The sequence below is a fragment of the Anas acuta genome, chromosome 2 (genome assembly GCF_963932015.1).
Source record: "Anas acuta chromosome 2, bAnaAcu1.1, whole genome shotgun sequence".
In the NCBI taxonomy this organism is placed as follows: Eukaryota; Metazoa; Chordata; class Aves; order Anseriformes; family Anatidae; genus Anas; species Anas acuta.
In genome coordinates, this window is record NC_088980.1 from 2576288 (window position 1) to 2648376 (window position 72089).

The 72089-nt window shown below is 38.5% G+C and overlaps 1 long non-coding RNA gene across 1 annotated transcript; it reads right to left on the bottom strand.

Moving 5' to 3' along the window:
• Window positions 1-32305: 32305 nt before the first annotated feature.
• On the bottom strand, window positions 32306-52673 carry LOC137852012 (uncharacterized). The gene is made up of 6 exons (XR_011093620.1): window positions 52512-52673; window positions 46914-47057; window positions 45287-45328; window positions 44176-44246; window positions 41648-41793; window positions 32306-32651 (listed from the first exon to the last, which is right to left on the bottom strand). It is a non-coding gene; the product is annotated as an uncharacterized lncRNA (long non-coding RNA).
• Window positions 52674-72089: the final 19416 nt, after the last annotated feature.

Here is a 72089-nt window from a genome sequence, read left to right on the forward strand (position 1 = left end):
TTCTGGTATCCTCTCACAGTCTTGTTTGTCTGCTTGTTTGCATGGTTTTGTCCATTGACACTTCCTTGTATAGGCCAAAGTTGTAGTTGTGTTAGTGTAGTTCTTGGCTGAATTAAGACTCAAGAAGGTAAACCTCCATCCAAATTTCTGGGAACGTTTTCTTTTTCTTTTCACAAGTCATGACAAGTTTCTTCTACTGGCCTTCTGAGGTAATGGGTTGTAAGCAAGCTCCCAGTGGTAATGTAGTAGAGAAGCAATGCAGGGAAGACAGTGAAATGCTCTGTGATGGTGGTCTGCGTTTTCTGTTTTACTGATCTCTAAGGCTTTCATGTGGAGTTAACCTCCCACATCCTTTACTAAACTTAAGCCTCCTTTTGAGATGTTTGATTTAAATTTGTTAGTTAACAATTCCAGATGATAACACGCTACAGATTTGCAATCCACAGGTTAAAAATCCTAGCACTGGAAAGATTAAAACATCCTTCCTGAGTTTGGTCCAAAGCTTTCTGACTTCAGTCAATAGAGTCACTGACTCAGTGGGGGCTTTGAATCAGACCTTGAAAGGTCTGTAGCTTTTTACCAACTGTAGCTTTTTACCGTCCTCCATGTCCCAGGTCTCCCTCCTCTCTCTTGTGTTTGTTGTTCCTTCTCTCCACCCCAGCAGATGTTTTCCAGGCAACAGAGCAGGATCTTGCTTCACTTGGAGCCAGAGCCAAGCTCTGATGGTCTTGCTCTGATTAATACCACTGGGAGTGGCACCTCTGAACAATCAGAAGCAGTGAGCAGGGGAAGTGCCCTTCCTGCCCCTGTGCTCACTTCTCACTACATTACCAAAAGCCATAAATAACAAGACAGAAAATTATGCTCAGACTAACTACGAAGGCAGGAAGGGAGAAAGGACATTTCAGTTTCATACACATTGGCTTCCAGACTATCTTGATGAATCTTCATGGGAATAAAATTTAGGACGCACATTTTTTCTGTCTGAGCTCTTAAGGGTGGGCATCTCCTCTGGGTTCCCCATTGCTCACTCTGTCTGGTTACTAATATCCTGATCAGAGCCTGTTTCTCAGTGATGTCTTTCTTTCAGCTACTAATGTGCTGATTCTGGGTGGGATCTCTTTTCTGATATGAAAGATCTAGGCTCCAGCAGAGCAAGGCCTCCTCTGTGTCATTTGGGACCATTAAATATTCTGTAAAAGAACAATAATGTATACTCCAATAGAAGCACATGTCTTTATTACTGAAGCTATTTCAATATGTTTCATCAAGATTTTTTTTGCTCCCGGCCAATGTTTCTTGCAAGGACAAAGCATTTTTTTGTGTCTTAAAATGCATATATATATATTTAATTTCATTTTTAATAAAATATGGTTCTTCTATTCTTCTATATTTTAGCTTTATAACTTCATTTTTTATTTTCTTATTTGCTTTTTTTTTTTTTTTTTTTCTCTCAGACAAACAGCAAGTAGTTTACTAATTGCCGTTTCTTTAGGTGGCAACTTGAAACACAATCATAAATTAAATGCAAAATAAAAAGCTGACATTTAAAAATGGTGCTTTATTTCTTAAAATATGCATTTTTTTTTCCTCTCAAAAGGCTAGAATTTGCTTCACATTTTTTTGTGTGTGTTACAGTGAAAAACCTTATTGTATTTGATCTAGGGTGGTGGATTTATTCCTTCAGCATCACTGCTACAAACTTATTTTCCTTTAGCTGAAGTTAGAGAGCCCACATATTACCTCAGACTAGAAAAGTGATAAATGCAATCTGCTCTCCTTATCTCCATTTATCTTCCATCTAGAGACTTGGACAGCTATCGCTTTCCAGTAGCCCAGCAGAATAAACCCTCATAACAACAGAGCAGTCTTAAAGACAGCCCCACTCTCACCTCGTTCAAGTCACACCAAGAGCAGTGTGAAGTCAAGATCACAGGTCTGCTAAATATATACTGTTGGCTGGAAAGCACAAGCAAAAAAAATGCTTTTATAGCCAAGAGTACAAAGCAAAGCAGTTGGTTGGTACATGGGTATGTGGGACCCTGTGGTCTAAAGGACCAAGCACACAGTACTGCTGAGCCAGAATCACAGAATCATAGAAACATTCAGGTAGGAAAAGACCTCTAAAACCATCTAGTCCAACATGAAGGAGACGAGATTTGAATATTTCAGGTTAATGGTGATGTGACGGAGGATCAGCAGTGCTGTTCTGGCATTTCTTCCTCTCTATATCACCAGGAACAGGGAGGCAGCAATCATCCTGGTCCAAAACCCCAACAGTTTAGCTTCCATACATCCCTCAAGTCAGTGTCAGGAGTCTCTAGATTTAATGAGATGAGATGTGCCCCAAACCTATTTTCATCAACTTCATCATGTGTAATCCTAGTGAGGTTTTTTGTTTGGTTTGGTTGCTTTTTGGTTTTCTTTGTTTGTTTTGGTAATTGTTTTACTCTTTTATTTTTCTAAAGAAAGTTTCTTTTATCCTTCAGTTTTATGGAGAGGTGAAGTTGAATATCCATGATGTACAAAAAGGCATTCTGCATCACACTGGTATGATGCATTATAGGGCTTAAACTCATTGTCAGGATTACATTTCATAACCAATTCCAGTTTATAGTTTAGGAAAGGTATAAACTAAAATATGTTTCCTAAACTGAAACAGGAATTTAAATTCTATGGTAACAAACTTCATTTTTTAATCTTAAAAAAGAATCTCAAAATTTGTCTTAAAAAAAAAAAAAAAAAAAAAAAAGCTTATGTCAATATCTGAAAGAGCTTTGGGATTTCATTTCAATAAACTCAAAAAACTTTGATAAATATTTTTATTGTTTATCAGATAAAAATCTTATTTGACTAAAGGGGATTTTTTGTTGTTGTGTCTTTCTTTTCTTTTCTTTTCTTTTCTTTTCTTTTCTTTTCTTTTCTTTTCTTTTCTTTTCTTTTCTTTTCTTTTCTTAATTTCTTTTCTTTTCTTTTCTTTTTAATTTCTTTTAATTTCCCTTTTCAAAAGAGAGAAATTTAATCACTTTGATATGTTTCCCCCCCAAAAAAAATCGTACAGCAGCATTTTTCAACTTTATTTTAAAATATTACAATGAGTGCAGTTGCAGTCCTTGATATGTACGTCACTACCATTTCTCCTTAATGCTACATCTAAAATAATGATCAGGTATGATCAAGAGTATGGTTTGGGAAAAGCTATACAGGTTTAAAATGGCATCACTAGAGATTTGCTAGACCTTGATTTACAGTTTGAAAAAGAACTCTTTAATGTCTAAAATAAAAACGATCTTCTTTCTTTCTACGTGCTTTACATATGATCTTTACTTTCTATGTGCTTGATACTTGCTTGTCCTCTCCTCCTGTAAATTAGTTTTAAATAAAATAGAGAACTTTTTTTTTAAATAAAATAAAGAACTGTGAAAATCAGTATTTTGGTTCAGTGGTTTATTTTCTTGGTTTTTGAAACTGAACAAAAAAAAAAAAAAAAAAAAAGGACGCTGTTTTCTTTAATTTCTTCCCTCTTCTGTCCTCAGAAGGTTAAAAGATAAATAGACAGATATATAGATGGATAAAAACTACAAAACTTGATAGGAAAACAACTTTTTTCTTATTGTTCAAAAGCCGAGACAATTTAAACATAATTTTCCATTAAATCGAATGCTTTATTTGGGTGAAACTTCCATCAGAAAGTACTCCAGCAGGGCAGAATGAAGAAGTCTCAACCACCTTCTCTTAAGTGCGTGAAGATCTCTATGTAATTTCTCTGGGCTTTAGATCAAACCCCAGAGACTTCATCCAAAGCCTATTGGAATGGGTAGAAAGAATCCTATTGACTTTGATGGGCACTGGATCACATCTTATATGAATGACTGAAAAACTCTTCCAGATGAGAATTTCATCTCAGCACAGCCTAAGTATTCAAACTGGGAAAACTATGTTTGCTGGAACATTGCTTTAGGGAAATCAAATAAGAAAAGAAATTACGAAGCTTCAATCAAAATTAAAATCACCCTTTAGAAAACAAAAAAATAGACCTTACCATCTGTGACTCTCTCATTTTACACAATATTTTTATTAAAAGCAGCCGGTTGCTTCCTCTGCATCTGACTAGTTTAAGCAAGAAGATGATGTTTATTTAACATTCATAATTTGTTTAGAGCTAGCAAAAGAAATACCTTGTTGTGCATGAGTTATTAGCTCATTGCAGAATTGCTGTGTTTAAATGAGCCTTTGACGTTGATTCATCTAAATATGTGTCTCCTAAATGAGAATCATATGCATGGTGAAACCAGACCTTGGCATTTCATCAGGGCGTGATTTGGGAACACGGGCTTGAAGCTCTCCATATTATTAAAAGACAGAAAAAGCAAAAGAGAGATTTTCAGAGATTTCGTACTATTTTTAAAGAAACTGCTTGGTATTCATACATTAATGACAAAGGAGGATTAACTGATCATTGCATCAATTATTGGTACTGACCGTTTTTAGTCATTTGATTGAAGAATCAGTACAGGAAGCTACCTGCTGATACTGTGCATGAAACATGTAAAAAGAAGTGCATGAATTGGCCAGAGTTGCCTAATATCACTTCTAAATTCTATATAAAAGCAGAACAAATTGGCTTTCCATTGAAACAGCTACAGGCATCAGGCTTCAGCTGTTAGTGAGTTTCCAAAAATTCACAACTTCATACCTGTTTGCTTATACGCTCAGTGAAGGTAACTGACACTTCCATGGCTCATTTCGCTCGGTGGGATTTCAAAAGCATTTTACAGATCCATGAGCCAGGTGCACTGCTGGGCCACATCACCCTTGCATTAATCTGGAAAAGCGAAGCAGCCATATTTCCTGAATAATCAACCACTCCCCCCAGGTGAAGCACTCAGATGGAGTGACTAAAGTTAAAGAGCATGTAGCAAGAAATGTAATCCTTGATACAAATACTTGCAATCAGCAGCTAGATGTGCAGAGCTCTCTAGGGTGGGATAATACTAGTCTAGGTTTCATCTGCTGCCTCTCTCCCTCCTTCATCCGGAGCTTTGCTTATTGCTTTCTCTATCCATTGTGACTTGTGATTAACTTGGATCAGCCCTGAGTTTGTAGGAGGTTCTTTTCTAGACTGGATTCCTGAGAGAAAATGCAATCAATTCTGCTTTCAGTTACACCAGCACAAAATTCAACTATTATGTCAGGAGCACAAGTGGAGTTATATTCAACTTTGCCCTGAATACACAGTGTCATTTGGTGACACAGGGGCCAATTCTTAACTTTATTGCTCCACTTTTCAATGAATATATCTTGAACCAGATGAATTCTTCTCAAATCTTACTTACACCCTTTTAGTTCAGAGTGTTTCCTTGTAATTAGGTTTTTCAACACATGATCAAACTAGTGTCAGTTAAAAACAAACAAGCAAACAAACAAATATTCTATCTCTGACTCCTATGTTGTATATATATATATATATATATATTTCCAAAATACAGTAAAAACATTTTTATCTTTTTTTTTTTTTTTTTTCCCATATTTTGTCTCATTTTTGGAACAAACAGATACTCTGAAATTATACAAGTTCTATGGTTATTGCATACCCCTCTTCACTAGCAAAGAGGTTAAATAGGAAGATCACCATGATGTGATTTTCTGAGTAGGAGCCTCACAATCTTGGTAAATGCTCTCACAATATACTTTTCCAGCAGTTCTGTGCTTTGTGAACTGTCTCCCAGTCTCTCAATGAATTACTTACTTTCATTATTCCTTAACTCAAGACTAAATGAAAAGTCATTGGTTTAATGTTTTTTCCGTGTGCAATAATTGGAAGAAACAACAATCCTCTCCCTGTTCCCCAAATCTCTTTTTCTCTTGAGAATTTAAATCTAAACTTTTCAGGTTGTTGAAACAGTTACTTTAAATTAGTGTCACAACACAGAAAAGCTTGTTTGGCTAAAAGCCTAGACTTTTAAGCTGTTATTCATCTCATCTAACTTTATGTAGTTTTTTTATTGTCATTCAGTCATTGTAAGGTCTCCTGCTGCAAAAGAACATGCGGTATGGGGATCTTTTGTCTGTAGTACATAGATCTTCATAAAACAGGTAACTCAGTCCTACTACCACTAATGGAGAGCCGTACCTGTAATCAGTGACACAGAAACAGGAATCTAATGCTATTTGAAACTCTTTTCATGGCTGAAAACTGAATGATCTTTAGATGCTCTTCCAGAATGGTACAGCTACCTGGCAGGTCCTGTGTCAGCACTGGGAGCAAGTCTTACATACTATAGGGTGTCTCTAATCTTTGTATGGGAGGCTTGGTGGGCCACTCACTAATGCAATGAGTGGGAATTCATCTGACCAGTATAGGTGGTGATCAGAATTGCCCTCTGACATGCATTAGTTTTATTGACCAGCAAAGTGACTTGGTTGACCAGATGTAGATGTCTCATGCTACCTGAGACAGCCACTGGCACCCAGGGTCTCACCCTTGGTCTCTGCTGATGGCAGTGTACATGTGGCCAACTCGCTCACTTGCAGGAACTTTAACCTACTAGGAAGATTATAAACTAGGAAGAATAACATAAACTAGGAAGTTTAATCTACTGTTTTGAATGTGCTGCAGTTCAGCTGTCTGCAATGTATATAGTTACAAAATTCTCTCCCTTTCCAGAAAATCAAGCAGTAAATATACAAACATTGATACAGACCTATCTTACCCAGACAAAATAAACACTCATGTTTCAATCTGAAGGGATTCACTCCTGTAAAATCATGGTAATCTCTCTGGGCTCAAGGGGACTGTTCACAGCGTAAGACATTCCTACGGATCACTAGGAGCATCCATGCATGCTGACACGCTGGGTTTTCAGTCTTCACGATTTGATTGAGGACAACAAAGCCCAGCTCTGTTTTTGTTACTCACCTTTCAAAAGCACCCATGGAAATGTTGCCTGTCATTCCATTAAGGTGAGAATCACCTTGCCTAACTTTTGCCTGTCATTCAATTAAGGTGAGAATCACCTTGCCTAACTTTTGTCACCTAACCACTAGATATCCAGTCTAAACTGAATTCCAGTTTTGTCAAACACATGTACCTCTGAATAGCAACCCCCTTCTCACAAACACTTAAGTAATGAACCATCCCCTGAAGGTGCTTGGGGACTTCCTATTGGAGGCGTTCCACAGCTAAAGTTAGGTGAGAAGTATTTTGCTCACCAATCACTTTGGAAAGCCCCACCCCAAGGTTACTGGATATACATTTACTGGCATCTTGTCTGTTGGCTTCCTATTGAACCCCACCCTTTCAGTTTGGGGATAGCTTCATCCTTCATTAATTTTAAGGAAAGGAAAAGAAAAGTTGCTTCTATTTTTTTTTTTTTTTTTCTGTCACTAATTTTCCTGAATTTTCTCACTCTGTCAACAAAATCTTTGATATAATAAGCAAAGGGCAGGCAGAAATACCAATTTATGGCAGTAGCATACATTTGGCAAATGCCTATTTCCTTGAATGTTTTTGAGAGCTGCATGATTCCTACACTTCTCCAACCTCAATGTACATAACAAATTCCTTTTGTTTGTTTTTTTGTCACTTTCAAGCTGAGAGATGATAACTAACAACAAATGGTGGTTTGTTTTCTGCCATAGTTATATTATTTATGTCCTGCCTGTGTCTGCAACTTTCACCTTCTCCCCTCTTGCTTCAAGAAAGGCCTCTGATGGCCATTAATTTGATGATGTATCTGGAAGAAACTTGCCAGCACTTGTCTCCCAATAGATTGTAATAGACTGGAACGGGCTTGGGTCATTTCCAAATAAATAGGTTTGTGGGTTTTCATAGCCATTCTTATTTCATCAGAAGACCTGCATTTTACATCCATATAAAAACAGATAAAAAAAAAATAGAAGGGAAGAAAAAGCATAGTGAGAATAAACAGTCACCTTTTCACAAACAATACAACTTTCCTAAAGGCTCTAAGGGAATTCAGGAAGGCTTAGGAGAGGACATCTATTTTTGAATTCCCTTAGCTGAGCTTCATGTACTGGCATATGACGTCCCATTGGAACAGATGGGTGCCACTGAAGGCAGATATTGAGAGGGTGCAAAATGGATCTATGGGAAGAAAAAGTGGAACATAGAGAAGCTAAGTGGATAATTAAACACTCAAATGCATGTGAACACCTAAACGTGTCTCTCTTATTTTACACATTGTACATAAACACTTAATTAAAACAGTATCCTGTTACCGGCAGCACCAACTATGGTACATCTCTTCAGTCAATGGTATTATCTAGGCTTGTCTTAAGGGAAAAAAAAAAAAAAAAAAAAAAAAAAAAAAAAAAAGTTGCACCATATGTATGGAATTCAGCTTTTGATTGAAATATATACATATAGTAGCTTCAGGGTATCCCTTCTGGCTCATCTTTCAGTTCAGACTGGCACTGGTCTCCTACAGGTCCAGTTCCCATCTATGAGCCACATAGGAATATTTCAAACCTCCCAGAGTACCTGAGATGTCATTAGAGGTATTTTCAGGTAGAGGACCTCATGTGACATGAGTGACCAAGATCCTGTGATAGACAGTGGTGATCCCATCAAGAGTCCAGAGAGCAATTCATCTGACCACACTTGTGCATCTTCTAAAGAGTGAGCTTAATCTCTCTATAGACTTCATTAACTAGATCTCCATTACTACATTCATGATCATAAGGGGCAGAGATTCTCCTGAAGGTGAATTCATCTTACCTGTCTCTGATGTGTAAGGAATGAATATGTCTTATCGCATATATACTTGCTTCTTTTCACTTCCTATGGAGGATTTTAGACAATGAAGCTAATTGTGGCATGATATGTATTTTTTATCAGATTAATTGCTAATGGTTAAAAAAAATATTACCTTTAAGTCTTTGAAGTCCTCTTTCTAGGCTTAATGACCTCATTATTTGTCATAAAGAGATACATTTCAGACTCTGAATGAGTGTCATTAGAATAATTCCCTATACAATATTCTTTCATGTCCTGTTTTCATGGTCCTCACTGTCATCTGTCAGTTGAGGAGGATACAGGATGCAGTTTACTGGGATGAGGTGTTTATTCTAACTCATTAATTTCCAGTACACCAGTACATAAAAAAAAAAAAAAAAAAAAAAAAAAAAAGGAGAAAGACTTTTAACAGTGCTAGTAAACCATGAAGATCATTTCAGAGTCTATTGTTATAAATGGGAAAATTGTGTATGGGGTTTTCAAAGGAGCATGGTAGAGTTTAGCAGCTGGCTTCAATTGCAGATGACTAGCTCAGAGTGTGGGATTAGTCTCAACTAATTTTCAGTCATGGGAGAGAAATAGGCAGTTCGAGTGGTTACATTTGGAAAGCATTTTAAACCTCACGTTGTACCTTTTCTTTCACTTGGCCTTACTTTAAAGAGCAGTGTTGGTGTGGAGTCCTGGATTCTGATTGAAAGAGCAAACAAATAAACCACTCTCAATAATTCAGTTGCCAGTTTTGCCACATACTTCGTGATCTACCTTGGGAAAGTCTCTTAACTTCTTTGGAAATTATCTCCCTATATGCCCAAAGGGCAGATTATCACCTTGCTTTCAGCTAGGAGCACTGTGTGACAGGGAGGTGAGGCAATAAGAAGAGCCAATACATTCCCTGGTGAGTTAAAGGGCAGTAAAAAGTAAATGGAGTAAAGAAATTGGCCTAGGTTGGTTTAAATAACCCAGTAGACTTCAGGCTCAGAGGGACCATAACTGATGTGCAGAAATACAACCAGATGCAAACACGGAAAACATTAAAAAAAAATAAAATAGTATATGACCCAAGAGAGGGTATTGACATTAAAATAACTACCCGGAGTTTAGATTCAGGAAGAGATTCCACCTGATATCAATGGGAGAAAAACTTTAGGGTATTAAGGCAACACTTAATTGGTTAATGAAGGAGTTAATAATACACCCCCATTTGCAATAGTGTCAAGGCTTCAGGAGGCCTGCAACAGTCTTTTGTTCTTTTAAAAGCTGAAATGCCTCAGGAGCTGTAAAAGAAGTGTTTATACTAAGAAGAAGGAGGAGTGGGTGGAGTTCTTTCTATAGGATATGATTGTGAGTATCATTAACAGCATTTGTCAGTCTGCAGATGGAACATTATCGTTTCATTGCCTAGAGTGAGCATGTGATTGTCTCCAAGTATAAACATGCAAATACATTAAGGGTTTAGAATTTTATCCAGAAGCTATTAGTTCCATAAACTTCAACAGGCTTCAGTTCAGCCACTTCTTCCTCAGTCTTCCCCTTCATGCAGAGCTATACTAGGTAGGAATGGACAGATGTTGATCCTGATGTCTCACCAGCAAGCACAAACTGAAATGCAAGCACCACCTGCCAAGGAAAACAAAACAAAACAAGCAAACAAACAACAACAATAATAATAACAACAAAACTTGTTCAGAAAGGGTTTTATATTCTCAGGAAACACTGGAAACCTGCAAAGATTTGGATACTGTTGGGGGGGGGGGGCACACAACAGAAGAGAATAGCGGCCTCCTGAGTCCCTAAAAACAAAACGAAACAAAACAAAGCATGATGCTTCTAGGGGAATGCTAGTGACATTCACTATGTGTTGCCAAGGGAAGTTTTGCCTCTGCAATCCCTTACATATATGGCAGCTGTGTTTCACCCTTGCTAAGGTGATCTCTGGATGAAAACAGCCAACCTCCAGATGCAACTTTCTCATTACAGGCACCTTTTCCAGACAGAGGTTTTTGTAAAAACTAAAGTAAAACAAATAAAACACACACACAAATAATAGCAATTATAAAAAGAAAAAAAAAAAAAAAGAGAGAGAAAAAAAAAAAAAGAGAGAGAGAGAGAAAAGAAAAAGAAATTAAAAGTAAAATAAAATAAAATAAAATAAAATAAAATAAAATAAAATAAAATAAAATAAAATAAAATAAAATAAAATAAGAAAATAAGAGAAAATAAGAGAAAATAAGAGAAAAGAAAAGAAAAGAAAAGAAAAGAAAAGAAAAGAAAAGAAAAGAAAAGAAAAGGAAAGAAAAGAAAAGAAAGAAGAAAAGAAAAGAAAATGAAAAAAAGAAAAGAGCCCCCAGACAGTCAATGGAAGGAGTTCTGCAGTGGATGTCAGTGATACCAGTCTATCTCCACATTTTACTGGTTACTGTTTGGAAAATTCTTTGCTCTTTCAATGTCCTTCTCATTTACTTAATTTCTCTGTTATTTTCTGGATTTAAGGAAGAGATTCAGCAACAGCAAGTTTTTACACATATCTCTAAACAGAGATTTTTAAGATTTCATCATCTCACAGAATAGGAAAGATTAGTTCCTTCAAATTCATGGTAACTATGCATGGATGTATGCATGTAGTATAGTATTGCTTACAAATAGCAATGTTTAGAATAGTAGAAAGTAAACAGAATAGAGTAGAATAGAATAGAGTAGAATGGAACTGAATGGAACAGAACAGAGCAGAACAGAGCAGAACAGAGCAGAACAGAGCAGAATAGAATAGAATAGAATAGAATAGAATAGAATAGAATAGAATAGAATAGAATAGAATAGAATAGAATAGTTCATTTGTTCTATTCAAATGGAATTTCCTTTATGTAAGCTTGAAAAGAAGAAAAAACTTTTTACTCTGAGAGTTGGGTGCAGGTTGCCCAGAGAGGTTGTTGAGTTTCCATCTGTGGAGATACTCAAAACCCAACTAGACTGTGTTGGGAAACCTGCTCTTGATGACCCTTCTTTGAATAGTGGGGTTGGACTAGACATTCTCCACCAGTCCATGCCAAATCTAACAGCTCTGAGATACTGTGATCCTGTTTAAAAATAAACAAATAAATACATTTCACTACACTGAAATTTTTGCTCTGTCAACAGGTGCAGGAGCAGTGGAAGATGGTAGCAACGTCTGTTTTACAAATCCATGGTGAGTTCTGGGACAATGAGGATTACTAGGCAGCATTTGATAAAAAGCAGTAATTGCAGTCATATTTACTGTTTAGATATGGTCATGGAAGGGCCGGCTTTGATCTGACCTGGATTTAATTGCTGCTATTCATGATTTCCCTTCAAGTTACTGTGGTTTGAAGCAAAGAACAGTTCACATGTTTTAAATGTGATTTTTGCATCTGGATATTTCATAGAGAAATCAATAAGTTTTTTGTTTGTTTGTTTGTTTTAGATAAGCTTTATTTTTAATCATCATACCACTTTTTATGGCAGTATTGCATTATTTTGGATGATCTGTTCTGCACGTGGAGATATAGATTGTTTGCAAGAGTGGTGTGGTATATATACAACTGGGTACAATTTCAAAGCAATGTCTGTTGGATTTCAGCCATCACGTAGCTAAATCCCTTTTGGAAATGTATCCCTTTAAGACTGAAGCCCACCCAAGAAGAATGAGGCTTTGGTGTGGGTCATATAGACCATTGTCACTCAAACGAGAGAAAACTCCATCAAACAAGCAGCAAGAGGGCTCTTCCTACACAAATCAGTTTCGCCTTGTATTAGCATCTGCTCAGAGGGTGAGATGCATGGAGTGGTGGTACTGCTGGTAGAAAGCAGCAGTCAAGGCAGGGTGACAGCAATCTAATTCCCAATAGCACTTTCAGAAACGTTTTGTGCCCTGGCGTGGTAGGTATTGGCGTGTGTACCGGGTCTGGAAGTGCTAGGCACTCTTCCTCAAATGACCTTGGTTCAGTGGATTTTGACTCATCCTTGTCTCTCTGCCAGTTTCCCTGGGATGCTAGAGAGGGGAAGGGGGAGAGGGCTGGGAGCGACCATGTCCTGCTACACATATCTCCTGCTGGTGCCAGGAGCAAAGCCTGATTTCACCTGGACTCAAGGTCTTCCTATAACAGAGGCAGTAATAACAGGGTTGTCATGCAACAGATGGTTAACCTCAAGAACAGGCCGCATGTCCGCATAGAGGCTGAGATATTAAACGGATCGCTCTGCCATGTGCTTCAACCCTCTGTGCGGACACTGCCCTGATGACATTTCTATCTTCTCCCTTGTTCCCTACATCAGCAGGCTGCATTTTATTTTTGTTTGTACCACCAAGGCACTGTGACCTGAGAGAGGTCTGGTAAACACGATGCTTTGGAGCTCCATGGACAAAATCCAGGTTAATCCCCACAGTCCACGTGGGGGAGGACAAGACCGAGAATAGAAACACAGAATAACAAAAGGGCTGGCAGCCGCTGAGAAGCCTTGTTTCTCTTACGGTCTCTGGTCTCAGCCTGCTGTTTGAGGGAGGCTTTTGGCCTCTGGGAAGGGATGTGCTCAGAGTCACCAAGGGCAATGGCATGGATTTTGGCTCTGTGGGAGTGCAAGAGGTGATCCAGCCTGTGCTGTGTGGTTCAGGAGGGGATGGGACGATGTGCTCTGAGGAGCCTGACCATAAGCAGCCCCTGGGCAGAAAGACTCAGTGTAGCCCACTGAAACCATAATAAGGGGCCTGGATTAAAACCACGTTGGGTCCTCCTCCAAGCTGACATCGGCACCCCTGCTGTGCAGCTCTGGCCTGGCTCTCCCTGAACCCAAAAGCCCTTTTGGGGGGGGAATAAAAAAAAAAAAAAAAAAAAGATTATTATTATTATTATTATTATTATTATTATTATTATTATTATTATTATTATTATTATTATTATTATTTTAGATAAGGGAGAATACTTCTATCTATTTCAAGGCTGGAGGCTCCCTTGTAAGAAGAAATAGGAAGACGGATTTCAAGATCTGCTTTAAGATCTGTTATAAGGTTTCACTGTGTTCTTAGGCATTTTCTGAAAGCATGGATCTAAACGCCTACTCTTAAGTGGAGAGTCATTAAAATGGCTTAGAGCTGGTAGGTTTGGTACAAAGGCACAGAAACACAAAGTGCTTTAAAAGTCATCTCACTGTGATCTTCATCCTTAACTGCCCTCACACACACAAATTTTATGGGACTTAAGAATCTGAATATAGCAGAAAATACAGGATGCAGTTAAGAATTTATTAAAAAAAAAAAAAAAAAAAAAAAAAAAAAGCTAACATTTTTCTTGTCCTCAATGACATTTCTTAAAATGCCTCTAAGATATTCAAAGGGTGAAGTGAAGGACATCGTACAAAATACCTGTATTGTATCTCAATATTGGAAAGACTGTTCTTAGAAGCTTATTTCTCCAGAATCAATGCAGTAATCTAAATAAACTTGGTGTTAGCATTGCAAAACAACTCATTAAGCAAGAGCCAAAGGGGAGTCTGTGGACTGTTGCAGGGTTAATACTTGCCTGTTAAGTAGTAACGATTTTTCCCATGGCATGTGCACTACCTTGGGCTGGTGCAACAGGCTCGCACACTTGTTATGACAGATGCTTAGCTAAACAGCCAGTGTTGATAGAAATTACATCACCCTTCCAACCACACCCACCATCGGAGGAACGGAAAGTTAGATAAATCTTGTTGCACACAGCTCCTTAGAAAACAGACCCATCTGCCAGCCCCCTTTCTTGGGGTTTCTGATGCTGTTATCTTGGACGCTCTCTTTCCTGGCTGGATAGGCAGGAAGCGTTTAGTAAGTGGGTAATAATAGTTTCATGTTAATAGGAAATAACAGGCTTGGAAGTGGCCATATGTCTGAGAACTGAAAAGGACCCCACAGCTTTCTGAGCATGTGTGGGAATCCCACAGGCCTTTGAAGCTTGTCCAAAACACACAGCCCATTTAATTCTTATATAATTGCCAGTGTCAATAGTCAGCGGGTATCATTTTGTCATATATTGTTTTAAGCTGGGAGCAATAGTGTTTGACAGAAGAGCACTGTGTTAAGTGGCAGAGAGAGAAGAGGGGGAACAGAGCGTTGCAGTCATCATTGGAGGATACTTTCTTTGTGTGCTGTGGGCCAGAGAAGACAGTAATCTGATAAAGAGGAAGGAGAGAGGGAACAGAAGTCTCATGGGGCAGAGTCAAACAGTAACAAAGCAATCTCTAGGCTTGTTTTGGGTTAGCTGTGCTGCCTGCAGAGCTTATCCATCCTGCTCCCTTGCTGGTGGACCGCCAAGGTGGTGGTGGAGCCAGAGGGGAAGGATGTCTTGGCATGAAGAGGAGACAATGTCTCTTTTTGTATGACTTCTCTTTGCTTCACTGAAAGTCCTGCTGAGTTTCCACAATGGCTAGTTCCAAGCCTGCTATTTCCTATTAGCATGACATTATTACTACCCTTGTACTAGTGCTGGCCAGGGAAGGTCAGTAGGACTCCAAGTAGCCTTAGAGTAAGATTATCAGAAGAGTTATAAAAACAGCAGAGTAGACAATACAGAGGAAAGGGAGTTACATACTGTCCTCTAAGGAGCTAAGCACCTATTCACACACAAAAGTAAATACTTCAGCAATTAACTGTCTTCTAGACCATGGTAAGCATGTGGGGCCCATCATACCTTTCAAAGTGTGGATCTTCCTTTCCTACTCCAAATAGAATAAAGACTGAAGGATTCTTCAAACAAGTGGAAAGCCTATGGGCTTGGATCACTGCTTTTCAGGATGTTTCTTTTACAAACGTCACTGCGGTTGGCAAGATGGTCAGCCTTTCTTACCAGCCACACTGAACATCACAGTTTTCATTTAAAATTTACCTGTTCTGTTCAAGGAGTAGAAATTTCAAGGAGTAGATGCATTTCTGCACCTTCTGTGGAGAAATTATAATACCAATTTTACAGATATGAGTTTTGTGTCACTCCAGGGCGTGGGAAGGAAAAATGCCTTCACAATCACGTTGCCCTGAACACAGTGCTAAGGAAGGTAAGAGTGTAAGGTGTGCAAGGAAGGATGTCATCAGCCTCTCCCTGGCAGCCTTTTTTGCAGCCATCAATCTGTTATAAAGGCACACAATGAATCGAGACCTGCAAATGAGATAAAAAAACACCCCCACTACAAATTTCACATGATCTTGTTGAGAAGAAAGTCATTGAACTAATCGTTGCTGCCAGGACATGGGCTGTCGTACATACATCCCATACTAGAAATGTAAATACCTTGTGGATCATTCCATATGGAAATTTTTGCAGTGAGGGGAATTGAACAAGCTCCAAATGTAGGTGCAATCTGAAATGAGTTTTGTTGAATCAAGCATTTAGGAGTTTAATTCTCCCTGGCTTTAAACCATTTGCGTTCATTTCCCAGCAACTCCCTAAGGGAGCTGGCATACTTAATCCACACTCTGAGTTCTCCATCATTCTTTTAACCACATGATACACAGAACTCTTTATATGTAATCAGTGCAAGTCAGCATATCTGACTCAGAATGCTTATCTGATCATATTTGCAAACTTTTGTTGGGGATTTAAGCCTCGTTTTAACACAGAGGCCATATAAACTGAAGACCTTCAACTGAAATAAAAGATAAGTTCCTAATGGGAATCTCTCAAATTTTTTTGGCAGGTTTGGATATTATTCATCCCAAAGTATTGCTGATGCAATTTTAACTCTGGTTTGGGAGCCATTTTATCTTGGTCAACTGCCATCTTCCAATCAAACTTTCTTGGATATTTCTCAGGTTTCCATTACAGTACACTTCACATCTCTCATGATCTTTATTATCTTGATCTGCAAGGCAAGATAACACTTTAATCATTCTTCAGGAGAACGAAGGCATAGAGAGCTGGTGTGATTTGGCTATGGTGACCCAGAAACACCCATGCAGAGCAAGGTGTTGATCTTGTATCATTGAAGTCCCAGGCTAGCAACCAGATCATTTAACTAATCACAGAACACTTTTCTTTTACATTTATACCCAATGCACAGAAAAGAAACAAGAAAAATCAATTTAGACTTTAGTCTGGGACATTATTATACATGAAAAATCCTAAAAACAATGGTCATCTGATTCCTTAGCATTTGCCTCAAACAAAAACCCTCCTTTTCAGCTGGGAAAAAATCTGCCATCATTTTCATGAGGAACAAAGCTATGAGCTCAGGCCTGGTTCTACATAAAAGGGTAAACACACTGCAGGGAAATCTGGGGGATGGTATTTCTTGCTTGCTTCTCTAAATCCTGAAGCCAAATTGCTAGTTGTGTTGATATTAAAGACATTATGATTAACTGGTACTTTTTCTTTTTTTTTTTTTTTTTTTTTTTTACTAGATCTCTAGAACGATGTGGTTAAATAATTGTTGATATCTTAATAGGTAGCTCCTCCAGACGATATGATTAAATAATTCCTAGTGTCTTTTTTGCTAACTTCTCCAGATTCTGTGGTTAAATATTTGCCAGCATTTTGCTTATTGAATCCGTATTAGTTCTATCAAAGTAATTACGTGTTTCTCCTCCCCCTTGGAAAATGTTATAATATGTCTCCAAAGCGAATCTTGTGGGCCTGATTGTCTCATTAAGTCTGTGAATTTGATGTGTCTTAGTCAAAAGATACACAATGAAGTTACTAAGTAAGTTAAACATGAGCACGGATTTGGCTGCTCTGTGCTGTATTTCTCCTTGCACACTTAACCCCCTACTACATCACATCGCTTGCAATTCATTGATAGTCTGCATCATGCTAGCCATGTTTAGCTCATGGCAAAATTGTACAAATGTTTATGGAACAGTGGATGCCCTGTGAGATCACACCCTGTTTAGTTCAGGAGAGAAGTGTTTGTTTAGATAGCAGCCCTTGTCTACATTCCAAAACTGTACAGTTTATTCCTTTTACTAAAGATTGGTGGAAGCATCTGCAAGGTTTTTCTTGCTTTTTCTGGTACTGAAAAGCCTCATTCTCAGGTAGAGGAACCTCAAATGTAGGAAAACCTCCATGTTTCTTTCTTCTGAGGCATGGACAAACAGATTTCTTAATGAGAAGTTGATGAGCATTTATTATAAAAAAACAAAGCCAGGTTCTATAAATATGTAGACCATATTGTTTAAATATAAGTATGAAAAAGGTAGAATTAAGTATCTCAGATGTCTTTATACATATTTTTTCAGGTATTATTCCTTTATAGAGTTGATTCACACAAGTACTGGAATCAGTGGGAACTAAGGACCCTAATGCCTTTAAATTGTGGATAAAACTACAGTCCTAATAATTTCTTCTACTAAGAGTTTTTCACAGGATCTGGCTTGCCTCTTTTGGAGTTGTCTCTCCTGTCCTGAGCATTGCAATATTCTGGTCTACTGACCAGATGATAACTCTGACAGCTTCCTTGACCTGCAATGTGTGCTGAAGAAAATTCATGAGACCTTTGGTTGTAAGATCCTATGGCAATATGTGACCCTTTCAGGTATATGGTGGAAATCTTCCAAGCAGTTTTTTCTTTGCTTTATAATGTCAGTTTTCCCTGCCTCATTAATTCTCTGTGTTTTTATTTATCTGTTTGTTTTGGCCTAGATATTTTTCCCTCTGGTTCTTGTGTGTGTAATAATGGCTTAGACCTCCACATGACCAAGCCATTATTATATTAATTATTGTCCTTCTGTGTATGGTGACATAGATGTTTTTACAATGGGTCCTTTAATAAAATAAATAAAAAGGTAGTGCTATACAGAATGTCTTTTAGTTTTTCTGTCATGTTAGGTGAATGTATGTTCATATTTTGTGAGGGAAGAGGGAAAAAATATATGTATTGAAAGATCTAATGGCCTAAGAGTCCAAAGGTTATTATTTCAGGTGAAAGGAAGATGGGGCACAGAGGACAAAGAGGGGAGATACTGAAAGACTTAGTAACTTAATAATTATTTTATTATAATTATATAAGTAATTATTATTTTATATAAGCAGTGAAAGTGGCTTTAGCAAGCTTGGATCTCAAAAACTGCATCTGTTGACACTACAGAGATCAAGACCCCTCAAGCAACAGGAAGATTAACCTGAGATTGAAGTCCAAAGGATTGTAGATCAGTTCAGCTGCAGTTCAGCTGTGGACCTAGTACCCTGTACAAGTTATGGCTAATAGACATGAATTTGCTAGGAGTTGACCTTTGCAGCATTTTGATGGAGGAATAAATTATAAGCAGTAGTGATCCTCTTTTAGTATAATTATTATTAGGTTTTATTGTCTAACAAGAAGGATGAAATGTAAATTTTTCTCCAAAGCATGGAAAAGCATAGATCATTTATGAAATTCAAAGCAAAAATGAATTCTGTCTGCAAAAGCCTGAATAAACGTACTTATGTGGAGGACAAGAGATAATCAGAAAAAAGCAAATGAGAAAAGCTCTTCTCCTAAACCAAGAAAAGTCTAATGACTGATATCACCTGTTTTGCATTCAAGTCTCAGGGTAGATTTCTTCTCATTGATGAAGGTACCTTAATTTACTGTCTATATCCATGTATTTATCTGAGAGATTTAGAAGATTCAGGACCTGATTCAGTTGTCTTAACATAGGCATCTAAAGCCATATGAAATTTGAAGGGTGTACAGGGGACCCTTCTATATTATGATGATGTGATTAAGCCATAGCTATAACAACATTAAGTGCTTGTTTTAAGCAGAAATTGATTATTTTAAGCTTAGAAAGGCAACTGGAAGATGTATACTCAAAGGCAGGTTAAAGGGCCCTGTGCGGGCAGTTGAATCATGGTCCTAATGAAAGGAATATCAGGCTCACATTACTTTTCCTAAAGTAGATATCTCCATTAAATTTCCCAAAGATGACCATTGCTTTCATTACCTCTCATAAGAACTTGTGTCCTCTCATGGGACACTTCGTAAGTGTCTGTAATGAGATGTGTCTAAGCCTCTTTTCCATCTCATACTGAAAGAAACTGAGCTCTTCAAATAATAAACAAACAAACAACAAAAACAAACAAACAAACAAACAACAAACCCATGCCTATAAGAACAGAAACTATCTAGCAATTCATATAGCTAAGGGACGAGAAACCAGAGACTTCTGCTGAGTGAGCAGAGTTCAATGCATTATGGAGGACTCTTAGGACCTGATGCACCATGAACAGACAGGGATAAAATATTTGTTGGAACTAAATCATGCCTGACTATGGAAAAGCCTAGCGTAAACAGAGGGTGCAGATTACATTTCCTAAGCTGTATTGAAATCACTGGTCTAAAGTTCCTTCAGAGGTGTCACAGTAACAACTAAACAGGATGTTTAGGCCCTTTGGGACAAAGCAAAATGTGCCGTAAAGGCAGTGATTGCCAGGAATTTCACATGACCATATTACCAGGGAGGGTCCAGGCACATAGCAAATCTCCTAAGTTAATGAACAAGGTCCTCTAAGGAGAATAAATCACCGTTCCTGGTCCTAAAATAAAATTAAATAATGGGAATCACTGTTCAATTCCTTAATTTGACAAAATATAGTCAAGACATTATTGCATTCTGCAGTGAGGGCCTGCCTGAAAGCTCAGAGAAATCACCAGGGATGGATTTTATCTCATCTAAACTCAGGTAGATGATATTTTATCTCAAACTTCTTTAACTGAACAAATTTTTTCAGACTCCTCTTTAGCATTGACAGAAAGAAATTGTTACCTTTAGAAAAAGATTCATTTGATTAGACATAGTTTACAATAGCATTAGCTGCCTCCACAGTCCACCAACTAGACATATATTGTCTATAGAGCAATCTACTTTCAGGAAGAGCAACCTCAGCCCATTTATTACTATTATTGTTACTGTTGCTATTGCTATTTAATTGATTTAACAGCATTGACTGATTTAATACCATTACACCATGTACTGAACTCCAAGTACTGAAAATTCTCGAGGTTACAATATTTAAGTCCTTCAGTGTTGGCAGGAAGGTGAGACACTGACTTCCTTTATCCAGACTGTAGGTTTGGTGTCTAATTTATTTTTTCTGTGCTGATCATTATGTATAACAGGTAATTGTTGTGGTTCCACTCTGTTCTGAGGTGCAACTAACACTTGTAAAATGCTTTAAAATCCCTGAATAGAAGTCAGTATATAAATGAAAACATTTTTGGTATTGTCTTATGTTAATGTGTCTGTAGTTACAAAGAACTCCACATTATAATCTGTTATTCATGCAAGTTGTTCTTATTTATCGGCTCTCCTCTCTGCTTCATTCAGAACACAGTTTTGGGATCAGCCCTCTCTCAGCTGTTTGGTTGGCCAAATAATAACAATAAAAGTTTAACAAAGTGGAAGGTCAATAAGAGAAGGAATATCGTAGCCAAAAATTCAGCCAATGCTTCCAGAAAAGTCCAGGGGGATGGCTGCAGGTTGGTTCGATACCATTGCTTTCCCCTCAACAACTCTGAAGGGAAAAGCAAAGACCTCCAGTCATTGTCCCATCATTCACCTCTGACATATTGTTAACATAGGGACATTGTATTTATTTCTGCATACAAACACTGACTGAGGATCTATACACAGCTAGTCTTATGCACCCAAGAAGAGTTTTGATTTCTCTAACCAGGATTACCAGTGAAAGAAGACTCCTCAGGTAGGGAAGGAAGATGGAAAGCTGCAAACACAAATGCAGATGTAAAGCTTTTCCTTGTGGTCAGACAGAAAATTGCAGTAGAATGTTTTGTTTTGTTTTGTTTTGTTTGTTTGTTTTTAAAGAAAAAGATGCTTTCAGTATTATAGAAAAAAAAAAAAAAAAAAGAAAGATCAAATTGCATGAAATTCTTTATGTATTCATTTTGTTTTGTACAGGGGAATCCATTTGGTTAGCTGTTGATTATGCAACAACGACAGCTTTTCAAAGGACAGGGGTTCCTGTCAGGGCCAACAGATGCCAAAAGGAAAGAGTATTACATGGTTTGAACTCTATTTACTCTTTTTTGGCTGGTTTCTAGCTTTCATGCCCCCTCCCCATATGGTGACCTGTAGGGAGCAGAGACCACATCATTAGTTGTAGGTCCTGGGATGGCTTGGGTTGCTGATGTCCTCCAGCAAACAGCTGTTCAATGGCTTCTCCATTTCAGCCTTGCAATTTTATACCAAAACTAAAAGGCGAACAAGAATGAATTAAACTGCTTTTTTTCAACCAGCCCTCAGGGGCTTGTTCACCGGAGTTCAACTCTCCCTTGAGCAGCTCACTGCAGCTCCAGCGTAAATTCTTCTGATCTTTCAGCTAGACATTTTTTCTTTTCTTTTTTTTTTCTTTTTTTCTTTTTTTTTTTTTTAATGAAAGGTATCATGTTCCAAATTAAACACTTGGAGACTTGCCAGTACTATTACAAGCCTGCCTAAAATATGCTGAGAAAAGGAGACATTTTTTTTAGGTAAAAAAGTCTGGTAAGAGAGTCTTTCCAGAATAGAGAATATATGTGAAACAATTTATGAGAACTCTAAACTATTGAGAAAAATGTTTGAAAGGTTAATTTCCTTCATACAGACCAGGTTAATAATTTGTAGGGAATCAAGGAAGACAGTTCACTAATTCAGCTTCTCCTTATGCATAAATATGTCAGCTAATTTCTTCAGATCGTAGTACAGATACAGTTGAATTCTTTGATTTGATGAAGGTGTGATTTACATGTGTGACACTGATTATTCTGTAGTAACATCAGCATTGCTTGTCAGCACAGTCCTGGTGCAAAGACAGCAATATTAACCTGGAACCTTGGTCCTACAATCCTGCATCTCTATATTCCAACGCCTGTGCTCCTCCAGCACTTTATAGAAGTCATTTGAAGACATGCTGAAGCAAAAAGTTTGGTGTAAGAAAGCTTTGATTTATTTCCTTTCAGAGACAAAGAAAACACATTGTAGGTTGATCTGTTTCTTTGTGGATTTTTTTTTTAATGTTGCTGTTGCTGTTGTTGTTTTTCAATTTGTCAACTGAACTGAACAATTGCCATCCAGATGTTGCAATTTTCCAGTGGGATTTACATTTGTATCTTTCAGATCATTTTGTAAAATTTGGGAAAGGCCTCCAGAACCTCACCACTAACACCAGCCTTCAATCACTCCCAACTCACGCTCAAGCACTCCAGGTTTAATATATTGCACTGGGAATTTGTTCACCTCCAACATATGTAGGTAAATGTTTCAGTTCCCTCTGCCTCCTCCCTCTGGCTGAAGGAGAAAAAACTTCATTCATATCCTTGCCAAAACGGGTGTTGGTGGTTTCTTCTGTCCTGAAGGTCATCAGGAGGGAACAGCCAATTGTTTCATAAGGTTTCATAAGGTTTCATCTCAGAAACTACTTCTGGCTGGCAAACAGCATGCTTCTGGCCTCTGTTGAGCCAGGTGAGGATGCGATTCCAGTGAGGGTATTTGGTGTTTGTTACTGGAATGCTGTATAGGTCACAAAAAAACTACTCAAATTTAAAGGTCAGATACCTGCAGGTACACACATGTACACAAGCACATGTACATTCACAAAACTGGATCAGTCCTTGGTCTCTATCAGGCAATCAAATGCTTCAGCTCAGTGTGCTTTACAATCCATTTCCATCAGCAGTAATCTTGGTTGGACTGCAGTTTCAAAGTCTGCTATTCTGTTTGAATTGTGGCTTTCAATCTAGGTACTTGCTTGGGGGATAAAAAATAAAAATATTAAAATTATTTTTTACATTTAAAAATGTACAAAAATATTTTGTGTATTATTACCATGATTATTATTATCATAATAATCATTGTCATTATTAATAATATTAATATTATTGTTGTTGCTGCTGCTGTTATTGTTGTTAAATTTCTTAATTTATTTATTTTGTGGGAATTCCTCTTCTGTATATGTTTGCATCAGATATGGATGTGTGCCCATACCTGCATTTCCTCATCTGTAGAAAGAAAAGAAAACAAATGAAAACATAAAGGAAAGGGAAGGGAAAGGGGAAGGGGAAGGGAAAGGGAAAGGGGAAGGGGAAGGGAAAGGGAAAGGGAAAGGGAAAGGGAAAGGGAAAGGGAAAGGGAAAGGGAAAGGGAAAGGGAAAGGGAAAGGGAAGGGGAAAGGGAAAGGGAAAGGGAAAGGGAAAGGGAAAAGGAAAGGGAAAGGGATTTCAAAAAAGTTAATTTTCATTTTGCATTTATTTTAAAAATTGATTTTGAACTCTCATTAAAAGTTGAGGTAAAATCACACTCAGTAGAGAGGTGCTGATTTGAAGACAAACATGAGGTTCATTGGAATTTAACATTTTTTTCATATAAATTTTGGAAACACCAAATACGGTGTCACATGACACAAAATGCAAATCTTATATTCTAAATACAAATGTTAATAGGAATTCTCCAGCAGTTTTTTAAGTGTGGGATATCTTCAAATCTGTGTGAACTCCACAATTAGATTTAGAATTAAATTTAGATAATTGTTCCAGCTGTACTGTGTTGGTCTGCTAATTCCCGAAGATGACATTTGTGAAAACATAATGCTTTAAGAGACATTTATCTTCATGTGCAACCTTTTGTATGGGAATTACAAAGTGTGTTGTGTCTGTGTTGATGTAGCCTGGATCTGGTGCAATTAAATCTCTTGGTCCACCCAAATGACGTTCCCTGACCTGCATCATGGGATGGAGATGAAGAACAGGACCAGGAGGGTCAAGAGAAAGTGTCTGCATCCACCCAAGCCCTGAAAGAATTACAGACAGGTTGTTGTCTGCTTTGAACCACAAACTGTTCAAATATAAGCAATGGGATGATGGTTCAGGGATCTGCTACCACTACAGACGCTCAAGTGGAAGTTTTGCCTGTTTGTTAGTTTTGTTTCACTTTTATTGCATAGTAAAGTGTGTGTACATTTGTAGGACTAAACTCCTGAACTCTGAAATGGTTTATGGCTGAAGCCCCTGGGGTCCTCCCATCACAATTACATTTGTGCAATTTTGCCAGAGCACGTATGTTTTTCTTTCTAAGTTTAGATTTGCAGAGAGCCTGCTTTATAGACATGTGGAAAAAAAAATAATAGAAAAAACAAGGACATCACGAGCTCAGTGTATGTTAACATAACATCCATAGGGCTGAAGAGAGGTCGGGAGCCCATTGTGTTAGACACAGCACAAATATTCAGTAAGAAACAGCTTTAAACTTTAAGTACCAGAGAAGACACAGGGGACAGAGTCACTGCAAATGGTCCAACCCCAGGAAAAGTTACAGCCAAAGCTTACATCTTCTGAGACAGCAAAGTCACATATCCAGCAGACATAAAGTTGTAGGAAAGCAGCTTTCCTTACTTCCACTGCTCAGAAAACCATCCTGGATTGTATTAAATTATGTATATATATTTTTTTTTTTTTATTTTTTTTAAATACTGGAAATGCCATCAGGAGAAAGCATTTTATATTTCAAGAAATGGAAATTTGTCAGTTAGGAGGAAACCTGGCACAGGACATCTGTATCTTTCAAAACTCTGTGAATTGAAAAGAACCATACAATATGTTTCAGTGTCCTAGAATATGTTTTTATTATTATTAATAAAACAAATTAGAATGGTAAAATGCCAAAATGCTCTAGCTTTCAGCACCTGCTTTGCCTTCTCTTAAATTGTCTGAGATTGAATTTTAAGATGGGAGGACACACAGACACAATATATCCACAGAAACTTTGCTCACTTGAGAAATCAGAATAAAAATTTGCCATGTAAAAACGATGAATCATTCGAATCATTCTGAATTAAACAAAACCTATATATATATATTTACTTTCTGAGTCATCAAGGTAACTAATAAATCCTAAATAATAATAATAATAATTATAATTTAATTTTAAATTGACAAAATGATGAAAATCACATGTCCACCCCATTCTGTCTCTGCCTTAATTGTAAAGGTTAGGGACCCACCACAACTATTCTCCTGTATCCACACCAGTGCCTTAACTACAAAATCAGGCTCCCACACAACGAAGTATTGAAACATTCACCACCTCAGGCTCATTCAAAGGACACTGGAGTCAATGGGAAAAGCTCCTGTTGACTTAACGGGGCCCCTGGCTGACATTTGAGTGGAGATACTTACACCAAGCATTGTAAACACTTTCATCCACAATGAATCTCAGGTGGCTGAGCAGATTTCCAGCTGACCAACAAAAGGATTTGGTTTCCCTATGTAGGAGAACCACATAGACAGCAGCTTATTTTTAACAAGGGGGCCTTAAGAGCAAGCTACATTATCCTCAAGTGAAATAGCTCATGAATCCTGCCATCCCAAAAGTCCCCATCAAGATGGGAAGAATTGCACAATATGTATGTCCATGTGGCCTCTTGACAGGGTAGGGGTGGGGGGGGAGGGGGGCAGAACTGAACCAAATAAATAAATAATTTATAATAATTAAAAAGTCTAAAAATTACAAAATCTAAAAATTACAAAATCCTAAACTAAAAAATAAAATAAAATAAAATCTAAAAAATTAAAAAGGCTTATGTTTTTCCTTTCAAACCTTGCAATCAGTTGGGCTATTACAGAGTTTCTGCCACTGTATGATGGAAATAAATTTCTACTGGTTGCCCCAATACAAACGTACTAAGGACCCCAACACTGAGAAAAACGTTGTAGTCTAGATTCCAATGAATGTCCCAAAAATTAGAGCGATGGGTTGCAAAAATGATTGGGAGAAGGTAGTAATTCTGAAGTTGATGTGCCCTTACTTGAGCTGGCAGTGTGTGGGTCTTGTGTTTGAACCCCACCATATTCTGATAATGGGACGTAGGCAACCTGGGTGAATCTGGTACATGCAGTTCCTTCCCTCTGTTCCTATTACACACAGAGGCTGTTGGGTCCATAAAGAGTTCCCAAACATGTTGCCTTATGGTACACACACCACTGCACAGCCAATATGCAGTACATTTTTATGGTACTATTCAAGGTTTTGCATAGAGCCCCAAAACACTTCTTATTGAACTAGTTCAAGTCCAGGAGGGAGTAGCTGCTTTCACACCTAACATTGACTGAAATAATGCACATCATTTCTTAGCCAGGAGAACTCCAATAATACACTTAATCCAGAATGCAAAATTCATTATTTCCCCTCCCGCATCTTTGTATATCTTCGCTTATTACGGTCACCTCACTTCATTAATAAACTTCTCAATACTGTACCATAAGCAGCTACTCTTCCTTATACAACTCTCCTATCTGCTTAGCCTAAAGTCAAGTTGAAAAATGTTACTTGGTTCTCTTTTTAGGTTTTCAGGGACCTTAACTAACATAAGATGAACAGAAGAAAATTATCTAGGGGAAATAAAAAGGATGTTTGTATTTGTACTCAGAAGCAGCTGTCCTTAATTACTCTAAATGTAAAATAAAATTATTTCACTATTCTAAAAATTGGTTGGCCGTGTTACAACACCCATTTGCAGTAGCAAGGCATTTGTGCATGACACCCGAGGCAATATGAAACAATGTAAATTAATATAAAAAGATTAAACAGATATAATAAACAAGAAGTTTCAAGATGACAGAATATTTTTCCAAAACATGTTGTTGAAGTTTCTGCCTCATATTTTTTAGGGGGAGTTGTTTCTTTTCTTCCCCAAATGTTTCCTTTTATCCCTGATTAAAGAAGCTTTTTGAGAAGACAGACTGTTCCATGAAAACAATGATGTGGTTTCCAATGAATCTACTAGATTCAGAACTCCTAGATTGTTATTCCTAAGCAGCCACTTTTGGGACCTATCTCTCTCACCTCTGATAATTCTTTGCTCCGTAGCCTGTGTAGCAGTTTCATAGGAGCACTTGCCACAGACTCCTTTTTCTGCTTCCTCCTTCCACCACATGCAAGTTTCAAGTTTTATTATTGCAATAAAAATGCTTTATGTTGGCTTTTCCCAAGGACATTAAGAGCTTATGTGCTGCTGCAAAATAGTCCTTTTCTCAAACGTACACTCCACATTATTTGCTGCAAATTGTTGGTGGTCCTTTTCCTGACTCCAAGCGCTCAGAAAACCAGAGTCAACAGGCTATTTTATGGATTCGTTTAGTGGCTAAGGAGAAGAGAGACCTGCCCCGATTTGTGTGGCCGACCCAGGCCCATAGCACAGCTGAACACCTCTGTAAGGGGAAGGGACTCTGCAGAGACCACACAAAGGAGTCCCACCACTTTCACCAACCACCGGTCCTCTCTTGGCTTGACACCTGTGGAAAAGAGAGGATCTGGCCAGTCCCTAGAGGAGACAGCTAACAAGGGTGATGTCACTGGTGTAAACAGGGATATTTATGTTCAGTAGGCAACCAGTCTTCTTCTGTTTATGCATGGTTACAGAGGACTACTGGACATGTATACAGTTTTGTTTGAAGTGTGAGTGTTACCTCCTGCTGCAAAAAGAACTGGGTCATGACATTCTTCGGGACCCTTTACTGAAGAGACTGCCAGAGTCGGGCTTCCTCTGGTGGTCTAAAAATATAACTGGAAGTAAAATGATGAGCTGAAAGAGGATGAACCAGTGAATTAAGGTCCTGAAAGTCATACATTCAATGTTTTTAGAGCTAGATACAGACAGAGATATAACCTTTGCCTAAATCCTGACAGCTGAGGTAGCCATCTAATTGGTATGCAATTACTATATTCATCTCTAGTATGAATTCCCAGGACTCATTGAGCACAAGTTTTGAAAACATTGATGATTTCATGGAGAAGTTGATGGTCATCCCAGACTACCCCTATCCTTTCTAGTACACATGCATGTATCCAGGCATGCAGCTCCTGACCAGAAGGAGGTGCACAGGTACCTTTCATGTGCAAGGACCAGGTTAGATACCTCAGACTAGGATCCAAGGGATGATAATAAGGGCTTATATTAGCTCTCTTGTTTCTAAAATAAAATAAAATAAACAAACAAAAAAAAATTAGAAAGCATCTACAGTGAGCATGACTGATAGCCCTTGTCCTGTTCCCTCTTCTCTCTCTGACTATTCTTAATTAGTGCAGCTTTTGGGGAGTGCCCCAGAAGGCTTCATATCATCCTTCAGTCCCTTCCAACAGATTGTAGAAAAATTACATTCAGGTCCTTTCATAAAACCATGAGAAAAGCAGGTGGGGGTGGGTGGGCAGAAGGAAGTTTTCTCACTTTCTGGCAAGTGCCTTGGTTCTGAGCTCTGTGGTGGACCCCTAGATTAGTGAAAGCCTGAAGACTGCTCAGAGCATGTGCTTTTTTGTTTTTGTTTTTGTTTGAAAAGAACATGTCAAAAGACATGAGATCCGATCTCAGTGGTTAGATTCTTAATACATGTCATCAATGTATCTCATTGAACAGAGAAATTCAGATGGTGTGAGATATTAAATGAAAAGATTTGCAAACGAGTCCTCCCCACTGTGCCATTCAAAGACACAGTGTGACTTGTGGGAGGTCCTTTTGCCTCTGTCTTGCTTTCCCACCACCTCCTGTTACTTCCTGCAGGAACCCCATCCCCTCTGAATCCCAAAGAAAGTCCCCTTTTTCCCATCACTTCTGAGGCTTCATCGCGGCTCTGTTCCCTGCCAGAGGCAAGCCTCCAACTCCCCTCAGGAAATGTCCCAGTCTATCCTCGTGCCCTGGGCTCTTGGCCAGCTGCTTCTCTCCCTCTCTGTTTGCTCCCTGTTCTCCAGAAGCTTTTCCCAACTGAGCCAGCTCAGGTGTTTTCAGGAAATAAGTAATTTCTTCCTCCTCCCATAAGGCTTTGACTGACACAAAAAGCAGCAAGGAAAAGGCAGATTTCTCCTTTCTGACCATCCACTTTCTTCCCATGAAATGTATATTAAATCATGAATCAAACTAAGTCATCCTCTGCCCCAGGAATGCAATTAATTTCTCCCCCTTACACCTCTACCCCAAACAAATAAACAAACAAACAAAAACTTTTGAAGAAACTTTTAATTTTTTTCCCTTTTTTTTTTTTTTTTTTTTTTATTTCACAGGTAACTGCCATGTCACTGGCATTTTTTTTTTATTATTATTATTTTTTTTATGGTGACCCATTTCCTAGGCAAAGTCTGAAGATATCTTTTGATTCCTGCCCTGCAGGTGAACTTTTTTGGTGAACAGTCCCACTGAGACTGAGACCAGGAGCATTCCCCACAGAGACATCCCTCTTGCTGTGTTGACATGCAAGTTCTCACTTGGCCATGTGTGTAGAGGTTTGTGAGATGAGTGGCAGCTGTGCATCCTCAAATCCTTACTGACACCTAAATTTTTGACCATTGTAGGTGTAAATTGCTTGCTTTTATATGTAGAAGCAGGTATTCTGTTCCCAGAGAATCAAAAAACATAGCCATTTCAGCTCTGTAAACTAAAATCTGTTTCTCTGGAACAGACCTACAAAGGAAATTCATATACCCAATGGAGAAATAACCTCTCTTCACTAAAGCAGTGCAAAGATCTGGTGTTTGTTGTTTGTCATCCAGGTACTTCATCAGACAGTAGAGAGATGCAGGGACATCAGGGGGTAAGTCCTCCCATCATGAGAGGTGTCTACACTAACTTTAAAGGGAGAACAAACAAGATAACGGTATCATCCAGGGTGATGTTGTAAGGACAAATTAAGTGCCAGAATGCAACCAGAGAGGTACCATGGACAGAAAATAGGAAGCAGGTGAAAGGTACTGCCAGGTTAATTACCCAGGGGAAATCTATCCCTTTTTTAGCCTCATTTTCCTCCCACAGTTTTTCCAAATAGAGAAGTGGAAGTCTTGCTGTCAGAAGGATTTCACACTTATTTGGTGTAAGCAATAGCAATTCAACAGTAAGTAATAATCCCAAAGTGGTATCTACAACATACACATGGCATAATCAAAAGCTGTTTATGACTGTTGGCTTGATTATGCCCCTCTTGATGCCAAACCTCTGCCACTGACTAACTCAGGGTCTTGCATGATTCTTGTACTATTTTTTCTGCCAGATGTTTTCTATTTAGCATGGCAGCTTCTGAGCTGCTTCTAGGGTGTCTTTTGAACGTTCCTGCTGCCCACATCCAGTTGCTAAATAAAACTTTCTCTGCTGAGCTTATAACAATCCCAATATATACTGCATACCCACAGCAGGACATGGAGATTCTGTGGTGAGCAGCCCTACTGCCCTGGGGACAGCTCAATTCCTGCAGTGTGCACCTCAAGTGTAGAAAGAGGAATCTAGAATGGCTTTCTGTTGCCTTTCCATCTGTCACTGCCCAAGAGTGGAAGACTGGAATGGGAACAATATAACCACATCCAAGACATCAATGTCTGAGCTAAAATCCCAAAGCTCTTTATCACCCAGTGGAGTGCTGAGATTCACTGACCCCACTCCTGGAAAAGAACTCTAAAAAGGCAGGATGACATGTTATTTAAAAGTACCCATTTCTCTATTTATCTACAAAGACCATCCAACTGGAACCAGCTCAGATGGAGTTATCCATATTGTAGATGCCTAAGATTAGGCAAGACAAAAATATGACCTCTCTTTGCTGCTAGCCTGCATGATCAAGTGAAGTGGGTACTTACAAGAAAAATGACTTCCCAAGCTAAAACACTGACAGTCCTCCCAGACTCTTTTGCTCTATAGACTCTTTCCCATTCATCTGACCTATTTTACACATCTGGCATTGTATATCTCTGGAGAAGTGTCATTTTCTCTCAGCTGTGTATATGTAAACCCTGAAATTATTCAGCTGGGTTTGGGCTAATGAATCTCACCTTGGTTGTACTGAAGAGAGGAAAAGGAGCTGGAATCGCAAATATAAACATATAGAATTTTGCCCAACCTGAAAACTGGCCTATGTCTTTTCTATTTCATTTCCTCTCCACCACCTATTTTGCCCACTGCTTAAAAAATCAGCTGTCTGATGACCAGATGCATGTGGCATGCAGTGTTGAGGAGCAGGAAGGGATAGTACGTATGTGCAGTTGCCTGACTGTACAGGAGATGAAGAAGTTAGCAGAATGTCTTTCTAACTGCCTGGAGTTCACCATTTTTGATCACTTTATGTCAACTGAAATGAAGCCTGCTTCAAAGTAACTTGGTCCTACCTCTTTCCATGCTCCCAGAAGCTAATTCCAGCAATGCTCCTGCTAACACTATGTCTCATGTAATGACATGGGGAACCAGGACACCCATTCAACTGGAAATTATTATTTTTTCTTTCCTGACTGGGTTAGCTTTCACCAGGTTCAGTTCCCTGCTCTGACTCATTGTCCTGGCAATGATCTCTAGACCCTAAATAAAGAACATAGTAACATTGTCTGAATAGAGCAGCAAAACCATCCCTTGGTAGGGACCTTTATAGACTGTCTTCTTCCAACCTCCTGCCATGGGCAGGGTCACCTACCATTGGATTAGGTTACCTTATCCAACCGGGTCTTCAGGTATTCAAGGGAACAGGCACAGAAAGTAGGTGATAGATAGTGTATGCACTGAAAAAGATGTTTTAATCTTCCCAAAAAGAGGCCACTATTTGGAGTATTAGTCATTGACAATAAACAGAGTGGTTTATTTTATAATCTGATGATCAAACAAATCAGTAAGACAAGGACTTGGGATAGGTGAGTGAAGATTTACCATCCAAAAACAGGTCAGACTCATTGCCAGGCTATGAACCCTTGCGTGATAACTAGTCTTAGAAATCCATTGGGCCAGCTAAATATTCCTGGCTGTTCACAGTGTCCATGGGTATTGATGGGTCCTCCTGTTGTGTTTTTGCTCCCCTGATGTTTTTCCCAGATTTGGTCACTGAGTTCACTGAACTAAAAGCCTCTCCTGTTCCATGGCCTATCCTCTGGCACAGTTTCATAATTGCTGAGTGGCAGTGGCCCAGTGCTAGCAGAAGAGGAAGACATGTCCTGAAAAACAGGTTGCATTTATACAGTTACACATTGCCCAGAGAAACCTTCACTACCTGACATCATGGCCAAGACTAAGAGTTCAGAAGAGCAGAGAGAAAGACAAATGCCAGCTGTTAGAAGACATGTTCCTGGAGCAGCCCTTGGTGGAGAAATAATAATAATAACAATAATAACAATAACAACAACAACAACAACAATAATAATAATAATAATAATAATAATAATAATAATAATAATAATAATAATAATAATAATAACAACAACAACAATAAAAGCAATAAAAACAATAAAAAAAATAAACAATAAATTGATGCCTCTGCTCACATTGTCAAAAGTGGGGGGGAATAATCAAGTGGTGACATGGTGATGAGTGAGGTCAGGGGAAATACAGGATGAGGAATTTTATTGTGTCAGAGAAAAGATGAAGAAGGATGGCTGCCATCCTGTCTGGATACAGGTCTGGGAAGTAACAAGAACATGAGTCATTTTTAGAGAAGGTTGGCCTGGAAGGCACATGTTGAGCTCAGTCCTCCACCAGCTCAGGAAATTGTACAAGGAGTCAACACCATGACACAGCAGTTGTGATTGGAAAAGGGTCTGAAGAAAAAAAATATCATCCAAACACCCCCTAAACAAATACACACATATTCCCTTAACCATAAAACTGACTCTTTAGCATTCAGAAATTCTTTGGGAACCTTTTATTTTATGTATCTGGACATGACAGCAGCCTCAGCCACAGGGCTAAAATTTTCTGTGACCAGGCCAAAAATCACATGCAAAATTTAAAATATCTGTAAGCTACATTTGTCTGTCTGGTGAATCTTTGAAACAGGGAACTTAATCACTGAAAACATTATTTTTTTCTTCACTTTTCAAGAAAGCAAGCTGGAGACATACTGATAATGGGTTAGCATTGGGCAGCTTACTCTAGTGGATTGTAGTAGTTATTTTCTAGTGGATTGTTTTATTTTGACCCATGCCACCTTGCCCTCTTTCCCTGTCTATTGATTGTCATACAGTTGCCTTCGAGGTATTTCTGCATAAGTATATTTGGATCCTGCATAACTGTCTTACCATGCAGCAACTACACTTGTGTCAAAGGGACTATTCCTAACCTACATGACCTCTGCAACTGGGCTCATACACTGCCAAAATTCAGGAGCCTTCCTGCCTTCAGAAAAAGGCCTCTGGATTCTTGCACTTGGTTTATCTCAATCCAGCTCCCTGTCTTGGCATTAGCTAGTGGGTGAGGTGGCCTTGAGCAAATCATTCAGCCATCTCCCTCCAGCTATACAGCAAGTATAATCCCTACGCTCACACAGCGTAATGTGAAACTCAATTAATTAATACTCGGAAAGCATTTTGGCATCCTCACACTACATAAGCATGAAGTATTATAGATTACTATGATTAACATGATCCCTAGCTTTCAATGTGATGCAAATCTATTTTAGGGAAATATTTCAGGAATGATTTAATCACTTGATTTATTAGGCTTACTCTGGGTGGTCAATAGAGGCAAAACAAACATTCTGTCCATTTTTTAACCCCCCTTTTTTTTTTTAAAAAGCTTCCCTGCAAGAAAGTGACACAAAAGCTGTTTAAGCAACATGCTGCAGCTGAGAAAAGACAATGTCTTGAAAGGATCTTGAATTGCAGCCTATACCTACTCCTTTGCTTCAATGCAGCAACACTTAGTCTTCACCTATTGGTCTGTGAAGTGTGAATTCATGATGCGTGACACTGGTATTATTATTATATTTGCTTGGTTGAAGAGGACTTGATGTGGAAAAACATGACAAGCCCAGAATATCTTGCCATGATGAGGATTGAGTTTCTTCTGCAAATATGGGGAGGAAAGGAGAGAACCGACTCGTAACTCACAATAAGTGCTCCAGACAAAGCCAAATGCAGTTTTGGGGTATGTGACTTTCTGATTCATTTTCACCTTTGCTAGCTCCTGTTTAAAAGGCTGGATGTTTTGAACTAAGTCCTCATGCAACACTAACCTTTGCTTCTCCTCTGAGATGAAAACTCTGTACCAATTTATGCTTATTTGCAGTCTGGTTTTGTCAATATATTTCTGTCTCAGTAAGCCCAGAGACAAAGCAGACACAGAAGATTTCCTTGAGGAAGAGTCTGCAAAGGTTTTTGGGCCTGGGACAGAATATGGGATTTTAATCTACATTCACTAGAGAGAGATTAGTTGTCATTTCTTTCTGAAGCATTGTAATGTTATTAACCTTCTAAATATATTGTGGAATTTATATATATATATTTAATGGCTTAATGTGTCTCTGCTGATGAACAGTTCATGGTTTATCTGTTGGTCATGATTCAGGCTTGAGATCAGTCCTTCAAGAACTTCCATCATATCCATTTCCATTGAATCAAGATACAGACTTAAAATTTCCATGCACTCAGTCAATCCAGCAGGGGCTAGACTTCTATCAGTGGAAAGTAAAAAAAATCTATCACTTTCATATTTCAGGTGATATAACCAAGCCAGACTGTGACTTGGAAGCTGTGTCCTGAATGCAGGGGGAGTAAGGAAAGGCAGGGACTCATGGTGTGATGAGTCCTACCGAAGATAAAGAAACTCTCCATAAAACAGAGATGGATGCTTACCTAGTGCTGCAAAATATTTATTTATTTATTTATTTATTTATAACCTAGATCTTGTCCTCTTGTCCTTGCTTCCCAAAACACAAGTTTTAGGCAGCAGAAATACCTCTCATTTCCACGTTGTGCTTACAGCATGGACAGATTTTCGCTTTGGAGTAAACCAGCAGTCACCTAGTCAATGCAGAAACACTAGCATACAGGGTGTTGAGAACTACAGCTAGCATAGACAAGCATCAGATTACTAAGAAATCCCCAGGCCCCTCAAAATAAGAGGAAGCAAGGAAGGAACAAGCTCTCAGGAAGATGTTTCTGAATTGCAACATTTCCCAGGACTCTTCATGGAGCAGTACTTTCTGTCCTCATCTTCTGTCCCTAAGGCATAATCTAGCCTGAAGAGGGAAGTTCATAAAGAAAGAAGGAAACAAATAAGCATCTCATTCATTTCTCCACTAGGGATAAAGGAAAAATAAATCACCCCAGCTGTGAGGGACTGGAATCAGTAGGGAGACTGGACTTGAATTTCCTTGGAAAAAGTTTACAGCTGCTGATGAATAGCTTTTCAGCATTCCAAATGGCTACCCCAGAAGCCCAAACTGAACAAAAAACCTACAAAGGCAGAAAAGAAACAAACTCTAAAGTTTGTGCTAAAAAACAAGGTCCTGTTTGGAAAATTGATGTAGTTATCACTCTACCACTAGGTGTATCTAGAAATCTGTCAATTTAGATATTATCTTTCCCCCTACACTGCCTGCTCCTACTACTCCTGAAGCCCAGATTAAAGGATTCTTTGATACTGAAAAGTAAAACAAGTAAAAGATGTTTCATACCCCCAATATAAGTAGCATAGCCTGTCTCAAGTCCATAAGTCTAAACTACCCTTCCATTCAAAACAGGATGCCCTAATCTAAATTACTAATGGTAACGTAATTCTGCCCTCCTCCCAACAAAAAAAGAAAACAATGAATGCATATAGCCCTAAGTGCTATGTTCACCCTCCTACTGGAGCAACAAGATCTGGGTTCTAACTCCTACGTTACTGTTATTTAAAACCTGTTGTGTAACTCCAACACATCAAAATCCAGAGACTGATCAAAATCCACAACCTGTAAACTCATCTCTCCATGCAGCCCCCAGTCTTGTCTTCCAATCAGGAGGATCATACCTTTAATACTAAAGTGAAATCCTTCCTTGTCCTTTCACAGTTATCACTGCTTCATTCACTCTTTAAAAGGCAGCTTTGTGGACGTCAGATGTAACATTACCAGTAATGCTCACCGCTGCTACCTCCTTAAGTGTGGAGAGATGGGTTGCCATAGTTTAATGAGTTACCATCCATCATCTACGCTGAGGTCACTTATTTTTTTGTACATCCAAATGGAGAGCTTAAACCAAGAGGGAGTGTTTCCTTCTCAGTCATAACAACATCACCGCAAACTGTTTATCTTTATTAGGAGCAGTGGGTCTTCAGCAATGAACCGCTTGTTCTAATAGACATGGATTAAAATTATCCAAAATGCTTGAAGATTTCAAATAGCCTAATTGAGAGGTCTGTAAAAGTAGAAAATTTTCATAAAGAAGCTATTTTCTCAGACTCAGACCTTCTTTAGTTTTCTTGATTTAAGCAAAGCAAGTGGGACTGAATGGAAGTGCTTTGGTCACCTTTTCAAAGTCTGCAAGTTTGGTATTGGTTTCTCTGTCCTTCATTGATCTAAAAATGCTATAATAGCAAGATTTTTTTGTAACAACAGAAATTTAGGGAGAAAAAGTCAGGTAGATCAAACACTTTTTCCAAATAGCTCAGAAGAATTTCTTTTCAATCTTGACAAGCTTAATAACAATCATCTCCAATGTTGATAACATATTTTGAAAACTGATTTTAATTCAAAATTTTAGCTTTCTATCAATGGAAACTGATGTATCAAAAATGATCAAGATTTTTCCAAGAGGATTAAAATTTGTCAGAACTCTTTGAACTTGAGTTTTTCCAAAACTAAGTCTTAATTCTAAACAAGTTAATTTTGGGGGAGGTTTTCAAAAATAACAACAGCAAAAATAAATACCTTATATCATTGCTTGGCAGGATTTTGACCACCAAATATGAAATGAATCTGTATATTATGAAAACTAAAAATAAAGCCGTCATGTATTTTTATGAATTTACTTCTTTATTATCTCATTTTAAAATTACCTGACTAACTATGATCTTCCCAATTCTAAAATTTCCTGAATCTGTAATTGTGATGTGCATCATCTGGTTTTATAGAAGAGAGGGGAAAAGGATTTATGAAGTTAGCTGCTAACTATTCCCTCTTGTTCTGTTATCTGGTTCTAAATACTTACATCTTACATAACAACATCTAAAAATAAAGGGAGATGTGTACAAGTATTGAAACAAATAGGCAATAAATTAATGTTCACTCTAAGTATATTTCACATACTGGGGATGAAATTGATATTTATGAATATTCCAGAGGCCCTCTCATATTATAATATTAAAAAAGAAAAAAAAAAGAAAAAAAAAAAAAAGATTGGTTTACAAGCTTCATTGAGTTGGAGCCAGACAGCTTAACTCCTATCACTGATTAAGTCTAGAAGGCTTTATTTCTGGACTTCCATGCTAGCAGTACAACAGACTGAGAGAGGATAAAGGACATTACCAAAAGCACACATCAGTTATCAATATTTTTTTCCTCAACTTCCATGGATTTAAAACTTTATATGTGTAGAGGGAAAGAAAATCTAAATGAAAGAGAAAATGTCAGTTTGAGGTTGTAGAAGCCTCTAAACATTTTCATGTAGACATCTGCATGTGTTCTAGATGTCTAAACTCCAGATATAATATTACTACTCCAGGCTCAGTTCATCTGTATCTGCCATGTGGTCGAGGAGTAGCCAGATTATCTTATCCCCCATTTTTGCTCTGCTCACTTCTATGATACTCATAGCAAGCTTATACCTCAAATTGGCCTTCATCTACTTTTAGACATAAGCTGTGCAGGCACCTATATCTGAGATCACAAATACATTATTATTACATCCTGAAATAAATGTCGAAAGTTGGTCTGGTGCCTCAGGATGACTTACCAGCCTTCTAAAATATTGATACTTAATGACTTAAAGAATATGTAGCTTAGGGTCTGAGAAGTCCTCTTCTATTCCTTCACAATTCTTCATTTTGCAAATAAAAACTTTTCATTGTCTGTTCTTGCCACAATGTAATCATACCCTTCAAAAGTTATTTGCTCCTTAAAAGAAAAGGGTGCTTTTTGGATAGGATGAACAGGTGCAGGCTCAGGAAATCACAGTCCAAGCTTTATTTTGACACCAATTTCCTGTCTCACCATGAACAAATCACAAAGGACTCAGATTGGTTTCCTAAATATAGGTGTCTTGTGACATTTGAGAAGTCACAGGATGCTCCAACTGGTCACTTGTTCAGAAGAGGATGGTTCTCCTACATATCCTGTGTATTGTCTCCAACCCTCTATGTATGCCTTGAATATCCTAGGAAGCCTGAAATGTTGTTAAACATCTATCCTTAGAAAACTGATTCAAGCCTCCAAAATCCTTGTTCCTTGGGCCAGCATTTTTAGAGTTGCCTTCTATTTGAATCTTTAGTCTTAGAACATAATTTTTATCTTACCAGGTAGAGACTGGCTTCCTATGGAATCCCAGATGCTGTCTTAAATTCAATAGCCTTGTTTTAAATTCAATAGCCTTACCAAAGATGGAATACTTTAGAAATCACTTATGTAAATAACACTTCCATAGGCCAAAATTTGAGACCAAGCCTGTAAGGCATGCACGTGTATAGTACACCACATACAGCTGATATTTTACAATTGTTGCTACCATTAAATATGAATGATATAGTATATAAATTTCTCTATTAATATAGTTAATTATGACTTGATTTCAAATGACTTTTTTTTTTTCCAGGTCTACAAGATTAAAGACTTACATGCATTACTAAGGCATTTATGATTCAATATTTTATTTGTTCCAAATTAAAATAACAATTCAGCTCATAACATTGGTCAAAATATATTATTTCCACTTCTATTTTTCAGGCTTTTCAGCTCTTCTAATTATACAATAACCTTATATAGCCTTATATAGTCATCTTTCCAGTCACAAAGACTTCATAAAAACATAGAACTACATTCATGGAAAGAAAATATTGAGTGCTAAAAAAGTCTTTAATTCCAAGACAAACATCAAACATTCCCCCCTCAAAAAATAATAAGAAAAAAAAAAAAAAAAAAGCAGTAATATCACAGTCATGAATTTAAATAGGAAACAAAATACACATTCAGCTTAATTTAATTGGACCTGCTTTGAGGAAGGGGTTGGCCTAGATGTCTTCCAGAGGTCACTTTCCACTCAAATTATTTTGTATTCTGTTATTCTATAAGGCTTACATTTTTTATGTTGATTTTTATTTTATTTTATTTTATTTTATTTGTTTTCACTGGGGTCATTATCTGTAATAATAATTTTCCAAGGCAAAAGTTGAAACATCAGTTTCTTGATGCTTTCATCTAAAGATGGTATCCTTTTCTTGAAAGAAAAATAAAATAAAATAAACAAATAGCTTTTGGAACTCATTTTGGAATAGAGAACATGATATTTTTTTTCCTAACCTGTGTTATGCACGAGGTCAGACTAAAGGATCCAAGGCCCGTCTGGACTAAAATATATGAATCCTTAAAGTTTTCTGGGAAGTCTAATGTTAGTATCATAGATTGTTTGGTTACATTCATGACATCTGTTAGCTGTTTCCTACATGTGATGTCATGACTTGTAGTTATATTTTGAGCTTCAGTTGGGAACACATGTCCACCTACACAGTGTGTTCAGTTTGAAATATAGTCAGGACTAAACCATAAGTAGATGGTGAGTGAGCACACAGCAGAATGTGTTTTTCAAATGTGTTCGGGGAAAGTTTTGGCTCTTAGCTCACGGCTATGTAAATGGAAGTTTCTACCTGTTAGTAGGTGTCTAAGCTCCCATTATAAATCAGTAGATATTGGTCAGCAAAACCAATGAGGGCCAAAAGGCTATTCAGCTGACCAAACATAGGAATGTAAGTCACTGATCTAACTAAAGGCATCTACTGCCAACTGAGATGACCTAAGATATCCACAACATCTGCATTGAGTTGGCAGGATATGAGACAGGATCTAAAGGAGACTATGTCTTTATAAAGAGGTAGATGGGGTCCAGCCCATCAGATGTGCTTTTAGAATACATTAAGTGGAACAAATGAACTGAATCATACAAAGGAATCAGTGCTCTAGTTCACCTATAAACATCAACATGATAGACATATAAAACTAGATATCTACCAAAAGTCAACCACCTGGGCACAAATGGATCATTTTTGTTTCATTTTAAACAACATACCGACAAAAAAATAAATAAAATAGTGCATCTGTCACCCACATCCATCTGAAATGTCATCTATCAGAAAGACAAAGTGCAGCACCAGACACTGATGCGTGTAAACCTAAATCCAGACCTTACTGCTAGCTTTATACTGTCTCCATAGTAGGAATCAAGTTTGGCCAGTGCTGAGCCTTTTGTAAAACCTCACCAGGTGTCCTAAATTTACTGACATGTAAAGCTCTCACAAGAGGCACATAGTTCACATAATCTCCTCTCCAGATTAATGAACAATGTTCATGTCATGCAAGAGACCCATGCGCGGTCTTCATCAATAGATTGTAACACTGATGTACTGTACATCCAACCAATGCTATTTCAATAGCTCCAAGTGTTTTCTACTTCTTTCTATATACAGTCTGAGTACAGAGCAAGTGAGAAGTTTTCTGTGTATGAGGAGACATTTTTCTAGAACTCCCAAGTATACATGTTACTGCTACTGCTCTTCTTAGGGTGACTGATGTGCAGACATCTTCAGCAAATGGGTTCATTTCATCTCATACCAAAATAATTAACTAAAATTGGTAAAAGGAATTGCTGTCTGTAAGCTTATTTTTTCCATTGGCTGTAGCCAATGGAAAAACAGTCACCTTTGTGACTAACTCATATTTACATGTCTGGTTTTTGGGTGATTACAATTAGATGAGATGGATCCTATCCACAGTGGTCCTCAGTCAAAAGGAGTGGTTCATGAAGACATTGTATGAATTGAGCTGTAGCTAATAAAATAAGGCAAATTACAAAACCAGTGCATTCAGCTGCTAGCAAAGCTGGCAAAGCCCAGAACGTAGTCTCTGCTGTTTTACTTGTACATCAGACTGTTTCCTAGATTAAGGTTGAGAACAAGAGTGATTCTGATATCATTAGAAATCATCTTAAAAAAAAAAAAAAAAAAAAGACTAGAAAAAAGAAATCCAAACCTCTTTTCTAAAACAACACTGCAAGGACTAAGAAGTGAAGTCTTCAAAATTCAGGTGTTCGGGTGCCAAAATTTCTGGAGAAACCAAGAACTGTGAGAGAGAAAATCCCTCTGGATCTCTTTTTTCTCTGATCTGATGATGTAGACCTGTGAAGTGGAAACAAACAGAAGGAAAAACTGAGACCTCACATAAAATTTCTGCCATTTCTGCCTACTGTTATCCCACAGATATCCTATAAAATCAACATTTACCAAAATGAACATGAGGTTTGGAGGGAGCAATTCAGAGCTAGTACATAGGTGAATACCTTGTGGGATCAAAGTCTGGCAGATCTTGAAGATAGAAATGTGAATATACTGAAAAGCAGCCTCTTCTCAGTTGGTCTTCACTGTAGTTCCTTAACGGCCCTGCAGTATAACTGAATCTCTCAGGACTCCATTGAATAAAGGAACATTAATTATCTTCTATGTCCTTTCCAGCCACTGCAGATCTCAAGATCTCAAATAAATTGGTTTTGTTTCTAGGTTTTTCTAAAATTCTCCAGAGAAGGACAAGGCTTTTGACTAAAAGAGTTTTTGCTTCTGTCTAAATTGCCCTGACAAGACTCTTTTGTCCCTTCTTTGTAATTTTTTTTCTGCATTAATCTGAGCAATGCTCTAGTGAAAGCTGTAGTTACACAGCTATCAAATCCTGTCGCCTTGCTGACAATAGTCAACATGAGAAATGACATATAGACATAGACGGATCCACCTGTTGTGTTTTTGTTTGTTTGTTTGTTTGTTTTTTTGTTTTTGGTAAAGCTACTTTTCCCAGTGGAGTCGTCTGGTTTATCAGTTGGGACATTCTTAGGTTTAGGAAAACTGTGTACATTTGTTTCAGGACCTTTGGAGTCAAAGGCACAAGAACACATCTGCAGAGGAGTCAGTAAATCAGGTTCTAAAATACCTGTCCAAATATTTCAATGGAGGCATGGAAAACAATATCTCCATGTGAGGTTTGTGTTCAGTATTTCTAAATTGTGTATATATAATGAGACACATCTGGAAGACAAGATGCAGTGGGTGTACCAAATGATTCATTCACTCTCAACATGAATTTCTGATTGCATCTGTGACCTGTTCTTGGGTTTACTCCTTGTCTGCAGTCCCACCAAACCAAATTTGTTTGGAAGAGACATTCGGAACATCAGATCCCTTATTCTCTGAAAGAACTCCAGGATGCATGTGGATAAAAAAGGCCTTTATATCTATGTCATTGCTAACCTTTATCTTTTTACCTCACTCAGCAATTTCAGAACTGTTGATTTATCCCAACAAGCCCCCAGCATGTCAGAATTGTTTTACAGCAAAAGAGAATCATCCCATAAAGTGGAGATGTTTCTGTCGTTTCTCCATCATACATGGAAATATCACCCATGTTCAAATTCTGAAGCCTTCTACAGGAATACAAAAATAGTTATAAAACACATACATCTTTTATCACATCAAAAACCTCTTCTACATTTTTTTTTCTTTAACATGCTTTCAGACTGGGGTTTCTGAAGAACTCAACTTGTGCTTCTGTTATTACTTATCATGATTTCAGAATTCCGGAGAAACAAACAGCAACACATCTTAAAGCCAAAATCCCATTAAGAATCCAGAAAAACAACAACAAAATGTGTTAAGAAAAAAAAAAAAAAAAAACACACAAAAAAAAACACTATAAATTTTAGCCTATCAAACACATCCTTGAGGGTTGAGAAGAATAAAAGTTTAATAGAACTGGCAGCTGGTAACTACTAATCCTTCAAATCAAGAAGTAAATGTCCACTGCTCTTAACCTGAAACTCTTTAAACCATTGAAAAATGGATGTTTGTCGTCTTTAAAGCAGGACTGCAGCACTCAAGGTCCTAAATTTAACCCTGGCTTATTGCCCATGTGTTTCTTTTTGAAAGAAGTGAATACCTTGTTCCATGGTCCACTGAAAACAATGTATTTCTACTGAGTAAATTTGGATCTTGCTGTAGAACAGTTGTTTATTTAGCGTAGTTGTAGCATTGACAGTTAAACTTTTATTTTAATATATCTTTTTAAAATTTAACACCTTGGACTTCAATATTCTCTGATTCTTCTTTGTGTCATCATATTGAGTTTTTATAGCAGTAATAAACCCATGTCTCCTCTGATGTACTATTGAGCTCAAGTAGTTCCTTCTCTTGCATTTTCCCCAGTTCTTTTGTACATTTTCTGTTCCATACTGTCCTGCTCAAACTGACGATTTTATTTTATTTTATTTTGTTTTGTTTTGTTTTGTTTTGTTCTGTTTTGTTTTGTTTTTGTTCTTCCTTCTGTTGTGTTTGCTTTCTGTTTCTTTATTCCCCATTTCTCTCTTTGGCAGTGACTTGGTGTAAGACAGGTATTCACTCTCTCTCTTTCATCTTCTGATCATTTTATTGCAACTTGTCTGTAATCAGGAATCATGAAGTAGACATATTTACAATGAGGCTTTTTTAGACTGCTAGCCTGGTGTGAAGAGACACCTTTACCCTTTGGTAAATGTGAATAATGCCTCCAAGATTAAGTTCTACAGGGTGGTACCGTGGCAAAGCCAGGAATCCTGTGAAGTAGACATAGAAAAACTTAGAAAAGTTTCCAGATTTATTCTGAAAATAGTGTTCAGAGAATGAACTATTATCTAATCAAAAGAATTCCCCCATCCCTGTTTTACTAGCACTAGGACATCTATTTTGACCACTGCCATGTTGTTGTAGTTTGTGTTGATCCACAGTAAGATGGGTTTGATTGTTGATGCTTGGCTGATGCCTACTGAACCAGTTATCTGACGCTAGACTTCTTGATTAATCCTCTTCAATCATCCTCATTTTGGAGAGTATGTAAATCCTCAGCACAGACTCATATATATGCCCTATACATATGCTCTATTTATAGTTATTTGCATCAGATTTCATTCTGCCAAGAGCTGTCCTTTTTTCGTAAAGATATCTGATTTAAAAAGTATGGATAAAAAAACACAGAAATGAAGGCAGATTGGGGGGGGGGGGGAAGAGTGGAGGAAAAAAAAATCAGGAGAGTATCTGAGCATATGTCAGAAAAGCCAAGAGGGGATTTAGGGATAAGTGGAAAAGACCAGAGAGCTTCTAGCAAAAACATATTCTGTCATTGAGTCCTACCTTTAGATAGATAGAAACAGCATTTTGCCAATCATTGAGAATATGTAAGATTGCTGTAGGGAAAATACCTGTCTCCATCAAACTTTTTTTGCTTCTCACTGGCTAAATCTATAAGGCTTTATTTTTTTTTCTCATCATTTGGCTCCTGTGGGGCAACCCCTGGGAACTGTGTGAGTTGCCACTACGCACAGGTCAGTTTTTCGCAGTCACTGTTCCTGGAATTGTTTTCCAGTGACTGCCTGTCTGTGTCATTCAACACTGATGTTATCATGCTGTAATTACCAGCAGCTGAGGGTAGAAGGGAGCAATGTAATTTTAACAGAGGTTTCCAACTACTTAAAAGGAAAAAAAAAAAAAATAGGATCAGAACTTTTCTCACGGGCCATGAGAACAAAATGAAATTTGTCAGCGATGCAACTTGTCTTATTACCTACTAATAATTAATCAATTCATAATGGCACCATACCACATACAGAGTAAGAGCTTGACTCAGAAGAGCCTCTCCTTCCTGTGAACAAAGAACAGGAAAAAAGGTTATTAACAGTCAGGAAAGAGGAATGTTGCTTAAGGTTGAACATGACATCTCCAGCAAGATGGAGGATTGAATTTACACTCTGAGGCTGACTCCTCAGATTCTTTTGGATTGCTTAAATCCCTCACTCAGACTGTAGTTTTCAGAGAGTTTGTTTGTTTGGTTGGTTTTAATTTTAGATCTTTAAATATTTTTCAATACAGATGAAGACTGCAGACTTGTGTTGTCTTGACAGACCTCTTCCAGGTAGTCGGTGCACCATCAGGAATCTCAAATTCTATGTGGAATAGCCCTGAACTAGGATTTCCTCTCTGCATCTACTGATCCCTAGGCTGTACAGGGAATCCTCAGGGTAGTATTCCATTCCAGTGTTGCCTTTAAAAATAGCCATTGTAGGAAGCACGAAAGTATTAGTGGAGGTAAGCCTGAGCTGTGGAAGCACTGACAGCACTCAGAGGCCAGGCAGAGATGACCAAGGCGAGCACAGCAGGAAGTCTTAGCTAAGCAAGCACCAATTCACACCTGTTGCCTGCAGTCTATTCACAGGAGCTAATAATAAAAAGTTTGCATTTATACAGAGCTCTTCATCCCCCCTGATCCCAAAGCACTCAGCAAATTACACACACAAAGGTCATATCAACTATTGTTGAAATCCAGCCTGTCCTGGCCATAACAATAGGAAGGAGGAAAACTATGTCCAAGGACAACAGGGTAAATTCCCAATTACATGAAATATGTCTGGTGCTTGTCAGTGTCTAACCAGAGTGAACAAGATGTAGGACTGCAGAATAGTTCAAAATACTGCAGTGTAAAAGAGTATTATAATATTCCTTTAGTGTACAGATAAGAAAGAAAAGGAAAACAAGAAGAAGAAAACAAACAAACAAACAAACAAACAAAAAGTGAAACAGAACTAATGGCACTGCTTGAATTCAGTGCTATGGTTCCAGAGAGTCTACACATTTTAAATCTGCTTCTAGGCCTGTTAAGCCATCCCTCTAACATGCCCTTTCTGTGGATTAGATGTGCTGTTTATTCATTGTTTCAAGGCAACGAAATGACTCATACTGAGTCTGTTCCCAGGAAATCTTGCCAGGTGAGGGAGGGTGACATTTACTAGGGGACCTATTAAGTGGAATCTACTGCACTAATACAATGAAAACAGAAAACTCAAGTTCTACAGTGTGGTCCAAGACTTATCATTCCATCTGAGGGTAGCATTGCATATCTATGAGCAAGGCACAATGAAACTGTTCCACTGTACAACCCTGAACAATCCTTTTTCACAGGTTTTGTACCTTAAATCAAGACAATAAAAGGCCAAAGGAGTTCTGAAATGGCCTATTCAATGGCTCTGGGAGGGGTAGGGTGAAAACAATCTACTACATTATAGGAAGGTACAAAACCAAGCACTCGCACCTTATAAAGTCACCTCCACACCTTTGGTAATTTGCAGTGACTCTATCAGAAGCCAGTATGCACACATATAGTTCCAGCTGCATTTAGCCAACTACGTGATGCATACATCCTTTGGTTTGCACTTTTCAGATGGCTTTCCTACCTCCTCTGGCTTGAGATATGTCCACAAAGTGACATCAGGTGGTGGCAGCTGGAGATCTGGCTCATACTCTCACTCATACGGTGGAGAAGTGCTCTTAGGTCTGCTGGGTCTTTTCCCTTTTCTCAGTCCATAACAGTTTATTCCCTAAGATTAACATCAAAAATAGAGAGGAAAACAGTTCACTTACTAAGGTATATGCCTGAATGGCCATTAAAATTAAAGAAGATCCAGTGAATAGTCTTTTGTTGGTGACTCATTTACCTCAGTATAGGTTTTCAGTGCTGTGCATCCAGCCATGAGTTTTGAAATATCTTATATGGTTTCTCTTAAGTCTGTTATTGATAGTCAATTACTGCATCTTCATTGACTGTTGTGGGAGGTGGTACATCAGTAATACATTTGCACTCTTACATTACTCTTACTCATTACATTAAACTCTTACTCTAGACATCTAAATTTATGTACATTATTGTCATCCCAAATGCCATCCCCAGTGCCATTTGACTTGAAGTTTCTGTATATTCTTCCATCTTTCTTTTAATGTGTTCACATATACTGATGAGATCTTTCCAGCAAATTGTCAAACTTCATTATTAATTTTAGAGTATCACAAATCAACATGACATGATGCAAATACAGTTTTCAGATTCAATTTATTATTAGGAATATTTGCAAGCCTATCCAGTAAGGACCCAGAACTACAAGGTATCATAACTCTGATGATACCTCTGATGATAACTTTGACAAGTTCCATTTAAAAGTATCCATGGAAGCTAATGCTGAAGATCAAATGGAGAATTATGATAACTAATAAATCAGTACACCAAAAGACCCAATCTTTCCAGTGCATAAAGGCTTTATCATGTTTGCAGATTTGGATTTTCCCAGATCCCAAGAAAATGCATAATTGGAAGTGAAGGGATTTTGTATTATAGCTACAAATGAATGTGGGTGTACATAATTATACATAGCATGGTAGAGGGAGAGAGATCCAAATCAAAACAAGGAGGGAGCTCCTGGGTCTTTGCAGAAGGTTTAAACCAACAGCAATTGTCATGGTTGAAAATAAATAAATAAATAAATAATCCCCATTCTGCCATCTGGTAGTACATACCAATATATACAAAGCATACCAATGCTTAAAGCCAACTTCCATCTCCAACTTCACTTTGCTTCGCAGCCAAAACCACAGGGGGAAAAAAATAAAATCCTGCTCCCAAAGCTAAAGGTTTCTTTTTCTGGTTCATCAGCTCCTTGGGAATTCTGTGTATCCTACCTACTTCAATACTAATAAATTCCGCACTCCATCCCTTCCCGTTACCTGGTTTCCGAGTTTTGAATGCACCTTACAAGAGATAAATGAGGAAAAATAAGTGAGTCCACCACAGGCAGAACTGTGCAGGGAATAAGAAGCTTTCTGAAATGAAACTGAGACAGCTTCTGTGGTCAGCAAAACCTCTACTGTCTAATGTGACTGTTCTGAATCAATCACAGCCCAGAAAAACAGGTAATCAAACAAACAGAAAAGCAGCTCATTAGCATAAGGCGAGTTTAGACATTAATCCTGTCCCATGCATGCACTACACAGAAATTAAGCCTTTGTCTTCTCCTGCTCTCCAGAGAAGACATTGGTAAATGCATCTGCTTCATTTATAAAAAAGTAATGTCCATTTTAAGTAGATATTCCCAAAGTGTTGGACATATACCCCAAAGCTTCATGAAGGACTGTCCCTGGGACTGTGGAGTATGTGTGCCTGTTCTGGGAGGCCAGTGGGTCTTTTCAGTCACCCAGCTGTAGAAAAGGGGATGTGTGAGATCAGTTTCTTTCCATGGGAAGGCAGGGAGAGCTCACCTCCTGGAAGGTGGAGAACTCATAGGTATGATTCACCTGAGCAAAAGCAGAGGTTTGCACTGGACTTGGTAGCCCAAGGCTCTCTCTACAAAGAAGAGAAATAGGCATTTAGGGTTGGATTCAATTTGTGCAAGCACAGCGGTTTACTGTGCTTTGGGTACCTCCCTGCCTTGGCCTTAGGTGTCTGCTCCAGAAAGGACAAGGTCTCCTGCATGTTTTGTGTCATGTATGCCAGCAGTGCTGAGATGTCTTAAAAGCCCAGACTGTCTCAAATGGTACTAGGTGCCAATGTTTATGCAGGTGAATCACAGCTTTAGAGAGCAGTTCGTCTTCCTCTCTTAAAGGTACCAAGGGGCTAATTCAGCTGTCTAAGCATACGTGTCTAATGGAATCTTAGATGTCTGAAATAATTTTGCTTTGCCTCCAGCTGCAGATCCAGCAAGATACAAGTCTCTTGTAGTCATTATGTCACATCTGGCAGACCTGTGCAGATATATCAGATGCCCTCAAGCATCTCATTTGGCTCAAGGTGCCTGTATGTGTGCAACTAAACTGAGCTCTTAAAATGCCTCTCTGTGATGTATATGCTTACATTAGGTCAAAGTCTGGGCAAACATATTCAGATTTGGGCATCTACATTGTACACATACAAAGTTAAAGGACATTCTTTTTGCCAAAGCAGGAAGGAGTTTTCTCATGCAACTTTAGGGGCATTGCTCAGCTCACAGACTAAGACTCCTAAATTTAGTTTAGCGCAGGCATCTCCTTTTCCACTGAATGTCTGAGATCCCACTATAGTCAGAGGAATTCTATTCACCTAAACAGAGGTGTCTGGGCCAGAGCAGACAGCCCCATGACACCATCTAAATGTCATACAGGATCTATGTGAGACGTTTTATATTTGTGGAGTGATAACAAGAGTCTTGGGCTCCCTATGGTGCCTAAAGATATTTTATGGTAACTGGCATGGGCTCCTAACCCTGCCCAATGTCTCTCAAAAGGTGATGAGAACAGCAGTACCTGTAATGCCTCAGCTGGAGAAAGAGAAAGTCTGGAAGCTTCTGCTTTCAGAAAGTTATAGATAGATGAGAAAACAGATGTCTTTCAGATACTGATGTTGGTACAGCCCTGAGAAATGGTTTGTTCTCCCCCTTCACTGGAAAGGGAGACTGGTCTGAAAGAGTTCAGATGGACAGTCCTGCATAGCAAATATAACATGGATCCCACCTGGCCATCTGGGCTTGACCATGAATTGGGGGGGCTTGGAAAAGCTTCTAGCTATGAGGCTGTGGAAGTGGATGTCTTGAAAGCCATCTTGCTGGTGTCATGTAAACCTAGTCATTTCCTCAAAGCCAAGAATGGACTTATCATTTGGGTAGGAAACTAAAGGAATTGCTCCTCCACACCTGAAATGTAAGCTGAAATAGATCCATTATGCAGCAGCATATAAATAACATTATCGGCAATGTGCCTATAATTTCCCCCTACTTCTTACTGTTGTTGAAAACAAGACAGAGATACATTCCACTTGTCATTTAAAGGGGAAATTTGTAGGATTTTATTTTTATTTTCAAACTGGGAAAAGTTTCAAGCTAGAGAGTAAATATTTAGGCTTTCATAACACCTTAGGCCTCTAAATAATGTACCTTATTTCATCTTCTTCCTTTGGTTTCATCATATACCCCTAGTCATAAGGAGAAACTTTTTTTCATAGACCCTGTACAAATAGTGAGATTTTTCTCTTCTCTCCCTTCCAAGTTCCCAGTACAATCCATTAAGGGTCCTTTGTCTGATATGAATATAAACACGAGAGGTTAAATGCTGTTCCTACCATCAGATCACTTAACGGTCAAGAGGGAAATGCCCAATAAACCTTCTACATACACAGTCGTGCAGGGATTTGGCTTTTTGCTTCAACAGAACATTTTTTTCTGTAATATAGCTTTCTTATAGGTTCAGGCAGAAGATGAAAATCTCTAGAGTTGCCAGGACTGCATCCTACATGTTACTTGTTTTCTTTGGAGGCTTCCCAGCTTCAGCTAACCAAAAGTCTGACCTTAAGAGAACTGATGAAACTCCAGCCAACCATGGGAACTTACACCAGCAGCCCTCTACCAAAATGAACTGCTTTTTTAGGGAGTATACTAATGAACAAATGTCTTTAGAAGGCTACTAAGGCCACTTGCACATTTGTTTTTAGCAAAAAAAAAAAAAAAAATCCCTATTCTGTGGAGATGCCACAGCAGTTCTTCTGCTTTGTGCAATGGGTAAGGACTGGTGCCAGCAACACAAGCTGAGTAGCTGGCATCTGGCTACTGCCAAGAAAGTGATGTGTACCCACACAGACATGAAAGGTTTGAGTTAGTAGTTTTCTGCCATGCACCAAATTAGAAAATTTACTGACATAATATAGGAGGAAGTCTCTGTATTGCTAATGTCCCTTTTACTAAGGCAGTGAGAGGAATGGGCAATTAATTTCTTGCCTTTCGGTTTGTTTGTATTTCAGCTTTTGATGTAAAGGTTTGGTTTGGGGAAAGAAGTCTAACAGCAGTGACAAAGAGAGTATGAGGGGAGTAAAATGCTTTCAATCTCTTTTCTTCCCAGCATAAATAGAGGACTTTAAATGTGTACCTGTATTTAAACTCTTAAACTAGACACAGGTAGTCATATTAACACAAAAAGTCCCATGCGCAACCAGGAGCAGTATGTTTGCATTAGGACTGGGAGAAAGGGAAGAAGGAAAAGGGGGGAGATCAAATGAGCATGGCCCTTGGAAAGTCTAAAGCATCACCTGCCCACACTACAGCATTCCTTCCTGAAATGCTGGCCAAGAAGCCCAGGGGGTTAAGATAATTGAAAAGCAAAAGTGGGATGGTCTTTAGATGAGTTTTTAATCTTTCCACAAAAGCTAATAAAATCTGAATGGCCCTCCTGAGGCCACATTTTATTGCCACAAATTCCCATTACATCCCTGGGAGAAGTAGCTCTCACATTAAAGTTCCTTGAGAGTCCCTGTACAAACATACTCCAGCCACCTCCCCGCAGCTGCCAGAAACACCCATGGCAATTCCCCACCTTTTCGTCTCCATGCCAAAGCACAGTAGCCACACTCGGCAAGGGAGCCATGCAGCTCCGCCAAAATACAAGAGTGGTATTTGCGGACTTCTTCCTGCGGCATTTATGGTGAATAAAGATATATGACATGTTATTTCTTAGGTAAACTTCTGTTCTGTGAGGCCTGCACTGTTCCTCTGATGCAAATCTTCACCAAAATGATTTGCTTTTCCTATGACTGCAATTAGATATATCAGCACCCTCTCCACTTCTCCTTCCATTGGTATGAAGAAATTGCTGATTTCTGAACCCTTGTGGCTAAATATTATGTTTTTTCCCTTATTTCTTCCATTTCTCAGTGACTGGACATCTAGCTGGAGCCAGGATCTCAGGTATATGAAATGGAACAAGAAACATAGGAAATACTGGCCGTCAATCCTTTTTACCTCAGGTTAGATATTCCCAACCTGCGTATGGCTACAGAGGTTTGAACTAAATGTGCAAACTCATATCCCAAACACACATTAAAAAGTGGTCTAAGAAGGGGATGGGTAGCTCAATGGGTAGCTCAGCCCACTCATTTCTAACTATAAAGTTCATAGGTGGCATATGAGGGGGTATCAGACCCCCTTTTTTTCTGCCCTGAGTCTCCTGTCTGTACAGATAACACGAATCACGGCTATTAGTATTACCATCAAAACATGCCATTTTCACTGCTCGCCTATGAATCCAAGGAAGATCTTTGTATATTGTTGTGGGCCACAGACATTATTCAAGATATTCACCCTCACCACTTCCTACAAGTGGGAATATCAGTATTGGAGCAGAAGTGCCATTCACCAGCAGAAGTTTTTGATACCTGGAAACACAGAGATTTTGAAGTTAGCATAGCATACAAGATATTATTGCTTTTATTTTTAATAGCTTCATTCATTTGTAATATTGAGAATAATATCACCCTATCTGTGTGTTTGAAGTGAAAATCCTGATGTGCAATTTCTGAGAGAATTCAGAACTAGACATTGGCTGTCTCCAGAGTTATGTATTTAATTTAACAAATAAGTCATTCAAGTGTTGTCCTATTCTAAAAAGATAAATGAAATCCTATGTGCTATTTTTTAATATTGTTAATTGTTAACTAATAATTCCTTTTATAGTTATCTGTTTAAAAAAAAAAAAAAAAAGGAGAGAAAAATAAAAGAATCAGAGCATCAGATATGCATAAATTCAATTAAAGTACCAGCCCAAGATCTGATTTGGCAGGACATAGTTTTTTTCTACACCTTTGCAAATGCACCATCTTGGTATCCTCCCAAAAGAAGTATCTGCATAGCCTTCCTTTTCATGACCTCCCAAGGCGTGGAAATGGTGTAAATGAATTGCACTTCCTAGGCACTCTGCTGCTGACATACCAGGAAGAGAAATTGAGCCTACCTTTATTTAGCACAACATTTGAAAACAAAGTAATATTTCACCAACGTGGGTAGGATATTGAAAGGTTAAAAAAGCAAACAAACAAAAGAAAAATAACCATAATCAACCTCCGTAGTTTACTGTTCATCAATGATTGCACCATTAATGCTGATGTAGAATGCTGATCTCCCTTCATCACCTTCTCTTTATATACTGCCTATAGTAGAAAGTGTTTCTGATAAGCTTTGACCTGAAAGATCTGTGAAAAACACTGTTTTAAGCTTTAAGATAAGTGTCCCTTGGGCATTATTTATCAAACCCAAGACATGTTTATATAGGTAAGATTGACTCAAGTTGCACATCTTTCTTGATTACAAGGGAACTAAACACCTGCTTACTGTACACATCATAGAGGAACTGAGGGAAACCTAGAAAACTGTTTTGTAGCTACAATACAGACCTTTACATCTGTCTTAAAACTATGCCTTTCTGGAACCGTACCTGAAGACATTACAGGAAACTGTTGACATTTAGGAAGGTACTATCAGTTATTGTTCTACCGAGTGAAAACCATGATTTCCCTGAAGCTTTAACATAAAGACTGGACTCAGATGGGTGGACACAGATCTCTAGTGGTAGTTGAAAAGTTTGAGTTTGTCTACGACATCCATATGGCTAACAGGACAAAGGACTTTTGGGAGAACAGTTCCCATTGGAGAAATAGTTGATGGCCAGATGAAATCCCCCAGGGTATCTGCATGCAAATCCCAAAGTTCAGCTGTCTTTAACTATGAGCTGAACTTCTGGTTTTAGATGAAGTTAATCCTACCCCATATGAAGCATAAAAAAAATTAAATCCTTTTAACTATTCTTGATTAAGTGAGACTCAGAATCTATTCTTAGCTTGGCCTTTGTGCAAATTAGTGCGTTCTTATTCAGGTTTTAAAAAATTGAGTTGACCATGCTGCTAATCTATATGCCCTATAATGAGTAGAGCAAATTTGATCCGAAGAACCTTCCAATTTTCAAAGGTCATCCTTAATCTAGACTTGATAAATACATATTTTAGAGTAGGCACATTCCTAATATTATAAGGGGAGGAATGACAAAATAGGATAAGTAAGCTGAATGGCCCGACACAGCTTGTGAAAACTAGTGGAGAGAGGCCAAACACATTTGCATGGGAATGTCAGGCAAAGATCCAAGGATAGAAGGGCAATGACAAGACAATCATTTGGACAAGTGAAGATATGATATATGGCACATGAACAACATACCCCTGGAGTATAAGATCAGTTTTCCAGCAGCCTAGCATAGGCATGTGCAAAAGACCTCAAAAGTTGCTTATTTTTAGCAAAACAGAGCAGAAAGAGGGGTCATACATATGCAAGTTAAGTTATATGGGGGACTTATATGATTGAAAAAGGATTTTTCAGAGTTCTTGCATCAGAATATTTGACAAAAGGGACAGGGAATGGTGAAATCTAGTGTTTCTTACACAGGAATAAATGGTTAAAAGTATCTAGCATGCATATGAATTGTACCTCTCCAAATCATTTCAGTAGGGTCTTACTTTTTATGCACTTCTGATAAAGTCACTGTAAAACAACTGATAATATTCAAGCTTTTTTCAAGATCATTTATCTTTATTCCTCATGACAAAGAATAGAATTCCACACACAGACTCTTTGAAATAAATTTTCAGTATCCATTTTACAAGAGAAGCATGATGATTTTTTAATATTTTTATTATGTTAATGTATACTTAAACAGTGTTGAAGACAGGATGATGTTAAGTCTTTAAAAATTATGAAGATTGTTATTACTATTGTGCTATGTTAAATGGAGAAAATGGTAACATAAGTAGCCTGTGGACAAGGGGTGTAATACCAGTTCCAGAGAAAGAAAGGTATAATTATTAAAACTGAATTTACAAGAAACTGAGGGTAAGAACATGCCTGGTATTGGTGAATATGATTTTCAGGACCAAATCTCTGATCAGAAAAAAACAGTTTCATTTGCTGAGGAAACTTCAGATTTGATGAGAGACCTTTATTTTAGTGCTTCATAGTCTACTTGTTATGTGAGAACTAGTTTCTCAGTAGGAGGAAAAGTGCGAGTGTTTTCCCTCTGGGATTGATACCTTTTCTTTCCAGTGACCAGATTTTATATTTTTTTTTTTAAGTCGAGGGAAAAATAAACAGAAGGGAAACATGATACCACTTTTCTAATCTGGAGACGGTAGCATATAAAGAAAACAAACCAACCTCCCTGTCCATTAGGGACAGGATAAGAGACCTCGAACTTCAGTAAGGGAGAGTCAGTTTAGAAACTTGGGGAGGGGAGGGGGAATATTTTTGCTTTGGAATTTTTTAATCATAAAAATAATGAAACAGTGGAACAGAATATGAGGAGTAGGTCTGTGGGCACTTATGGTTTCCCACTGCTGACTTAGCTGTCCCCTTCTCAGGGGACAAAGTAAATGGCTTATTTAGTATCCTATTGATATCCTATTTTCTAAGATACCTTTTTTGATATATAATGTACATAACATGCTGTAGGACACATTTCAAAAAGCAGCTGTCAAATTGGAGCCATCAAGAAATAAAGATCTTTGCAACTGAAGTTGCTGAGAGACTTTCACAAGCTCATAAGCTTGGAGAGCTTTCAGAAGGGATTTGAAAATAAACTGAAAGGAAACATACCACTTAATTTAGGATGATGACATAGTTAATGGCCGGATGTATAGCAATAGGCAGGAAGGGGCAGTTACTCAGTCTTCAGTCCTTAGAGTAGATATGCCTGCCTAGCACTAAGGGACCTGTTTACAGAGCAGTCAGAAGCAGGCAGAGCTCACTTCTAACCATCACATACCCGCTCTTTGGGGTGCCTGCAGTATGTCTGTTCTGCATGGGATTTGGGCTATGCATGACACCACACTTGCAGGGTGAATAAAAAGGATGTGAGACTGCAAGGTAGGACCACATACTAGTTTTCCTAGTATCCCCATTATAATATCCCCATTATTATCATAATATGATAATAATAAATCATTATCAGCTGGATTTGAACTGTGTTGAAAACAATTGGGGTGAAGATAATAAAGTAACACATTTTGGGGGGAAGCAATGTAAATCCATGCCCTCTATTCTTCAATGGCACTATAGAATTTGGTAACTTCATAAGAGGAAAACATTGTCAGAGGCATTTTCTGCCAGTAGCTATGTAGAATCAGTGCATCTGGCAGCCCTGAGGTTCGGCACTGCAAACTGCAGTTTACTCTTTCAGGTCATCTTTACAGGATTTGATTTTATATATGGGAAGATGTCACATCTCAGACAAAACAACTTTCTTCCTGCTTTCCTGATGTGGCCACATGACAGCATTACCTCAGATCTGCTTATAAATCTCAAGTCAGAGGGTAAAAATAAATGCCTTGAATGACATCAGGTCCTCTAAAGGGATTCCCAGAATAACAAAAGAAGGAAAAAAAAAAAAAGAAAAAGTGTTAAAAAAAAGGAAGGGCAGCCTTTAAGAGGATGCTGGTGCATAATATGATGCAGATGGAAATTATTGAGCCAGACTTCATGCAAGCTAGAAGAAGGCAGCACAGAAAGTGGGAGCAGGAGCAGACACACTCTGATAAGCATGGAAAGTGGTTTGAGGACAGCATAAGGTGTGACTGAGAAGGGACAGCATGGTGTGAATGTGGCTCATATTTCCTGCAGTTCTCCCTGCACCATTCAGACTTTTCCTTGCACACGGGATCCTTCCGTGGTTCTCATGGCAGAGCTGAGCCAGGCTGATGCTGGTTAACCCTGCACCAAACAGGAGTCCTCTCATGCAGCCTGCGCAGGGAGAGAGCCCAGACACCACCAGTGCAAACAGATGGCCACTAAAGTATAAGCCAGTCACTCTGTGGTCCCTCTGCACACCGTGGAGGGCAACAGGAAACTTCCCAAGCGTGCCTTGTCTTCTTCTGAGAAGTGTTAAAATAAGTCAGGTGTTCTGCTGTAAGTCAACTCCTTTCTAGCTATTGATGGAGATGACACTGATCAGAGCCTTGGCTTCAGTGTCCTGATTAAATGAAATTTATTTCAGCTTATTTGTTTGAGATACGAAGGTGGTTTTCTACATCTGTTTGTGAAAAACAAACAAACAAACAAACAAACAAACAACAACAAAAAGAACTATTCTATACTTACCCATGTCAGCTATCTGCTTTGGTCATGTTTTGAGATGCCTCATCATAGACTACTTGCATATTGGCAAGAGCGTGGTTGTTACTAATATAGGCACAGCTAAAACCACAGAATCACAGAATCATTTAGGTCAGAAAACATCAGTAAGGTCATCAAGGCCAACAGTTAGCTTAGCACTGCCAAATCCACCATTAAGCCATGTCTCATTTGTACATCTCTTAAGTACCTCCAGGGATGGTGACTCAACCACTTCCCCAGGCAGCCTGTTCCAATGCCTCACAACCCTTTCAGTGAAGAATTTTTTCTGCATATCCAACCTAAACCTCCCTTGTCACAGCTTGATGCCATTTCCTCTTGTCCTATCACTTGTTGCTTGGCAGAAGAGACCAATCCCCATCCCCCTACAACCTCCTTTGAGGTAGTTGTAAAGCATGATATGGTCTCCCCTAAGCCTTTTCTCCAGGCTAAACCCCAGATCTCTCAATTGCTCCTCATAAGACTTGTTCTCTAGCCCCTTCACCAGCTTCATTGCCCTGCTTTGGACATACTACAGGACCTCGATGTCCTTCCTGTAGTGAGGGGCCCAAAAGTGAATACAGTATTCAAGATGCAGCCTCCCTAGAGCCAAGTACAGAGGGACAATCACTTCACTAGCCCTGCTGACCACACAATTTCTGATACAAACTTCATAACTTATCTCAGGCTCTGACTGTAAGCCAGGGGATTCTTTGTCTTTCTGAAAAGGTTAGAAAGGCCTGTACCTTTCTTTTTTTTTTTTTTTTTTTCTCATTCCCACAAAACCCCAAGATGTGTTTATTTTATGGGACTACCAGGGAACTGGGGGAACTCAAGATCTCACCATGCCTATTTGAAATTAGAGCTGGCAAAGACAGAGGGGGAAACCTCCCTGAGGTCATCTAGACCTTGTTTTCTCTTTGTGCCCATCCCAACGGGTACAGCAGTGGGAAGATATTTCAGCTTGCTCTCAGTATTCTCGTATTAATCTGGCCATACAACTTGTGGTACCTCAGGTAGCTAATTTGCTGCTACCTTAGCTTAGATATTTCTCTCCAGTGCTGCAGCATGCTGCTTAGATCTACCTTCTATGGGAAAGTGATCCCATATCACATGGTAATATTTGCAGGCATTTCAGATGCAGAAAAAGATTTGAACATCTAGAGGAGTGACTGTGCATAAATGGGAACATCCTAGAAAAGAGGATTTAATTAAATTGGCAAAATATGAGAAGGGATAGAGAAGAAAAAAAAAAAAAAAAAAAAGAAAAAAAATCTCAGATGACTCCAGCACTTAAGGACCTGATTGAGCTAAACCTTCAACATTAGTCATGTGAAATGTAGAGAAGACTGTGAAGAAGATTTTTCAGAGATTATTCATATTTGTATAGTGATAAAACTGTGGTAAGAAAGGCGGAAGGCAATCTCTGGGGCTCATCTGATCCATCCTTTTCACCCAAGATACTTGTGAGGAGTACTTTGTATTTTTTTGTATGGTCCTACTGACCTTAGTGAGCACTTCCAGGAGAGCCAGGACAATGAACAAATATTTAAATTGATATGATGTGTGCATGCTCTAGGTAAGCAGGGAGAGTAGGGTTGATTACTCCTCAGTGATCACAACTTTTGAAGCAGGAGTCCAGAAACTATGACATCAGGTTATAATTAGCTTAACAATGTTATTTGGATTTTTTTTTTTTTAATTTTATTTTCACTCTGAATTTTACTATTTCACAGGAAGTATTTTCAAGACTTTCTCACAACAAATGAATCCTATGTATATTTTTAAAAAGACAATAAATATCATATGATAGTAGGAATGGAAACGATATAAAAAATACAAAGTATCATTTGTGTTTGCACAAATTTATGAGAGTTAATAGGAGATCAAGCTTGGAAAATTCAGTATTCAGATGTACTAGAGAGGCACAGCAAAAGAAATACTGCTTGAGGCAGGACTAGGTGTGGGGAGATGAAAAATGACAGAAGGAAAAATAAGGCTGATGATTAGGATATATTTCCTGAAAATCACAACTACCAGATGACTTAGATTTTCCCAAGGGAAAGGGTGGGAAATCTCTTCCCTTTGGCTTTTAATATTGGATAAAGTCCTGAGGGACAATATCACAGAACCCATTATCATGAATGCCAGCTCAGGTTATCATTTTTTGCCTGGAAATAATTTACCCAAACATGCTGTGTGTTGAATTTTGCCCTTTAAGCAATGGCTTTCCCAGCTTGCATAAAAGCATTTAAGCAGTTCCAGCCACCTAATCCTCTAAAGACATTTTTCCAAATGTTCAGCTATTAAAATCCATCCAGTAAAATTCTTGCTGGAAGAAATAAAAGTTCTGGTCAAACAAATCATTTGCTGGGGCATAGTGTTTTGACACTCTCAGTAAACTGTTTTAGAGTATTACTTTAAAGCACTTTAATAACAGTAATGATAATGTTAATAGCTACTTTACTATGTCAATTTTCAATTGTATTGACTCCCTGTGAGAAATGTAATTAAAAATTCCCAGATTAGTGAAGATACCAAACCTGATACAAAGTCTCTAGAGACTGCATTTTGCATTACACTTTTTATTAATATTATCTGTTTCCAAACCCCTGCATTCCCTTCTCTGGGAAATGCCATGTTTTTAAAAAAGGTCAGCTGGAGAGAGTAAATGCTTTTTATTAAATACAAACCTTATGGATTTTCACTTCTGCTACATAATGGTTTGCCTGTCATTATGAAGTGGAATTAAATATTTTACAAGGAGAAGAATTTAATACTTTTCGGATGGTGAACAACAAACCTCTCCTGCACCCGATACTTGGACAGCGAGCACTCTTAAAAATCTTGGTCAATTTTAACTGAAGCTGCCTGCATTAGGTTTCTTTTCTGAGTTGCTTTTGCCATTATTATGTGAAATAGAATAGCTCATGAAAATCCCAGCAAGGTGATTATCATACTGTCTTTGGTGTTAGCCATATGCATAATTACAAATGTTCCCTGTTTTTAACACTTTACAAAAGGAGCCATCTCTTCTTCAAGATATATACAAATTAGGTGCCCTTCCTTATATAATATTTCAGGCTTCTTTCAGCAGTCCCAGAAGAAGTAGCCCTTTGGAGGACATTTCATTTCATCCACCACACTGACTCATTTCAGATCCTCATCCATCTGTACCTAGATCCATCTGAGATGCTCCAGTTGTCTCAGAGAATTTCATGGACTTGGATACACCTACAGGACACCTACAGCCTTCTGCAGTGGCAGCTGGAAGAAAGTGAAATGTTTGATAGCATCTAAAATTGTAATATTTTTTAAGCAGCTGAATCACAACCCTTATGTCAAGTTTAGGATGCAAATAATCTGTTTCTATTGCATATAGAGGAAGTAGACTAGACAGTTTGCTTGGACAGAAAACTAAACTGTAGGCAGCATAAGCAAGAGAAGATACATTCTGCTTTCAGTGCAAAAGGTATTTAAAAGGTGGAAGAAACCAAATTTTAGCAAATTTAACAAAAGAAGAAGCAGAGCAAGAAAGTTAATCAAGGGCTATGCAAGAAGTCTGGCAAAGAAGGAAGTGTCATATATTCTTTCTGAGTCCTGCACCAATGTTTTAGCCATAAAATTAGCCCCTTGCTATGATTTTTTTTTTTTTTTTTTTACCCAAATGGTTCAGCTGGTCCAGTCATTTGGGCAACTTATTAGGAACCTTCGTATTTAAGTTTCTGTTTCTCTACGTATTTTTGGTGGATGGGGACATGGCAATTTAGCCCAGACTTACCAAGAATATAGCCACCACAACACTGAGCTTTACAATACATGGTTTTTAAGTGTCTGTAATTTTTCATATCTACAGTTCTAAATTGACCAGGCTTTAGCATCATGCTCAGAGCTACAAGGAAACATCTTCCTATGCTTGGTAAACACAGCTATGGATCTTTGCTTCAGATATGGTGAGAGGAAAAGATGTCTAAAGCTAAGATGGTAACACATAACCAAAGGTTATCAAAAGGTTATCAAAGGAACTTGAATGCCATTTCTTCTGTGTGGGGACATGATTCAATTCCAAGCCCCCAGTACCAGCAGAAATGTGTTAGGGAAGTCAGTGTTGGAAGAATTTGTTAATTTGTTACCCCCTCCTCTTGAGACCATTCCTTTTTCTTTGATTTATTGGGGGGTGGAGATTTTCTTTTCTTTTTTTTTCTTTTTTTTTTTTTTTTTCTTGTGCTAAAGAGAAGTCCATGAATGTCCATGTTGTTAATTGTTTTAAGAATTGCCATATTCCATTTGAGTAATTCATAAAAGAGGTGTAAAAAGCCCATGGGAAAAGTCCGGGAACTTAGACTTTGTTCTTTTGAGGATAACCTAAAAAGACTGCTGCTGAGTCATGCTTTTCTTCAAGCTGCTTCTCCATTCTGGCCCACCTTTAAGTGTCAGTTTGACCTGATGTACCAGGCTAAAAACAGAAGCATTGACCCAGCTTTTCACCCTCCACTACAGCCTGTATTTTGGTGGTCAGGACTCATTAGGTTATGTTAGTGAGCTAAGAAGACCAGAGTACTGGTCTTCTTAGTGCGATATCTAAATTTAAATACTTTGAAATGTAGTGCAATATCTAAATTTTTAGTGCAATATCTAAATTTGAATACTTTTCTCCAGACGAGGCTTTACAGAAGTAGGTTACTTATCAAGATGATTTTGTAGTAGTGCATCATAGCTGACAAACAAGCAACTTACGGTCTGCTCAGATACATCTTTGAATAACTTCTAGCTAATCTCTCATTCTACATCTCTATCTGTGCAGTTATTTATCCCTGTTTAAAAATCTTCAGTCTAATCTTATCCATCAGAAAGTTTCTAGTTTAAGCTGCTCAGCTATATTGGTTCAATGGATAATGGAAAAATAATCAGAATCTCCAGAATTAGGTGGGGTATATCATCCTATGATATAACCCACCTATATCATATATCATAGGTGGGATATATCATCCTATGAAAGTGTCCACCCCTTGTGCAAAGAGTCCTAGCTGACTGCTAAACCAGACACCTAATTTTCAAATGCCTAAATTTATATGCAATGAAAATTTTCTGAACAGTGTAGAGCTCCATTTGTCATTGAATTGCATCCAAGTTTCCCCCTGGGTTTCTCCAGTTTTTCAAGATCCTATTGAATTTTATCCTGTCCTCCAACACCGTCGCAATTCCTGTCAACACATGTAATTTCAGAGACTGAATGCTGAATTTCGTTCTTCGGTGCAATCTGTATATCCAACCCATTGGAGAGAGGAGGTGTTAATTCCAACATCTCTAAAATCTGTGGATATGTGGAAGACAAAGGTCTCCTATAACCACTGTTTGCAGAAGATTTTCTTTACCTGAGACTGTAAGGATTCTGTTATTCAGTTTTAAATATCTCTGTCTGATTGAGTAATGTTAACAATTCCAGCTTCTGACTTGGGTCTCCTTGTACATTTTTGCATACATTCTGCTCTCTGGAGGACTCATGAACCTCTGTTGAGTGTATATTGTGCCTACCCCATGACAGATGGAAGGATTTAGGCCATACTGCAACTCAGTAGTTCCCAACCCGTTTTCTCTGCATTGGTGTTTGCACTCACGCAGCTCTGATCAACCTTGTGACTTTCATGAGGTCCCATTCATAACATTAATTTTACTCATCCAATGTTTTGCCTTTGTTCCTTCCCTACTATGAATGTTGTGTTCAAAATGAAGGCTTGTTTCATCTATAAACTAAGAAAGAAAATTTTGAGATATTTCACAATAGCAGTGCAGCAAGCTTAGCGTATGTTTGGAATCAAGGTTAAGGCAAAAAATTAGATCCAGATATTCTGGTGATAAGGGAAGGAGAATATACATGTAATACCCCTAGAATAGTTGAGGGCAGTAAAGTAAGTACATCCATGGCAATTATTTACCCCTACATAACCAGGATTTTTTTAATGTGCAACCCAGACTTTATACACTGTAGCTTAAGAAAAAATGATACTAACAGGTATGGATTTATTTGGTGTGGTTTCCAAATGGATTTTTTTCCTTGCTGCATCAAGAATAGGACCTTACACTTCCCCAAAGACATTTTATTCCCTACTAGATATGTGCTTTTAGCACTTTAGAAACAAGGGCAAAATGCTGCTCTTTAGAGATCCCTGAAATTCATCTTTCACGCTAAGAACATCTGTACGGTATACAGTGTTTATGCTGTCCATTGAATTTTATTCTGTACAAGTAAAAGCATCCAAATACAATGTTATGCCAGTCACAAAATACCAAGCCTGAAAATTAATAGCAGTGGGAGCCTATGTGTTGCCTTCTTCTCTTACCTAAATATCATTATCTTGTATTTATGGCCCCTCAGAATCTGTAAGACCTGAGGGACAGTTTTTTCTTGTTTATTCTACATGCTCCGTGTGTTGTTTTTTTTAAATTCTGTCATGTCCCATATAATTGTAAGCTGTCTCTTGAGAATCTGTGGTCTGTTTTCATACAATTTCCCATTATTTTTGGTCACTATATGTATTTATACTTTTTTTTTTTTTTTCCTTTGCAAAACTAACAGCATAAACAAAATAAACTTTGCCATGTGAAGCACTTAGTTGGCATCTTCTCTGAAATTCACACTTGGTATAGCTTTATTTTTAAGGCCAGAAAAAAACACCTAAAAACTTTCTTGTAAAGAAATGAGTTAACACTTTATATTTTTGGTTTTATGCATGTCTTTCTCCTAAATTTAATGATGGCCTTAATCAGAGGACAGCCTTGTTCCATTTATTAGAAATTTAAGGTTGTTATTCAGTTTCTCAGACTAAGGTGCTGCCATTTGAGGTGGCTGAGGACACCTCGCCGTGTTGTACTGCGGACAAGTGTCCTCTCAATCTTATGTCATATTTGTTGTTATCCTCCAGTGGATGTCAAATATCCTGTTGTGCCTCAAATTATATAACATGTTGAGTAAAATGACCCTCACAGCTAGCAAATTACTGAGAGGGGTAATCTTGCCCTGCTGCAGGCATTTCAAATTCTACTAACTAGACCTCACCAAGTCACAGAATCACAGTATATTGGAGTTGGAAAGAACCTACAAGGACAGATGAGTCCAGATCCTGGCTCCATACAGGACCACCCAAAAAACAGACCGTATGTCTGGGAGCAGTGTCCAAATGCTTTTTGAGCTCCAGCAGCTCGGGGCCGTGCCCACATCCCCGGGAAGCCTGTCCCAGTGCCTGACCACCTCTGGGTGCAGAACCTTTCCCTAACCCCCAGCCTGACCCTCCCCTGTCCCAGCTTCATGCATTTCCCTCGGGTCCTGTCAGGTCCTGTCGGGTCCTGTCGGGTCCTGTCGGGTCCTGTCGGGTCCTGTCGGGTCCTGTCTCCCCAGAGAGCAGAGCTCAGCGCCTGCCCCTCTGCTCCCCTCGTGAGGGAGCTACAGGCTGCCATGAGGTCTCCCCTCAGCCTGCTCTGCTCTGGGCTGAACAAACCAAGGGACCTCAGCTGCTCCATCTTCAACTCTATAACCTTTACCATCTTTGTTACCCACCTTTGGACACTTTCTAAAAGTTCTTGGACCTCTTCTCACATGTAAGCACAGACACATAACACATACAAATATTGGCATCTCAATCTGCAAAGAAAATCCCACCCATGTGTTATGGCTGCACCATTCAGGTCCCACATAAACATCTAAAGCAGAAGTAGTGTGAGATAAATTTCACACCACGTGAGTAAATTGTGGTCAGATTAAATAAATAACTGTTACACTGTGGATTTCATTTTATTTATTTATTTATTTATTGGAGGGGGCAGTGGGAGGGGAGTGGGGAGTTGGGTGGTTTTTTTGGCTTCCAGTGGTTCTTTGTAGAAGTTTGGACCAGCTCCTCTTTTGGTGTAAATAAGTAATATTGTATTTTGGTTGTAATTAGGTTCTGAATGAGAAGATCCAATCCTGTGCTTGGTTTTACTTCTGAAAAGTTTTGCAGTAGAGGCCTTGTTTTACTGTGTTTTGTACAGCATGCAGCACAATGGAATAGTCCCTAACATCTGCAATAATCAAAGACTATTAGAGAGAGTTAATGGAAGATGGATGAGGACAGTTGGAAACAAGCATATTCTTTTCTCTTCATGACTGGGTTACAAACATAACAGCACATTTAAAGCTTGAAATATGTATAATTTTGTAAAGGAAACAGTGGCCAAAGAGCTTAATTTGTAAGAATGAAAAACACCATGATCCTGAAAGTTGGTTGTGAGTGACACAGTACAAAAATAAAACAAACTCAAAATTATATTCTAGTAAAAACACGGTTGTAGTCCTGAGTTAACCTGAGATTTAGGAAGACATCTCCTTGGCTTTTTCAAGACTGGAAATATTCTTATAGTCACAAAAACAGGTTAGATGTCTTGTTCAAGGTTACCCAGGAAACCTGTGGCATAGCTGGAACTTGAACAAGTCCAGTCACCCCCACTCCAGCCCCTTAACCACAGGACTTTTAGCAGTGTTAGCCACAACAGCTGTTGGACTTGGCTCTGCAATTGTGGGAATTTGATGAGAGAAGTGAGGGAGAAGAAAACAGTAAGGGGGAGGAAAACAGAAAGAAAATATAGGTACATTTATTATTATTATTATTTCTTTTTAAACAGAGGGAGAAATTCATAGTTTGCAGAACAATACATGCTGGATCATTAAAATGCAGCCAAGGTTGATGTTGTCAGGCACTGTGGTCATTTACAGAGTTAGAGCCAGAATACAATGCTGGCACAAGGTTTTATTGTTTCCTGTACTTGCTGGGTTTGCTCTCGTAAACATGCCATTCAGTCAGCATGGTAGTTACATGTTATTAAGTGGCAGGTCTGTGTTTACGAGCATGGTCAGGATCCCAGACTCGGACCAAAGTTACAATTTAGAGGGGTTCATGGTTTCTCCAAGCTGTCTTGAAGCAGTATGAGGCCTGCTTCAGATGGCTTGACAGCTCACCGTCCTGCTCCACCCTCCTCAGCCTCATACTGCTGAGTCTAATCTTTTTTTGAGGGAACTTTGACTGGAGTTCAGATACCTGTTTCCTGACGGGTGATAATTCACTCGCGTCACTAGGATCAGAGCCAATGTGCTCTTACTGAAGAGGCAAAAGGAGTGCTGCTTTGGAAAAAGAAAAGAGCCCATCCCTTCCACCATTCTATCTCCAACTGGGACAAATGTACTACTCCCCGGGCAACACAAAAAATGAAACCCTTACAAATACCTTGAGATAGCATTTTCCCTTAGTGTATTATTATGTCTATTATTATCTATGGAGTCTAGAACAACAATAACAAAATTACTGTCAATAAACCTTTGGGGAAAGTAGGTCTCAGATCATAATGAGACAGTAATTACACAATGTGTGAATTATGATGCCTGTTCCAAAAAAAAAAAAAAAAGACATTTGAAGGTTTAGAGAAGAATTGATCTCATCTAATTTTAAAGCTGGGTTTTACAACAATCTTCTCTAATTAATGGAAATCTCAATATAATAATGCATTCCATTCCAAGAGAGGTGTCAAAATTAAAAATGAATTGTCTTTTTCAAGCATATTTTTCCTCATAAAATATAAACACTGTCTGTGATTGCTGGTTTATACAGTATGGTCTTTCTTACAGATATCTAAAGTTAGGTAAGATTCATCCCACCTGTACTACTAGTTACACCTAGTACTTACTAGTTTCAGCACAGTTCAGATCCCTACTTGACTTTATGAGTCTGTGCCTTGTAAGTTATGTGTTTTTATCCCATTTTTGTGCCATCCACATTCACTGAAATTGGCTTAAACTTACAAGAGCTGTCAGCAAAGTTGTTTCTACATAGCTGCTGGCAGAAAATGCCTATGTCAATGTTTTCCTCTTCTGAAGTTACCAAATTTTATAGTGCCATTGAAGAATAGAGGGCATGGATTTACATTGCTTCCCCCCAAAATGTGTTACTTTATTATCTTCACCCTGATTGTTTTCAACACAGTTCAAATCCGGCTGATAATGATTTATTATTATCATATTATGATAATAATATAATGGGGATATTATTTAATATCCCCAAGATGACAAACATCTTGTCCATGTGTGTCCGATGCACTAGACAAGAAAGGAATAGGAGTCAAAGATCTCTTTAAGACAAATTACTCTACTGAATTAAAGAGACTAAAATACTTACTACATCCTGTAACTAACCTTACACATGGAACGATTTCTTCAAATTGTCTGTCTGCTTTTCCTAGGTGATGAAGTAGGAAAACTAGTATGTGGTCCTACCTTGCAGTCTCACTCTAATCCAAATTCTGGCAGTTCTTGACATTTATAGCTTTCGTTCAGGATCGGCATCCGGTCCTTAATCTACAAAATCCATACAGCTGGCCATCTTAGCCATAGCTGAAGTGACTTGACTTCTTATGGAAAGTATCATCCAATCTCAGAGAAATGTGCTTAAGATTATGAAAATTGTGCTTTTAAAAAATACAATCATAATAAATTAATACTTTTTTTTTTTTTTTCCTTTCTCACTAGGATAGAAAGCAGAATTACCAAGATAATATGAAACAAGGGAATTTCAAGCCTGAACAGAAGTATGAGGTCCAGGAAATGCCATCAGTAAGTTTGTTCTCATGAGATCTCCAGCTCAGTGTCATAGTCTCACGAGATTTGGAAATGTCATCTAACTTGTCAGATTTTTCATTAATAAACATTCATAAATTAGACTTTTGCCTCCAAAAAAGCTTTACATCTTCAGTGCCTCCTAAGAAGTGCCATGCAAGAAAGCTTGCCAGGTGCCTAACCAACGTATTCCAGAAACAGGCTCCTTATTCACTAAACAACATCTCCAAACACAGAAGTAAAAATATTTGTTGAAATCTAAAAAGATATAAAGTATGGAAGGGCATGTTCCAGAATCCTTTATACAAGTCTATAGAAAGCCTTTTTATTTCCTAGAAATTGGCTTGTAACCATGTGAAAAGATGAAGAAAAAAAAAAAAACAAAAAAAAAAACAAAAAAAACCCTTGTGGATCAGCTCTTTAAAACAACCAATTAGGATGTGAAACAGTATTTTGCAGTCCTAAGGATGCAGAAATACCAGCCAAGTGGCACTCCAAGTATTTCTCAGGCTTTGCACTTAACTCCAAAAGCTAGTAGAAATGTTTTGCATTACTGAAAATGAGAAAAAAAAAATCCCTTTGATATTTCAAATTAGAATTAATTCAAAACTGAAATATTTCAAAATACATGCAGAAAGGATCAGTTTCTGCCATCAGCTCATCCCACCACCACCTTCCTTCTGGATAGTACTGCCATTTAGGGATCTCCTCAGTTCTGTGGGTTGGAGTAAAACAACTTAAGGCAGATCTAACGGACAGTTTGAACTAAGAACTGTAGCTGATGAAGAGCAGAAAAATATGCTGACACAAAGTCCATGTGTAAGGGCAAGACTTGAACCATGGGTTACTGAGGTCTCTCATCCAATCCAGTCCAGACCACACAGAACTGCAAATTAAAGGCCAGCCCTCAAGGGACTCTCAGAGCATTCAGCGAATAAAGAAACAGCTGAAGGCACAAGGAAAGGATCAGCATCTACAGGGTGATTGACTGCCTCCTTTGCCTATGTTGAAGGGAAAGAGAGGGTGAATTTAACTGAATTTAACGCCCATTCCCATACCTTTTTAGTATAGGTCTCTATTGTTATTACAAAAGCAGTGATAGCCTGGTCTTTCCTAATTCTTACCTCCACCCAGGACCCAGATGAAATTAAATATCAAATCTCTGCCTCCAGTCAGCATCACTGAAAACTTCTGGCCTTGCCTCTTTGTTTTCTGCACCCACCCAGGGCCATGCAGACCCTCCCTGGTCACCCTCTTCTCCTCTAAGCCACTGCTGAAACCTGTGTTTGCTGACACAATAAAGAAGGGGTGAGGAGGCTCTGACTCTGAACAATTACGGCTGATGTAATTAACATCAGGGCCTGTGAAATAACAGGATTGTCTGTGCATTAAGAGCAGCCTGACAGCAGCCCTATAACCCTTAAAGTCCATTGACTTTTAGTAAGGGGACATGCTAGGTATGTTCCACATGCTGTTGAAGTCAGCAGGAAAAGACATTTTGATTTCCGTGTGCTTTGGATGAGACCCAGAGAGAGCAATGGGTTAAGTCAGGGACACTCTCACACAGCTGAAGCTGCAACTCAAAATTGCCTGTATTTACTGAGCAGAAGTGAGTGCTGGTCAGGAAGACAGCTGAGCTTTCCTTTCCTCTATAATTGTTTGCCTTGTTTTGGAGCCTAAAGCAATAGAGTAATTCCATGACAAAATTCCGGGTCAGAAAAGCTGACAAAGCAAAAATTGTGACTGACTGAAAATCTTCTATCATTTCCCCCAAGCTTAAGAATTTCATTTATATTGTCTGGATTTAATTCACGGTCCCTGCCATTCATCTATTTGAAATGCTGTAGTCAGAGTTTTTGCTGGGTGAGTATTTGTTGTTTTTCTTATCAGCAGATTTATTAAGAGGTAAAGGGTCTGGCACTCTATACCCTGAGCCCTGCATGCATCCAGAGAAAATCAGTGATGACCACAGAGCTCAGAAACCTCAGAGCAGGGTCTGGGCTTCATTACCCCAGATTCCTGAGAGTGAGGTAAGCAGGAAGAATCGTTACATGGACCCATCTAGCATAATGGCCTTGTGGTTACATCTGGGTGTACATTTTTCTGCCTTTGCACTTAAGGAACGTTTGCTTATGTCCTGCAGCCTCAGATCTTCAGCAATCCTTTGGTGTACTAAAATAGGGCATGAGCCTCCAGTTTCCACCTCATTCCAGACATGAGCTCCTCAATAGACCCACTCAACCCTTGTCCAACTTCAGAGATGTTGATTTGTCACGCAGACATCCTTGCTCTTCCTTCAGGCTTATAAGCAATGTTTTGAGATACTATATGAAGCACCATATTGGCTAACTGAACTTGCAGATTCTTGTCCCCTACCAGGATCCACCAAGGGTTTCATAAAGTAGGTTTCAATTCTTTTAACACTTTCCAAAGTGTTGCTTGAAGAAGCTGAAGCCTTACCCATTCTTAACTCTGGATGGACCACACTGGGTTGTTGGCAGGAGCACCCTTTGCACCAGAATGGTCAGAGAAGAGTAGATAACTGCAAAAGTCAGGATGACACCAGCCACAAGGGTGTGCAAGCACTGCCACCCATCTTCAGCATGATGGCTGTAGTTTCAGCATGCTCACGCACACAAGTGCCTGGCTTCAGTTCATAGAATTGAAGGATGGTTTGGATTGGAAGGGACCTTAAAGATCACCTAATGTTCCTTCCTCACCTGCAGTGGCTCCAGCCATACCTCCATCTGCCCTTGAGAAAACTCCAAATATCAGCATCGCTCCTACATAGTAACATCAGTAGCTGCTACACAGAAGGGAATGAAAAAATCATAAGGTCAAAAGAAGACAAACAGGGTTGGAGTCCACAACCTTATGATTAGGATACATTGATCTCAAAAAAGCATTCTGGGATGGCAAGAATTTGAATAGTTTTTTACACTGAAGGCAGAATTTTATTTTTTTTCTCAACATCACAGATTAATACATTCACTTGAGTTTTTGTAACTGACAACCAGCCTCGCCAGTATAGGACTGTGGAGAAAACACAGATGACAGAGGAAGGGAGGGAAGGAAAATCTCATTGGAAGTTAAGATAGCAAAAAGAAGTGCTCCCAGAAAACTGGGTACATTCAAACTTAAATTCATACATACAGGTTTTCTCTGATCCCCCGATGTCCCACTCGTGTGACTTTGAATATCTGCACAGTACCCAGTTGAAATCATGGTGCATATTTCAAATGTCCAAAAGATACAGTTAATTTTCTGCTCAACAGGAAATATCAGTCACTCACAGAGGAGAAGAGATTCATTTGCTCCAGCTTGATCCAGAAAGAAGTCTGGGAAGGGTCTGAATAACATTTTGATGCCTTCCTCTATCCTCCATTGATGTCTTCAAGGCTACATATAAAGCACAGTCCTTATCATAATAAGAATACAAGGGCTAAAGATGACTGTGGCTCTGCTGGACCAACAAGATCTGCCAAAATACATGCAGAAAGTGAGAAACTAATCACCCTACTATCTCCCCAGAAGCTAAGAGATGCTGTCAAGAAGGATGACAAGAAGAGATGCATCTCAAGAAGGATGACATAAAGGTTTACAGAACACATGAAATATTGCATTATCCATTGCATCATTTGTGCAACTGGTTAAAACGACCACCTTCCCTGCATCTACCCACCCACACAAATACAGACATAAAACCAAAGTGACTTTCCCGAATTCAAACTGATGAATTTTCTATTCTGTCTTTCAACAGCAAAAAAAAAAAATTATCAGAAACTCCATCTCTACATAAAGAACCGGTAATATCTCTTCCTGATATGAGATGAAAGGCAGAAAATTTCAGAATAGTTTTTCCATATAGCTTTTATATCCCATGCTTAGGAAATGCAAGAAACCTAGGAATCCTTATCTTCTGAGGTTTCCAACCCTAGCTCCAGACCAGAGAGGTCTGGCTTCATTTGGAGACCTTCTGAGGTGAGGAACTGAGTATGCAGAAA